Genomic DNA, 68591 nt, shown 5'->3' with positions numbered 1-68591 from the left:
ATCATGCCTGCGACCAACACCTGGCCTAAACGTTCAAAGAACTGGTACTATGCTCATGGTGGAACATTGGACCCAGAAACGGGTGAGTGCATCTTTGGCCAAAAAATTCAGCAAGTGGCCCGCAGACTACAGGAGGCCATACAAGTAGTTAGCCAAGGCACATTCTAGCCCGATAGAGAAAAGGACGAACTGACATACGCCCTTCAGAACCCAGAACATCCAGGGCGTACAAGGGGCAAGGGAGTGGTTGCGTGGAAATATGGCTTCAGAGATTACATCGATACATATAGAAGACGGGATAGAAGGAAGAACGAGGAGCACCTGCACTTGAGAAGGCTAGAGGAACAACTCCTCTCACAAGATGAAAGAATGGCAGAAGAGGTTAAACACCAGGTGGCCTTAGCAATGAGCCAGCAGCAGCAACAGCAAACGGAGCCTGCAGAGCCTATTGTCGATGCGGCCGGCCTATCTCAACGTAAAAGCAGCAGCACCTCCACTAGCCTCCCTGCCGATATGGGAATCGCTGCTATTAATACGACGGCCAAGCAGCACTATCCAGTGGATGAGATCACCCAGCGGACACCTTGCGTGCTTCAAACTTGCAGTAAGAACTTAAGGTTCACGGTAGCGTACGGTTCCGCCATGCCAAGCACACCAGGCGAGGTGTACCATGGGCAGGAGATCCCGGCTGGATACGCTAAAGTTGGGGTCGAGGAGGTGTGCAATGATTGGAAGAATCTCGAGCTCGATATTCCTGGAGGTGACGGGGAGACAACACTAGCAGACGCTGTTCATGGTTACATCCTATGGGACAAGCGGTACATCATCCTCAAGCCTACCAATCAGGGATCAAGGCCGGCATCACCGCAACCCGATCGTCGTTTACCTCCTCCGCCACCATCTCCGGGAGCTGCCCAAAAACACTCTGCTGCTGAGCCGCCATCTCCTAGGCAGCCGTCGACTAATCCTGCTGAGCCGCCATCTCCTGGCTCACCTCCTCTATCACCGCCGAAAAAAGACGGAGCCAGAGAATAAGGATAAACCACTGGACCCTTCAAAATTAAAATTTTTTATTGGAATGATGGAATCGAATAGGAGAAATTTCATTGAGAAACCGCCGCTTTCGGACTACGACCGCTCGATTAAGAAATCATACGACAAGAAAAAATTTGGGTCGTCATCGTCCGGTGTTCCACAGCTCGGGGCCCAACAGAAACAATCAATAGAACCGCTAGTTGTTCTAAACCAAGAACAACAAGGCTTTCTTGGGTTCTTGCAATCATTAAAGCTCACTACTGATCAGATAATAGGGGCTTCGAATCCATATCCGAATCTGCTGAAAGAGTATGAGATAGCTCCAGTGGTGAAATGGCACTATAAGGAGGGCACCAGCCTTGTCCCCCCAGACATTGTGCAGTTCCTTCCAACGCAAATGCGAAGGCTACATGACTTGTACATTAAGGCGATGAGAGAATGCAACTTCATGCAGGGCGCAAAGATTGGAGATGAAGATTTCTTTCATCAAGATATGTCTATATGGGTTGTCCGTCTCATCTCCTCTAAAGGGGTTTGCCGCCGCCATCTTGATGATTTGAGGCTTGATCTCGTACTCGGTGGCTCGCAACGCCGAATCTGATTTTTGCATGTCGAAGTCCTCCGATCGCGGGCTTGCATAATCCCTTAGTGATTTTTCTCCTTCCTCCACGTGTTGAATGAGATGGGCCATCTAGACAATCAAAACAAAAACAAAAAACAAAAATTTTCTAGGGAAAAGGTTAGGTGTTAGTAACCAACAAAATTAATACAAAGTTAAACGTAGCAAAATCGCTTGTTCCCCGGCAACGGCACCAGAAAAGCTTGTTGACGCTCCTTAGAGCGCCAATTTACGTACCGCAAGCGCACGGATCGTGTAGCTTTTCCCTTAGAGTATTCCCCCAAGGTTTATCAATCCACGGAACAAGTGTATTACTATGCTTAACTAAGCACTAATGATGTTGGTAAAAGATCTAAATTGAGTGATTGAGTGTGAAATAGATCTAATCTAACCAATCTAATCCAATCTAGACTACTGAGCAATGATAGGTGTGTGCACATGATATGAAGAGCATTTGTCCATAGGGTCTAGGATCGCTAGAGATGTAATCACCAAGCAACGAAGAACGGATCTAATCTACCAAAGGTGTGTTCCAAGATCAAAACCTTTCCCTCCCGCATACTGTCACTACACGAGGATAATCGGTAACGAATCAACAAGAACACGATAGTTGATGTAATCTAAGTAAACCATGCAAGAGCAAAGCAAACCCAAAGCCAAGTCGCGAACTATTAAGCATCAAAGCATCATCAACAAGAATCGTGATAGATCAATCTCATAAAGGATTCGGCAATTACAACTCAAGATCTCCTTACAACCCCATGAACAAATGAGGACTTTACCCCATGAAGCTAGGCGAAGCGTAGTCGATCATGGTGATGAAATCTCCTGCAAGGGATGGACCCCTTGCTGTCCTCCAACTTGCAGCGGCGCCGAGGGACGATGAGGCCTCCGATGTCGCCTTTCTCCTATGTCTAACTCGATTCTGCTCCTTGACGTCGTCTCCCCAATGATCCTTGCGTCAACCTGGGGGAAGGGTCTTTAAATAGCCTCAGGAAACCCTAGGTCGAAGGGGAGGCCGAGACTCCCTGAAAAGGGCCTGGGCCGGCCGGCTCAATGGGCCCAGGCCGGCCGGCCTGGCCCATTTTCTCGCTGCCTCGCATCATCCTTTCTCCCCAAGTCTTCTGGAGTTTATACCTTTCACGATTGCACCCCGTTGGACGTCGTTATCTTCGAGATTTCTTCGAGGGAAAGGATAGGACGGAGAATCCTTCCTTAAATCTCTATTTGCTTTGCTTAGCCCTGAAGTATCTCGATCTCATCTTGTGGGCTTTGTCCTTTGCGCTTCATTGGAGGGTGGATGTGCATGAACGGGCTTTAGTCGTCATGGCCTTTGGTCCTTTTCTTGGGCTTTGGCCTTCGTCTTTCTTCGTGTTATTGCGTGATCATGGGCCTCGTCATTTCATGCTCCAAAATTGGTCAAAAACCTGCAAAAATGAAGTACCTCCAAAATATATGTGCAAATGCGAAAACGGTCAAGTTCGGGTGACAAGTGGCGGGTTAGTACATGAATCATCCCGAAGAATTTACCAAAACCTCTCCTAATTGTATAACAAAATGGGTACTTAAGGAGCGCCAACATTCCCCCCATGCTTAGCTTTTGCTCGTCCTCGAGCAAATCAAATCATCAAGTCCTTCCATGGGTTGCTCGAGAGTTCTCAAACTGCAAAATTTACTTATGCAAACAAGTCTAACAATATTTCTTGAAACAAAGGTCAGAGGAGCAGCGAGGATAATCATATCATGGGTGTTTAAAAACTCATCCAATATTACTCCACGACTCTTACCTTTAACCGGCAACTTGAATATCGACAACACTTGCTTTTCTTGCCATCCTTGGAGGTTTTTTTTCTTTCTTTTTTTTAGTTTTTTTAGAAGCAAAATACCCTGCAACAAAGGTTAGACCAAAAATTCTTGCACAAGCCCTTTCATGTCTCTCGATATAAGTGGCTATCCTATTATTATTTGCAAACTCTCATCTCCCAAAAGTCTCTCAAGTATAAAGTGGGGCTATAGGTGAGGCTAGCAAAGTATATACATATATTGTCAAGTTAAGAAAACCTTCTAATGATTGCTTACCTTCCGAGCCAATGATCATGAGAGTTTCTCCATAATGTAAGGGGTTCAAGGGTAAGAAGATTTAGAATGGTGGACATGTGCAAAGGCATACAAAAAGATTGACTTCAAGGCACAAGCGTCGTCCTCGTTGTCGGATTGCACATGGTTGGAATTGAGGATATTGTTAAAACAACAAGCTGATATCTCTTTGCACTTCTCTAACCATAGAATCCCTTCATTTATTCTTTTCTTCTCTTCTTATTTTTTTCTTTTCTTTCTTTCTCCCGAAATTTCCTTCTCTTTTCCGAACCTTTTCATAGGACACTTTCTATAAAACATAGATACGCAAATCTCCAAAGTGGCTCCCTGAATTTTTGGAGCCCGAGCCGAGGCCAGAGGGGCCTAGGCCGGCCGGCCCAAGGGGTGTAGGCCGGCCGGCCTGGGGCTTTTCCAGGTCGGATTCGGTCTGTCTTTCCAGTACTCCTTCCTTTCTTCATCCCAAAATTATGTTTTATACAACTCATGCGCAGAACGTATCCTCATAATTGGGTTGTGGTCAAGGAAGAGGATAATAAACAAGATAATCTCAGGTTCGGGTTTTGGAATCCGGTAGATTTCATGAGTTGTTCCAATGAGGAATTCTCATTACCGAATATTGACGGGGCTAGCAATTCAGAGATGAAAAATACGGACATGATCATTGCTCGAAATTAAAACTCCCAAGAGAAAGAAATCCTAACTCAACTCAATGTACATCCAATACTTATGGTGGAATGAATATAGCTTGTGGATGATAGGATTTTTACTCTCAACTTGCCAATAACCTGATCAACCTTATGTTTGTAGGGGTTTTATTATTTTTATGAAATTAAAGTCCTCCAAATCATGCCTTACTCGCAAGCGTAATCAAAACCAAGCGCTAGAACAAAGCTCAAGTGTGGGTATTAACATGGACGAATAATTTACTAAGCTCCACAAATAAGAATTAATTTTAATGACAACGCTCGCGAATAATTGCTTTAAAGAAAATAAAGTAAAACTGAATGCATAAATAAAATTGCACGATCCAACAAAAAATAAAGACTCTTTTTATTTTGTTTTCGTGACTCAACACTAATTTAAGACTCACTCTCACACATGCGAAAAATAAAGCACACAACGCTAGACTATGACTCTCACACAAACGAAATTAAAGACATGCACACGACGAACTTTCGACTAAACAAAGACTAACAAAATTCAATCTACGAGCCGTCACACCTCTTCCCCCATGCTTAGATTATGCGGCGTCCTCGTCGCAATGATATAAAAGACGGGTGTGACACTCGTCGGTGTTCTCAACGGCACCTAGGGCAATTGCATCTAGGGCGCCCTCCTCCTCCTTGCTTTTGTAGATCTCCAACCATCCCGAATAACTTCCTTATGTTGCGGAGAAGGAAGTTGTAATCTCCTTCGACCAAGCGCTCGATGTCGTCCATCCTTCGATCCATTGCCACGATTTGATCGTGACACCTATCGATGGTGGCGTGGAGATCCGCGGTTTCATTGCGGCACTTGAAACAGCACCCGAAGTGATGGCTGCCGTGGTTGGGGTCGTTGTCCTCAGGCTCATCGTCATCCTTCTTCTTCTCCTTGCCGCTGTCACCACCGGAGGGGTCGTCTTCCTCCCTTCTCTCCTCTTCGTCCCACCCCGGCCAATCATCAGCATAGTCACGACCTGTGGCGCCCCATGAACCGGGGCTCATGTAGCTCTCCCAATCGCTGTCCCCTGCATAGTCCTTCGGCTCCGGGGTGTGCTCGATGTAATTTTTCCTTTTAACTCCGAGAAGGCGCAAGGAACGCCTAGGTGCGGGTGGCTCTTTGTCTTGTCGCTTCTCGCCCTCGTCTTTGTCGCTGATGACGACGACCTCTCTTTGGGCTTGAGCTAGCTTCTTCTTGCACCACAGAAGGCCCTTCCCTCCGACGCTCATCCGTGCTTGGGTGTTAAATTTCTTCGGAGGGGCCTTCGCTTCACATCGCTTTGCTTCGACAAGGAGGGGCGGCGCAGCGGTTGCCGAGATGGGGCTAGGCATCTGCTGGTTTGGCATGGGGGTGTCGGGTGCCATGCCCCTCTCCTTGATCTCCATTGCTGCAATCATGGCTCTTGCACTCGCTGGAACGGCCATTGTTGATGTCTCTCACGAGGTGGTGGTGTAGATTGAAAAGTATGAGAGAATAGATCTAAACTGCGCCTCTATTTAGGTCCTAAAAAGACTTGGATGAGAAGTCCAATATCTCTGTGTATTTGGCATGCGAAATCGATAAGACACGGGTTTAAAATTTCCTTATCTCACCTACCAAAAATCGAGACCGAAACGCGCACGAGGAGGCTCAGGCCGGCCGGCCTCGGGGTGTTGGGCCGGCCGGCCCAGGGGGTTTTTCGGCCCCCTGGACTCCAACTTTTTCCGAGGTGCCCATCAACAAATTATGAGCCAATGTTTTACTCAAAGTTCGTCCAGAATAAAAATAAAACTACGAAAATAAAATCTAAAAGAGAATATTTACAAACTTACCTTGCTTAATGTCGTTAGGCTTGATGTTCCGATTCCTCATCCATGGTATACATGTCGATGTAATGAAGGGGCACGACATCGGGCTCCAAGAATATCTTTAGTCGTTGTCCGTTCACCACATATTGGTCTCCTTTCACATCCATGATTGTCACCGCTCCCGTGGGTGAAACCGAGTGTACGACGTATGGTCCATCCCATTTGCTTTGCAATTTTCCTTTGCCAAAGAGTTTGAATCTTGAATTGTAGAGTAGGACCTTGTCTCCTTCTTTGAATTCCTTGTTTTGTAATCACTTGTCGTACCATCTCTTCATTCTTTCTTTGTAAATTGTTGCACTATTGTATGCTTTCAATCTTAACTCCTTCAATTCGCTTATTTGGATTCTCCTTTTAATTCCAGCGGCTTCCGCATCAAAGTTCATCTCCTTCATCGCCCAATACGCCTTATGTTCTAGCTCAACCGGCAAGTGGCATGTTTTCCCATAAACAAATTGATAAGGAGTCATACCAATCGGGGTTTTGTGTGCCGTACGATATGCCCATAGTGCATCATCTAGTCTCTTCGACCAATCTTTTCCTCCTTTTATCACGGTCTTCTTTAAAATGTCCTTCAATTGCTTGTTCGAAGTTTCCGCTTGTCCGTTTGTTTGGGGGTGATAAGCCGTGGACACTCTATGTTCAATTCCCAATTTTTTCAAGCATTTACCAAAGTCTTTGCCCGTGAAGTGTGTTCCTCCATCACTTATCAAGATTCTCGGGACGCCATATCGAGCGAAGATAACCGATTTAATCATGTGTATGGACTCCTCCGTTGATGCCTTCCGACATGGCATAGCTTCAACCCACTTTGAAACATATTCCACCATCACCAATATATGCTCAAACCCATGTGAGTTCACGAATGGTCCCATGAAATCGATTCCCCAGACATCAAATAGATCTATTTGCAAGTTGTAGTTCAATGGCATGGCATTCCTTTGAGAGATATTCCCCGTCCTTTGGCATTCCGGACAAGTCGAAACAAATCTTTTTGCGTCTTCATGCATCTCGGGCCAATAGAATCCACTAGCCCATACCTTAGCTTGAGTTCTAAAGTGCCCATAATGTCCTCCATATCCCGATGAGTGACACTTTCTTAGAACTTCTTCACATCCCTCCCTCGGTATGCATCTTCTTAGGACTCCATCTTCTCCATATCTATATAAGTATGGTGGATCCCAATAGTATTTTCTTCTTTCCGAGATCACTCTTTTCTTTGCATTCTTTTCCAAGTGATCTAAGGGCATCCCTTTTATTGCCCTTATTATATCATTCATCCAACTATCTTGGTCGAGAATTCTATATAGGTGATCATCTCTCATTTGGTCCTCGATAGGTTCTTTTCCATCATCTCCATGGTTCATCCTCGATAGGTGGTCGGCCACAACATTCTCGGCCCCTTTCTTGTCCCTTATCTCCACATCGAATTCTTGTAGCAATAGAATCCATCGAATCAAGCGTGGCTTAGCATCTTTCTTGGACAAGAGATACTTGATTGCCGCATGGTCGGTATAAACTATCACCTTTGAATTTACTATTTATGATCTGAATTTTTCGAAGGCGAATACCATGGCAAGCAATTCTTTCTCCGTTGTTGCATAATTAACTTGGGCTTCATTGAGAGTCTTGCTTGCGTAGTAGATAGCATTTACCTTCCCCTCTTTCCTTTGTCCAAGAACGGCTCCTACAGCGTAGTCGCTTGCATCACACATGATTTCAAAAGGTAGATTCCAATCCGGAGGTTGCATGATAGGAGCACTTATGAGAGATTGCTTGAGTGTTCGAAAGGTGTGAAGACAATCACTATCGAAGGTGTATTCCACATCTTTTTGGAGAAGTTGTGTCAATGGCTTGGTGATTTTTGAAAAATCCTTTATGAACCTCATATAGAATCCGGCATGACCGAGGAAGCTCCTCAAAGATTTGATGTCCGTGGGTGGTGGCAATTTCTCCACGGTTTCTATCTTTGCTTTGTCCACCTCTATCCCTCTCTCGGAGATAACATGACCGAGAACAATTCCTTCTTTCACCATGAAATGACACTTCTCCTAGTTAAGCACAAGATCAACCTCTCCACATCTTTTAAGAACTTTCTCCAAATTTGCCAAGCAATTTTCAAAGCTAGTACCATGCACCGAGAAATCATCCATGAATACCTCCATAATCTCTTCTATGAAATCTGAAAATATAGCCATCATGCACCTTTGAAAAGAAGCGGGCGCATTGCACAATCCAAAAGGCATCCTCCGATATGCAAAAGTTCCATACGGGCAAGTAAATGTGGTCTTATGTTGATCATCCAGATGAATAGGTATTTCGAAGAATCCCGAGTATCCATCAAGGTAACAAAAGTGTGAATGCTTTGCCAACCTTTTTAGCATCTCATCAATGAATAGTAGTGGAAAATGATCCTTCCTCGTTGCCTTATTCAATTTTTTATAATCGATGCACATCCTCCATCCCGTGATGGTTCTTTGCGGTATCAATTGCTCCTTCTCATTTTTCACAACCGTGAGTCCTCCTTTCTTCGGAACGCAATGCACGGGGCTTACCCATTCACTATGTGGCACGGGGTATATTATTCCGGCATTCAATAATTTGATAACCTCCTTCTTCACCACATCACGCATAGCATGGCTCAACCTTCTTTGATGCTCTACGACCGGCTTGTATTGCTCCTCGAGTTGTATACGATGTGTGCAAAAAGCGGGGCTAATACCTTTCAAGTCATTAATCGAGTAGCCAATCACCTTTTTGTGCTTCTTTAATAAATTCAGCAACTTCTCCGTCTCTTCCGGGCTCAATTCGTCGCTAACAATCACCGGAAAAGTCTTGCCATCTCCCAAAAATTCATATTTCAATCCCTTGGGGAGCGGCTTCATCTCAACATCGGGCGCACCATCCTCTTCTTGATCTAATTCTCCAATGTCTTCAAATTTTTCTTCCTCCAAATTCCCGTGTTGCGGCTTCAACTCTTCCATTGTTTCCACTAGTTCTCCATCTTGATCATCTTGAGCGTCCCCATTCTCCAAAGCACGTTGGAGAGGATCCCTGAAAGAATCAATGAAACGAATGCTCTCTACCCCTTCGTTATCAAGAGGTAGAGGTAAAGCACGAGACGGTTTTGAATGAAATTTGAAAGTGTGCTTCTCTCCATCTAGATCAAAAGTGACAATCCCTTTCCCAACATCTAGAATAGCATTTACTAATTTGAGAAAGGGCTTTCCAAGAATTATGCTTTCATGTTCATCATCACTAGCATTAATCACAAAAAAGTCGGTAGGAATTTCTTTACCCGCTATGGCAACATTTAGATTTCTAAGCACTCCTAGCGGTTTGATTAACCTACCATCTCACATGATCAATTTAATGATTGTAGCATCTAGGTTCGGTGTTTCGTTAAAAAGCATAGCATAAACCTTGGAACTCATCACACTAACATGGGCGCCAACATCACATAAAAACATTGCAACATTTTACTCCGTCTATCTTGCAATCAACACGAGGTGTGGGTGATGGATTACCTTTGCCTTGATCGCTTCCAATCACATATACTTGGGCTATGTGCGCGTAGGGTGATGATTCCGATTTCACTCCCATGATCCTTTTGACCTCCAGCACTTCGTCCAAGTCAATCTCTTCCTCTTTTTCTTCAAAAAGTTTCCGAATAACATCACCGGCCGATTCCTTGCCAAATGTATATCCCGTGTGGTTATCCGGCGGAAAGTCTTCCGCTATCACCTTCGTCATTCCTCGCTGATTTGGATGCGGTCTTGCTTTGTCGAACAATCTTCTGAAATCAATTGGTATCCAATCCATTTGCTCGAATTCCCTTAGCGATTTGGCAGTGCCCAAGGTTCTTCCTTTCTTTTTCGGGTCGTCTTTTGTTGCACTCCGGATCGATGCTCCTTCATCATGGTTTTTCTCTATGACTTTCCCATGCTTCGGTTGTTCTTCCCTCACTTCCGATGTCTCTTTTCTGAAAATTCCAGCAAGCACCCGCACTTGAGATTCTTCCTCAGAGCTTGCGAACATCGTTTTTCCCAATCTCTTCGCATGGCCGCACCCTTGCTGATTTTTTGTAGGAGTTGGGTGGCTTCCGTGAGTGTTTTCTCCATGAGATCTCCTCCTGCACACATTTGAACAAACTTCATGCACTCGGGGGTTAGGGAAAAGTAAAAGGTATGCAAGAGTACATCACCGGAAAATCCGAGCTACGGTCCTTGTTCAATCAATCCATTGAATCTATCCCATGCTTGATCTATCCCTTCTTCTTCTCCTTGCGCGAAGTTGATCACTTGCTTCCGAATATGTTGAATCTTGCTTAACGGAAAGAACCGCTCGCAAAATTTCTTCATCAAGTCATCCCAATTTCCTTTTACCTCGAAGAATGCAAGTGCAAACCATCTTCTCGCTTCTTCCGCAAGTGAGTATGGGAAAAGATTCCATATAAACCAAGCTAGCGGAACCCCGTCTTGTTGTACCGTGTTGCATAGCATTGTGAACCACTTGATATGCCTATATGGGTTGTCCATCTCATCTCCTCTAAAGGGGTTTGCCGCCGCCATCTTGATGATTTGAGGCTTGATCTCGTACTCGGTGGCTCGCAACACCAAATCTGATTTTTGCATGTCGAAGTCCTCCGATCGCGGGCTTGCATAATCCCTTAGTGATTTTTCTTCTTCCTCCATGTGTTGAATGAGATGGGCCATCTAGACAATCAAAACAAAAACAAAAATCTCACCACCTCGCATCATCCTTTCTCCCCAAGTCTTCTGGAGTTTATACCTTTCACGATTGCACCCCGTTGGACGTCGTTATCTTCGAGATTTCTTCGAGGGAAAGGATAGGACAGAGAATCCTTCCTTAAATCTCTATTTTCTTTGCTTAGCCCCAAAGTATCTCGATCTCATCTTGTGGACTTTGTCCTTTGGGCTTCATTGGAGGGTGGATGTGCATGAACGGGCTTCTAGTCGTCATGGCCTTTGGTCCTTTGCTTGGGCTTTGGCCTTCGTCTTTCTTCGTGTTATTGCGTGATCATGGGCCTCGCCATTTCATGCTCCAAAATTGGTCAAAAACCTGCAAAAATGAAGTACCTCCAAAATATATGTGCAAATGCGAAAACGGTCAAGTTCGGGTGCCAGGTGGCGGGTTAGTACATGAATCATCCCGAAGAATTTACCAAAACCTCTCCTAATTGTATAACAAAATGGGTACTTAAGGAGCGCCAACAGCAAGTAATTAATTCTTCTCATACCACCTCAATCACCATTGCTTTTGAAATCAACTATCTTTAATTATTCGTCTGGGTTCATGTTCAGGGTTTGGAAGAGATTCGTTCGAAAGCATAGTGGCAATTTCAGCGCCGAACTAAAATGGAAGAAAAACTTTCTGGTACGGATGGGATTCTACTTTATTTGCATGTTCCATATCCTTTAATATATATGTATACATTGATAGCTAATTACTTCATTTATTTCTCTTAAGGTGTCGGAGGCAGGCGCAAGGAACTAATTTATGCGCATACTATGTCATAGAGAATATCCATGGTCTGGTATGTCCTCAAAAGACCGAAAGCGACTGGGAGAAGGAAGTAAGTAAAAAACTTTATCATAGTTGCATGCAACTCATTTTGTAATGTTCTAATCAATATTCTTATTTTACCACAGGTTTATCAAATGCATGATACACTCATACCAGAGGAAAGGATCCTGGTGATTCAAGAAGCCTTGAGTGGATTTATTGTTCGCGAGGTCCTCGACTCGGCAGGAGAATTCTACTATGATGGCGTGACAAACATAGATAATAGGAGTAAATATGACAAAATTAAGTAAAACTTTAGTTGCACTTTGTATGTAATGACTTTTGTGTTGCACTTTGTATGTAATTGACTTTTGTGTTGCACTTTATATGAGTAAATGAATATATATTTATATTTATATTACTGAGTTCATACTCCACTTAAATTCCAATACAAAATTCAATCTGAAATGGAATAGAAATAACCCAAAAGAAACAGGAAAAGAAATAGGGAAAAAAGGGGGCCTTTGGTCCAGGTTGGTAACACCAACCGGGACCAAAGGGGGTGCCTGCCATGTCGGCACTGGCAGACCCTACCAATCGGGACCAAAGGCCCTCACCTTTTTGTCCCGCCTTGGCGGTCCCGGTTGGGAAACCGGGACAAAAGGCCTTTCCCAACCGGGATAAAAGGCATGTTCTGTAGTATCATGCTAATGCTGCTATAGGTATGGAGCGCTCTTTCTCTGCTTAGATAGATAACTGGTCTTCTTTATAGTAGAATATAAATATAAACTCAATAATCACTAGCCATTGTAGTTACATGCTGATAAATCTAGGGATCTTAAAACAAAATGCATCTTTGATATTGTGGGAGTAGCAATGGTTCTGCTGATCTGCTATATATCTGGTGCTCCAATTCCAATTACCACCACTGTATTGAATCAGATCGAGCAATACATGTGATGGTTTCTTTATTTTTGTATTAAATCAAAAGATGGGAAACCTTTTTGAGATACAAATTACAAGAGTTTTTTTTTTTGCGTAAGTTGCACTGTTTGTTTGCTACGTAGGTCCTGTGTTGCTACGTTAGCCATCGGCGGAAGAACCTGAAAGCTCGGTGTCGTGGAAATTCCGAACGTCGGCCGCCATCTATTCTCCATCACATACGTCGGCGGAAGAACCTGAAAGCTTCCTGATGACATTTTGATTCACAATCCTATGGAGGATGATTCCATTGACATTCTTATTGATCGGGTGTTCCCAAATCTTGTTGCTAATTGCACTTCTGCCACTTATATGCACGAGTGTGCAATACTATCCACCAGGAATGAACATGCTGATGCAGCGAATGCACTTATGATTGATAGATTTCCAGGGAAGCAAAAGGTTTTCTATAGTTTTGACTCTGTTGATGATGACTTGTGTAACAATTATCCTCTTGATTTTCTCAACTCGATTACCCCTAATGGGTTGCCCCCTCATGAGTTGAAGGTTAAGAGGAATTGTCATGTTATATTGCTTCGTAATCTCGATCCTCATAATGGCCTCTGCAATGGAACTTGGCTGGTGGTACAGGGATTTCAGAATAATTCAATTGATGCTGAGATTGTTAATGGGCAGCATGCAGGAAAGAGGGTGTTCATACCGAGGATACCAATGTCTCCTTCAGAAGACCTCACTCTTCCGTTCAAGTTTAAGAGGAAGCAATTCCCCATCCGGTTGAGTTTTGCGATGACAATTAACAAGGCGCAGGGTCAGACCATACCTAATGTAGGTATCTACCTCCCCGAGCCTGTCAAGAGGTGTATCTCGTGAGAGTACATGGGTTCTTGCAAAGAGAAACATGAACATCGATCCTACTGGAAAGAGTACGAAGAATATTGTATATAGAGATGTCTTGGAATCATAGGTGTGTTTGTGCAGCATCTTTATATAATCGTCGGATGTAGTAATATGCATTTATGCTCATATAGTCATGTGTTTTGGTGCTCTTCTGAACATATATGTTGTTCCTGCAGGTCACATGCCAGGAGATTATGACCTCACGGATTATCTGAATGTTTTCAGATGCTATAATGCACTATGATTGAATAAATGTATGCTATGCACGTGTAAACATACCTATTTTATCATGATCCCTCGAATGTCTTTGGGCGTTGCAGTATTCGTATATATAAGATTATGTTGTTGCTATATTTTTAATAAAATATTTATTTGTTTTATCATAATTAATTGTTTTAGTAGCCGTTCGATATAATTCAACTTTACTTTGTTATATCAATTTTTATTTTAAGTCTCATATTATTTTTAAATATATTATAATTATTTTTAAATCTGTAATATTTTTAAATATAACTGTTCTTTAAACACGTTGCACGTGCATCTCCACTAGTAAGAAAAATAGTGCAAGCTTGAAGAAGGAAATGCCAATGCTACGTATGTACATGCAAGAGGGGTCACGGAAGATATATACATGCAGATCGATCTTGTTCTGGACGGATACGAGAAAGCTTCATTAGTAAGGATTCTATATAAGGGAATTTAGAATCTATTTATCTTAATATTAATTTGTTTAGATATTTCTTAGTAAGTTTGGTGTGCCGTGACTATCTAGGTTGTTTAGGCTATAAATAGGTATCCGTCCATTGCGGAAAGATTTATCACCTCTCGATCAACAAATACATTTACCCTTCAGGTACCTTTACTTTCTTGCCCTAGGAGTAGGAGTAATGTAGATTTCCGATGAGTTCTTCAGCAAGCTGGGCTGCATCGTCTCGACCTCCAGCTTGCCGCAGTCTTCATCTACCAGGTGTTCTAGACTTTAACCATCGGGCATATCACTGTGGTTTCGTCTAGATTCATCTACAAGTTATCTGGTGTTCTAAGCTTTAATTACTGGTGAATCGCTGTAATCTCATAAGGCTTCATCTTCTGATCGGATAGATGTGGTAGAATCATGTTTATCCTACCTTGATTAGGTTTGCATCCGCTGATAATTCCCAACCTATCATCTTGTTGTTCAGTTTTCTTTAATTCGCTTCATCCTGCAGAAATAGACAGCAGATTGTTCAATGGCCTGTTGCATCGTAGTCTCGGTTACGTCTCAAGTGCCGTTGAAATCGAGTTCTATTGTGGATAGATCTATCAGCTTATGAAGTTTAGATTAATCTCTTGCTAGTAGTGTTTCTGGTTTGCAACTTCTAGACATATCGCTGTCATTTTATCTAGAAATACTGGTGGGTAATGTTAGTTTAAGCTTCATTGGTCAATAGTCCTACTCTCAGTGGATCAAGATCTCATCGGCGTTCTGTTTCATATTGGGCTTTGTAGCTGATAGTCTACATGCTTTATTATCATCATCAATCTTATGGTTCTAGTTTGGACAATAGATGAGTCGTTCATGCTTATCAGGATGCTAGAATCGGCCTCATGGCTGATTATTCATTTATCATGCGTGATATTGCTATACCATTATTGTTGCTGGTGCCAGGATCACATCGGCCTGATCGGTTGAATGGTCTAAAGGATTATGCTGATCTTGTCATTTGAATGGTCAAACTGCGCAATCCATGTGCGCCGATTTGGGTTCTATACTAAGGAGTGAAGCAGATTTTCCAGGCCCTTGTGTTGGTCAAAGCAGGATCCTATCGGCGGATTTTTCTGTCAACACATTTTGGCACGGGACCAAATCTTTTGATTAGAAGTCACATGCCTGTTGGCTTATATTTCATCAGCAAGAGTTCGATCAAGAGAAGTAACAAAGAGCGCAGATATAGCATTATTCTACCCTCGCCCGATGACCTTCCATTGGATGATTGTGCCCATGTCTTTCTTGAGCCATCAGTTTCAAGGCCCCCATGTCATTTATGGGTGGCATGGCTTGTCTAATGGCAGTTTGCGAGCTCTAGTGGGTCCATGAATCCTCGTGAACGTGCCTATTCATCAAGAAGTTGTTGCCTTTGATTGATAAGGTGCCATCTTGCTTGTGGGCTGCATTCTCTTCTCATGGTGGGCCCTTTTGATCCTTGTGCTTGCTTGTGGGTGGTTAAGCATTTGTACCTTGGATCTGATGAGGACATGACATCTTCGGATATGACCATTGATTATAAGGTGAGGTCGTTCCAACATGTGCATGGTAATTTCTGGTATACCTCACTTGGTTCCACATGTACATGTCATTATTTAATTGTAGGTACAAATGCATCTCAAAGTGCAAGTCCATCAAAATTAAACATTTGGTTCGCCAACAGCCCGATAATATTTCATTGGGAAGGGGATAACTCTTTAATCCGGAGTGAGTTTGAGGTCAATGGGGACTTGATGAAAAGATTGTTTTATAAGCTTTCCAATGCATCTGATATCATCTCAATATCACGTCCGGAAGGACTCCAAATCATCAAGATATATTGTTGCTGTTTTTGGTGGGTGCTACAACATCGTCGCGGGCATGTTATTCACACTTGGGACCCTGGCCCAAGCTGGAGAACGCCACAAAGATGTGGAGAGGAGTTTGAAGATGCCCAAGAATGTCCTCCTCCATGGCCACCATCTTAAGAGAGGGTTTGAGTTTTGCTTAGATTATTCTGTCAAGAACAGTTTCGCCGCCGTATCGGTTTGTGAGACCTCAACTCGTGAGATTAATCATTCATATGCAAAGTCACTTCAATTGAACTGCGTTCTTTCGAGTTCTTGCTTGTGTTATTCATTGCGCTTGCAAGGATTAGCCTTAGTGGCGAGGTCAACCGGATTGTGACACGGTTGATAACCAAAGGAATTGTGGTGCTAAGATTGTTGGGTTCAGGTCTTAGGATCTGAAGCTGGATCGGTGTGTCACGCTCCGCCTACAACGAGAGTTATCCAGAACCTGATGGAAGATTGGGAACCCACGTCCCCATCAGGATCTTTCTTGCGAATCTCTTGCATTTTTTGCCCAAATTTACCTGCACAAATCTTCAAACTAGCATATGTGGAATTCATCAATCAATCATCCTATGCTAATATTTATTCCTTTTGATGCTCAACTTTTACGCGATAGTGGACGGTCAAAATGGGTCGAAATAGACCGTCAACAGGCGTGATACACTAGAATGAAACCACCTCTTTCAATGCACGGTTCCATTGCACAGTTTCAGAGATTTTTTTCCACCATGGGGTTTCCCCCGAATTCCATTACCGTCGCAACAAAATTATTGAGTTTTTAGGTTTAGCCACCCGTCTTCAGTTTTACAGAAAAAAAACAACGCAGGAGTACAAGAACCGCCACAGAGGGGCAGAACCATGCACTCCCAAAACAGTAGAAGGGTTTAGGTAACAAGAGAAAAAAGAAGAGAAAACATGATCTCTCTGCAAAAGCCGAAGACACGGGCCTCAAACCACCAGCACTCCCCTCTCCTTTTCCTTTTACGTGACGGTACTCCCCCAAGCTTTTGATGGATCGCCTATAAAGTCACCCTTGTTGTAGGAGGATCGCTCCGGCACTCCCTCCCCCGTCTTGAGGATGGAAGCACAGCGCCGTGTTCTTGAGGATTTCTGCACCTCCTTCCAACAGCTCCCGGTCTTCTCCCTTCTGTAACTTACAGTTTCATAGATAAGATGTCACATTTAATTGTAGATTGGTATTAATGATAAAATATGTCATGTGACCAATAAAAGTTGATAAATATGAGTAGATGAAACTCAAATACTCTCAACGGAATTTCATTATAGTTTCATGGTTCTTAGAAACTGCCTACACCAAGTTTCATCATCACCATGAAACTCTGTCTATGTCATGTCATCACTTCTGCTTATGTTACATGTCATTTAATGAGAATGAATATAGTAATGCTACGAATGATGGTTGTCTGCCGACAAGGCCAACTCTGCCCCAGTCTTTTCTTTTCAGGCATAATAGTAGTTATTATACCCGGTCGTACGCCTTGATTTGTTTGATAGTAATGATGATTATTGGCGGCTAACCACCGGCAGGCTGCCGCGTAGTTGTTGGCTCCCCATAGCAGCCATGTCATTCCGCCGCCGGCCACATGTTTGGTGTGTACCTGGTGGTGGCAGCAGCCAGACATTTGGCCCTATATAAATCGCCAGGGTATCTCCCACAGACTCCCCACCACCATTTGCCATTTGCCATTTGCCCTTTGCCAACACAGCTACGCAACGCAGCCTTCAATTTCTCCGGGGAACATGGAGGGTGCTGACGCAGCTGCAGCCACCGTCGCGCCCAGGAGGCCGGTGGTGCTGTACCCCTCGCCGGGGATGGGCCATCTGGTCTCTATGATCGAGCTGGGCAAGATCCTCGGCGCACGGGGGCTGGACGTCACCATCGTTGTGACCGACCCGCCGTACAACACGGGGGCCACAGGGCCCTTCCTCGCCGGCGTCACGGCGGCAAACCCGTCCATCTCCTTCCACCGCCTGCCCAAGGTCGGGCGCCTCGAGCCCGTCGCGACCAAGCACCACGAGGCGCTCGCCTTCGAGGTCATCCGCGTCTCCAACCTGCCCCTCCGCGAGTTCCTGGTGGGCGCCAACCCAGCTGTCCTCATCGTCGACTTCTTCTGCTGCATAGCGCTCAGCATGGCGAGGGAGCTCGGCGTGCCATCCTACTTCTTCTTCACCTCCGGAGCCGAGGTCTTCGCGTTCTTCCTTCACCTTCCGGTGACGAGCGGGCCACGGCGAGCTTTCAGGACATGGGGGAGGCGCTGTTGGGACCGGCGATGGCCGCCGAGTCCTTGATCTTGCCGGCGACGAGCACGAACACACACACAGAACGCGAACGCCGTGGTCCGGGCGAACGCACACACACGCGAGTCGGAGAACAACACAGGGAGATTTTTCACGCCACAACGCGCAGCGCTTTCTGATGCATTCTCCGGGAGATAAAGAACGGATACAACGGGCCACGCCCGTACACCCCGCCATGATCCGCAGCTGCACGGTGCCCCTTTCTTCACGGAGGCCCGTGCGACATGCACGGCATGCGCCCATGGCGGGGGATACTCCCCTAACGATGCGGACAGCCCGCGGGTGCGCAAGTCTCCACCCCAGACTGATTCTACGCTTACAACGGTAGACATGATCTCCTAACAGAATGGAAAAACAACATGCCTAAATGCACCTAGAATGCTGAACACAAGTTGACACGATTACAGTGCAAACAAATCACCCCCTTAATCGTGATCAACCCTGATGATGCCCAGACGCTGCCTCATCTCCACGAACCTGATCCTGCCAAGTGGTTTCGTCAGAATGTCAGCCAGCTGGTTGTCTGAACTAACATGATTCACCTCCACCATGCCACTGCCAATACACTCCCTGATGTAATGGTACCGAGTGTCTATATGCTTGCTTCTCTCATGCTACACAGGATTCTTGCTCAGTTCAAGTGCCGATTTGCTGTCAATTAAGAGTTGGAACTTCTTTGTTGCACAGCACGTCAGATCGGCCACCAGCCTGCTCAGCCACACACCCTGACAAGCTCCGGTTGCAGCAGCTATATATTCAGACTCACATGAAGACAGTGAGACAACTCTTTGTTTCTGTGAAGTCCAAGTGATAGCATTTCCACCAAGGAAGAAGACCACACCTGTAGTACTTTTCCTCTTCTCAAGGTCACCTGCATGATCACTGTCAGAGTAGCCAACCAGCTCTGAAGCTTCCCTTTTGAGATACTTGCAGCCAAGACCTGCAGTTCCTGCTATGTATCTGACAATGTGTTTCACTGCTCCCCAATGTTCAGTGTTTGGCGACTCCATGAATCTGCTGACCATGCCAACAGCAAAAGCTATGTCAGGTCTGGTGTTGACTAGATATCTTAGGCTCCCAACTACATTTCTGAACTTGGTTGCATTCACCACATCATCAGGCTTGCCAGGCAGCAACTTGATGTGTTGCTCCATAGGTGTATCAACAGGATTGCAGCCCTTCATGCCACTGATTTCAACAATTTTATCAGCATAAGACTTCTGTCAGATGGTTATTTTTCCCGGGTTTTGCTTCACTTCCATGCCAAGATAGTAACTCAGTAGGCCCAGATCACTCATCTTGAAGCTATTCATCATCTGCTGCTTGAAATCAGCAATCTTCTTGCTGTCTAGCCCACAGATAATTAAGTCATCAACATATACCCCAACAAGCAACTGTGAAATACCTACACCTCTTTTGTAAACAGCATGTTCCTCCACACTCTTGCTGAAACCCAATTTCACCAATTCTTGATCAAGTCTAGCATTCCAGGCTATGGGAGCCTGTTTCAGGCCATACAATGCCTTTTTCAATTTCAAGACTTTTCCTCGAGAGATAGAACTGGTGAAGCCGGGAGGATGTTGCACATACACTTCTTCAATGAGATCACCATTCAGAAAGGCAGACTTCACATCCATATGATGGACTTCCCACTCCCCTTGAGTTGCTAGAGCAAGCAGTAGCCTGACAGTCTCCAGCCTTGCTACAGGGGCAAAAACCTCATCATAATCCACCCCCTGGATCTGAGCATATCCTTTCACAACAAGTCTAGCCTTGTGTTTTACCACTTCACATGATGGATCTCTTTTTACTTTGAAAACCCACTTCAGGCCTATGGCTCTGTGATCACTTGACAAATCAGAGAATTCCCAGGTTCTGTTCTGATGGATTGAATCCATTTCTTCTTGCATTGCCCTCCTCCAACATTCCTGTTCTAGGGCTTCTTCTACACTTACTGGCTCATCTGCAGCCAGCAGACAAACTCCACTGTACTCAAAATCATGCAGCTCATCAGTGTGTTCATATATGTCCTGCAATGATCTCAGTTTCAGAGGTGCTCCATGTGTTTCTTCTGAAGGACTAGCCAAAGGTGAACCTCCATGAACATTCAGAGGTGCTGTAGGAATTGGAGAGGTGGCACTGCCTGGTGTGTTGCCTTCAGCAACATGAGGCCCAACAGCACTGCTACCAGGGGTTCCCACACCATCAAAGTCAAACTCAGCTTCAGTCACTGCTGTTGTCGGATTTTCGTCAGTAGACTGGTACTCAACAATGAAAGTGTCTGGGTCACTAAGACTTGTGTCTGTGGATCTGCCCCATTCCCAGGGAAGGTGCTCCTTAAACACCACATCCCTACTCACCACCAAATGATTTTTCTCTGGATCTAGAAACCTATACCCTTTGGTACCAGCTTCGTAACCCAAGAGCACCATTCTTTTGGATCTGTCAGCTAACTTGGCAAGACTTGGGCCTACAATTTTCACATGTGCAGTACAACCGAAAGTCCTGAAGTGCCTAACACAAGGTTTCTTCCCATGCCATGCTTCAAAAGGGGTCTTGTTCTGCAAGCTCTTGGTGGGTGATCTGTTCAAGATGTACACAGCAGTGGCAACAGCTTCTCCCCAGAACCATGAAGGAACTGACATGCTCTTCATCATGCATCTGGCCATCTCCACCATGGTCTGGTTTCGACGTTCAACCACACCATTTTGTTGGGGCGAGTATGGTGTGGTGGTATAATGCTTGATGCCTGTCTCACTACAAAACACAAAGAACAGATTTGAAATGAATTCTCCCCCCCTATCTGTTCTCAGAGCTTTCATCCTTCCTCCATGATCCACTTCTGCCTTCATTTTGATTTTCTTGAAACTCACCAATGCTTGATCTTTTGTTTTCAACAACTCAACCCACATGTACCTGCTGAAGTCATCAACAACTAGCAAAAAATAGGAGCAACCTCCAGGAGTCACAGGACTAATCTGTCCACATAAATCAGCATGTACTAGTTCAAGACCAGTGTCTGCTCTGAAATTTGAGGCCTGAGGAAAAGGAGCACGGTGTTGCTTACCCAGAGTGCAACCATCACACACCTGTTCCACATGATCTACAACAGGCATACCCACCACCATCTCCTTTCTTCCCAAATCTCTGAGGGATCTAAAATTCAGATGGCCAAACCTAGCGTGCCACCTCCATGACAGATCATCTTGTTTCATCAGGAAACACACAGGTTCCACTAAGCCCAATTTCACAGTATAGAGCTTGTTGCTAGTTCTAGGTGCTGCTATCAGTAATGTGCCTTCTGAATCAAACACATTCATTCTCCCATTTTTCATAGAGATTTCACAGCCCTTTTGTTCTAACTGACCCAAACTGATGATATTGCTCTTTAACTTGGGAATATAATAGACTTCAGTGAGTACCTTGTGTTCCTCGTGCCGGCCTTGCATTATCACAGAACCGAGCCCATGGATCTCGACGCAGGATCCATCGCCGAAACGTACTGTTCCTCATACGCCGTTGTCGAGGTGGGTCCGCGCCGAGCAAGTGCCGGTCTTGTGGTTGCTGGCGTCGGTGTCCAGCACCCACATACCGTTGGAGCACTCAGCGGGGATGACTTTCTTCTCGGCGAGGTGGACGTATACTGGCGTACCCTACTCGTCGTTGTTCACCGTCGCCATCAATAGTGCCAGCTGCTCCATCATCCCCACGGCCACGTTCGCCTCCTGCTGCCTCGCCTCCTTTTTCTCCTTCTTGGGCCTCTTGCAATCTTGTTGCCAATACCCATAGATGCCGCAGTTGCGACATCGGCCTTTGCACCGTGGCATCCCTTCAGAGGTGAGCTTGACATTACCAGAACTGCTACCCTCGGAACGCACCTGCGTCTTGTTCTTGATCTGGGCGGCGCCACTGCTCCCTCCGCATTCCTTGTTCGAGCCGGTCTGGAGACGGTGTTTATGCTTCTCCAACCAGTCCTCCTCGGCGAGCAGTAGTCGTCCAGCCTTGTCGGTGACTTGTTCGACCTTCTCGTCGAGCCTCTCCTCCGCCGCACACAGACGTCCGATGAGCTCCTCGACCGTGAGTTTCTTGAGGTCGCAGAACATCTCGATCGAGACGACCACGCTGGTGTAGCGCGGGGGAACAACACGCAAGAACTTCTTGATGACCTTCACATCTTCGATCGTCTCGCCGAGGGTCTTCATGTCAGCAACGAGGTTGGTGATGTGCATACCGAAGTCATCGATCGTCTCCCCCTCCTTGAACTGGAGGTTCTCGAACTCCTTTGAGAGTTTCTGGGCATTGACGTCCTTCACCCGATCCGAGCCGAGCTGCATCGTCTTCACCGCCTCCCACGCCTCCTTGATGGTCTTCTTGCCACCAAGCGTCTGCCACATCTCCTTGGGCACGGAACACAGCAAAGCGCTCATGGCTTGTCGGTCCTACGCGCGCTTCACTGACGCGCCGCCGGGCTCGATTGTCTCCCAAATCTCTAGGGCTTCAAAGTTACACTACATGAGCATTACCCACTCCGAGTAATTGGAGCGTGACAGCAATGGCCACATGAGTGAACCCTCCTTCACGACGCTGGTGACGGAGCTTGGACCGTCACCCATCTTCTTCTCCGGTGGTGACTGCGGTGGTGATGTAGTACGCCTCTGGGGAACTACGCGCTTCTTGGTCACCGGTTGTCGAGGTGGGCTGACTGAGCCGTCATAGAACATCAACCGTCGCTCTGATGCCAGCTGTTGGGACCGGTGGTGGCCGCCGAGTCCTTGATCTTGCCGGTGGCGAGCACGAACACACACACACAGAACGCGAATGCCGTGGTCCGGGCGAACTCACACACACACGAGTTGGAGAACAACACAGGGAGATCTTTCACACCACAACGTGCAGCGCTTTCTGATGCATTCCCTGGGAGATAAAAGAACAGATACAACGGGCCACACCCGCACACCCCCGCCATGATCCGCAGCTGCACGGTGCCCCTTTCTTCATGGAGGCCCGTGCGACATGCACGGCATGCGCCCATGGCGGGGGATACTCCCCTAATGATGCGGACAGCCCGCGGGTGCGCAAGTCTCCACCCCGGACTGATTCTACGCTTACAACGGTAGACATGATCTCCTAACAGAATGGAAAAACAACATGCCTAAATGCACCTAGAATGCTGAACACAAGTTGACACGATTACAGTGCAAACAGGCGCTAGCTGGTGCACGTGCCGGGCATCCCACCGTTCCCAGCGACCCACGCCGTGCTGCCCCTCATGGAGTGTGAGGACGCGGCCTACCACGGCTTCCTCAAGATTAGCGCGGAGCTCTGCAGCACCCAGGGAGTCATCATCAACACGTTCCGCTGGCTGGAACAGTGCGCCGTGGAAGCAGTAGCCGCGGGCCGCTGCACGCCGCCGGGCCTCCCAACGCCGCCCCTCTACTGCATCGGACCGTTGATCAAGACGGAGGAGGTGACAGGCAGCGGCGCCGAGGAGTGCCTGGCATGGCTGGACACTCATCCCAATGCAAGCGTGGTGTTCCTCAGCTTCGGCAGCATTGGGCGGTTCAGCGCGGAGCAGATCAGGGAGGTGGCGTCCGGGCTGGAGGCCAGCGGGCAGCAGTTCCTGTGGGTCGTCCGGGCCCCGCCCAGCGACGATCCGGTGAAGAAGTTCAAGAAGCCGCCGGGGCCGGACCTGGATGCGCTGCTCCCGGAGGAGTTCCTGGCCCGGACCAAGGGTGAAACAGACCGGGTTCCCGAAAGGTGAACACGAACCTCTGTATCGTCGTGATAGTCCCTGGATCAGTAGCTATCACATACAGAACCCATTTCATTTGAATATCACAGACATAACTCCCGTTTACAACATCACATGGGTTTATTTATTACATAATCCGAAGAATTGTAATATGAATCTCAGAGTACAAGCCCCTTCGGCTAAAAGAAAACAAACAGAAAGCGGAAACGATATCTAGTCTTCTAGGCAAACTTCATCTTCACAATTCCTCTCCACAGGCAGCTCGGAGTGTAGCTCGGGCCATCCTTCGCATCATCTTCCTTTGTTGTCCTGTCGACTCCATCTCTCGGATCCTGCATCTATCAGGCTATCCCCAAGGACGGGATAGGTTCACGTCACCATCCGTATGCAAGCTTTTGGTGGATGAAAACGGTATAAAGATAATGCCAAGGATAGGCTATGTTTTCCTATGCAAGCAAAATATATAAGTCATCCAAAACACCTTTCAACAGCAGCTCCGGCATCCCGGACTCCCGGTCCCCTATCTTCCACTACAACTGTCTCAACCTTGATTCGGTGTGGGAACTCCCTCTCCCCGCACCTCAGCTGCTATCCGAGTAGGAAAAGTGGACTAGAGGGAGGTAGAAAAGTATATGTGGTTCTAACTACATTTGTGGGGCCAGATCTAGAGTTGTATATGACCGAGTACGCGGCTATACGTATAGTTTTCACCCTGCAGGGGTTGTACACCTGTACCCACTCGCCCCGTCACCAGCCGACCCGTTGACCGACTGACTCCGAGGCACCAGTCAACAAAACTAACGACTACGGCACCATCCTACTCCCGGTCTGGGGTGCGTCCTCCCACAGAAGGTAGCCCGGGCTATGAAGCTATCTAGAATGTAATATCCATGGATCCTGCGATTGGGGGAGATAGGGTCCTGCCCTCTCCCCCTGACACTGAAACACTATCCTCCTGCAGTAATGGTGCCGCGCATAGCTAGCTCGGGCTGGGTCCCCCCTCATAAAGGATAAGTGGTGTGCACGTTTGACATAGTTCCGTCACTAGGGCCACAAAGTCAAGTCCTTCATCCAGCCGAGGCGAGCGTCTTCGTCTAAAGTTAGCATCCCGTCAACACGGTCTGCAATCGATACCCATTACAAGTATGTCCTCCAAAACTACACCTCTACTATGTTCCCACAGGAACGGTCTAGCACCCGCCACAGGTGCCCGTCACCTATTACAGGTGCTCACAGGATCGTACCCAACACACAATCCCCGGCTCTCGATCCAAAGATCAGAGAAAAGGGTCCGCTCGCCCCCGCTGTAACCTAATCACCAACTCCCATATATGTGGAGGCAACTTCCAGCAAGCAAGGACTATCATATCATATATTCACATACCCCAAATCTCACTCATAGTAGCAATAGAATGTATCAATCAAAGCTAAGTATGGGAAACAAGGAATACAGTAAATAAATGGCCATGCAAGCTCATCTCATCACACTCAATTTGGGAGCGTAGCGTATCTAGCAAGCAAATGCCTAATAGGTATTCAATTGCGGACGGGCGTGAACCTGATAGGTCTTCGTAGTCTTCCTGGTCCTCCGGGGCTTCTGGTCTCCGGGTACGTCCTTTTGGGTCCTCCGGGTGTCGGGGTAGTCCTTCTGGATCTTCTGGTCGTCCGGGACGTCGGTCAACTCCTCCAGGTCAGGACCTAATCGTATGACGTATAAATACAGGGGCCAAAGTGCAAGAATGCACAAAACATGCTCAAAAGAGATCAAACTCACAACAAAACCTATTCTAACGCGTAGGTCATGATTTTAGAAGAATTATGAAACTGGTTTCATATTTTTCGGAGATCCGGTTGAATTACTATGATTTTTCTAAGATTAAATCATTTTCTAGAATTAATAAATTATTATCGAAAAAGGAAAAACACAGAGGTGACACGTGGCAGCACCCGAGCGTGCCACGTGGCATGATGATGTCAGCATGACGTCATCATGACGTCACCAGGTGGGTCCGTTCTGCTGACGTCAGCAGTGGGCCCTGCTGAAGTCAGCGTTGACCAAGTCAACATTGACCGTTGACCGATCAACCGGGTCAGTGGGGGCCCACGGGTCAGTCTCTCAGTAGTGACTTACAAGTGGGACCGCGTGTCAGGGTTAAAACAGAAAAAGAAAAAGGGTTTAGGATTGTTGGGCCGGAAATGAACTGAAGGGCCAACAAGGCTCGGCTCGGTCTAGATGGCGTCTTGGCGACTTGGGCTGCTGGGCTCGCGGCTCCGCAGGCCAGCTCAGCGAGGCGGGCTGGCTTTGTCTTCGCCTTGGGTCGACGAACGGGCCGCGGGGCATTGGCGGCCCACTCCTCCTTCTCCTCTTTCTTCTTTTTCTTCCTTTCTTTCTTTCTCCCATGGACAGGCGGACTGGGCCGAAGGCGGCCCATCTCTCTCCTTATCGCGCTGACGAAACGGGCGCGCATGGTAGCGCTCCTCCTCCTCTCTGACAAGGCCGCTCCACTTGTCGGTGATGGCAGGATTGTCTGCGGCTTGTGGTGGATCCGAAGCGGCTGATTCGCGTGTGTGCCGGAGGCATGTGTGTGCTGCACAGGCGGCAGCGACGGTGAGGCCTACCGGTGACAGCACGGCTCAGGGTGGCGAGGCCGGGCCAAGGTGGAGCAGCGGCATGGCGGCGAGGAAGGGAAAAGGGCTGCGAGCTCGGCAAGGCGAGGCGAGAGCAGCCGTGGTCAAGGCCTAGCGGCGGCTTGGCATGGATCTGGGTCATCCTCGCGCGGGGCTAGGCGGATGGCGGCAAGTCCTCCGGCGGCGGTGGCTGGGCTAGGCATGGTAGGAGCGTGCGAGCACTCAGGAAGCCGAGGCCCGACGCGGCTGTTGCGCAAACGTGGCGCTCCGGAGTGGCCGGACCGTGGCGGCGCCGGGTGGCAGCGGCAACGAGGCTTGGTAGGCTCAGGCTAGGTCCGGTAGTGCTCTAGCTCGGCTTGGCACGGCCAAGGCCAGGGCAAGGCAGGGCGGCGACGGCAAAGGCCGGGCCCTCTGCGGTGTAGGCGAGGCAAGGTGAGGGCGGACTGTGCGGCCGGTGTACGTGTGCGACCGCAGAGCACCACGCCGCGACATCGCGCGGCGTGCAGGGCCAAAGCGAGGCCAAAGCGACGCGGGTCTGGTCTAGTGTGCGCGCGTAGACCGGTGGTGGCCTCGCACGTGGGGTGCGGTGTGCGCGAACGTGCGTCATCCGGGCGTGTGTGCCCGGCGCCCAGGGCGTGGCGTGCGTGCGCGCGCGCACGCGGCGCGACGCGACTCGGCTACGGCGAGGTAGGCCGTGCGTGGGCGACGGCGGTCAGCGGGAACGGTTCTCGCGGGCGGGGCACTGGCAACCTAGGGCCACTGCGGCGGGTTCGATTCGGCCCCAAGGCTCGGCCTTGCGGCCGGTGCGAGGTCGGGCACGTGCGGAAGTCCGTGGAGAGCCACGCCGTGACGTGGCGGCGTGCGCGTCGTGCAGGGCTGTGGCGAGGGCGAAAGGCAACGGCGGGGCGTACGCAACCAAGGCAAAAGGGCATGGCCTAGGACTGGTGTTCGTGTGCGGGGTAGGGCAATGGCAGGGCAAGGGTGGAATGGCAAGCACGCCGGCGGAACACAGCCATGGCGAAGGCCATGGCGTGACCGCGGTGACGGCAGGACAGGGGAGATGGCGTCGGGCTCCTGAAGAAAACGAGGCACACAAAGGGTAGGGATTGTCCTAGGGCTGCGCTACGGCGGCTCAACGACGGCGCAAGGTAACTCGCCGGACAACACGGACAAGGAGGACTCGAGGGAGGACGGTGGCCTACCAGGCGGCTTGAGGACAACAGGGGCGACGCAGGGACGAGACGTGGCCGTGGCGAGCTGGTGCCGTGCAGTGCCTCACAACAATGTCGTTGTCGTGGTACGGGGCACCGGCTCGGTGAAGCTCCCTGGGCCGTGGTGATGTGTTCCAGCGGCGGTGGCTCCTTCTCCTTGGCTTGACGACGATGGCGGCGGCGTGGTCCAGCGCATCCTCCTCCCTGGGCTCGGCGGCGCGGCCGACTCCTCCTTCTTCCCCACTTCTTCTCTTTCCCCCCCTCTTCTTCTTCTTCTCCACGACTCCCTTGCTCCTCACGACTCTCTCTCCCTCTCTGCGTGCTCTGCTATGGCAGCGGCAAGGGAAAAGAACCCTGGGTTCTAGGGTTTGTGGCGGCCAGGGGGAGTCTCGGACGGCGCTGGGACGGCCTGGGAGGCACGGACGGCTGGCGAATCTCGGCGTCTGGGCCGGGACACGCAGTGGCCATCCAACCGCGCAGCGCGGGCTGTAAGCGCGTGAAGGGGTCAAGGGAGCCGGTGGAGAAAGGCAGCGCGGGTCACGGGCTGACGCGAGCAGGGGCAGGCTCGGTCGTCTCCGCGCTCTGTCGCGTAGCGGGGGCGGCACGGTGAAAAGCGGAGCGAGGCGTCACGTGAGGGGGCGGCGTCGCTGGGAAGAGGAAAGGGGAATAGTTCCCTGACAGGTGGGTCCGGGATGGCAGCGGCTCGTGGGGTAAAGGAGGCCGAGTAGCAGCGGGCTGGCTTGCGGCGCGTCCGCGCGTGGTCGCGCACGCGTGCTGGGCTGGCTCGTCCGCCCTGGCGAGCTTGGCCGGGGGTGCGTGGTAGCGGGCCAGGGTGAGCAGGCAGGCTTGGACTGGGGCAGGCCGGGATGTCTCAGGCCAGAAAAAGAGAACAGTTAGCTAGGCCGGGTTGGTTTGGAGCTGGACTGGGCTAGCTGGGTTTGGATCGGGTTTTTGGGTTTGGATCGCGGTCCGGGTCACGGGTTAGGGCAGAGGTTTTGGATTTATTTTGAATGGATCAATTCAAAGTAAATCCCACACAAGGGTTAGCAGTTGAAATTAAATTGAGGGGCACACCTCAATTTAATTTACACACAATTTTCATACATTAAAATAAATCCAATTCTAATTCGAATTAAACAAGATAGAGCCAAATTAAAATCCAAGTAACTCCAAATATTTCACACTAGCAAACAATAGCCTTAATTGTAAACAAAGTTTTTAATTTACTAGTAATTTAGAGAGGTAGAATTCCTACTTAGATGAATTATTTACAGCACCAACACAAAAAATTTGAAAACCACAATTTTCGACTTTATAACATTCCGGAAAAAATCCGGGAGGTTACAAAGGGCCGGGGCCTCGTCGTCAAGTCGTGGGCGCCTCAAAGGGACGTCCTGGCGCACCCTTCGGAGGGCGGGTTCGCGACTCACTACGGGTGGAACTCGGTGCTGGAAGCGGTGATGGAGGGCGTGCCGATGCTGGCGTGGCCGCTCTACGCGGAGCAGCGGCTGAACCGGGTGTTCCTGGAGAAGGAGCTGCAGCTAGCCGTGACAATTGAAGGGTACGATAATGACAAGGAGCTGGTGGGTGCCGAGGAGGTGGCTGCCAAGGTGCGGTGGCTTTTGGACTCGGACGGTGGCAGGGTGCTCCGGGCGCGCACTCTGGAGGCAATGCGCAGGGCCAGGGATGCGCTTCGCGAGGGTGGCGAGTCGGAGGCCACGCTGGCCGGGCTGCTGGACAACTGGAGACGTGCTTCTTCTTCTTCTTAATTCACGTGGTAAACCTATTTATTATTTTATATATTCCACATTGCGTACATCAAGTTTATGTATGAGAGTCCCGGGCAGGACTTAGCCCATGCATATTTGTAATAAGATTTCTTTCTTTGAATAAAAACAACAACCGAAAACGCTTCAAGTTGTACATGGCGCATGGTGAGTGTATTGGGTCGCCGGCGCCGGTTCAGTACACAAGAAGAGGCATAAGGTCGAGCTATCATATTATTAATCCATTACGTCAATGGCGGCTGGATAGAGTGATTTTCTTTTCCTCTCTAACTAATAATCAGGAAGATACAGTATTAATGCACCAAAACAAACACACATGCTGGTACGTATGTACATAATGTGTGTGTGTGTGTCGGGTGCTGTGTGAGTATATATATGTTTATATGTATAGGGAAAATCTTTTCTATAGGCACATGTAGTTGATCCTCCTATGTCCACCATGTCGTAATACTCTTGAGACTCCGTGAACATATATATATGCATGTGTTGGGTGTGCATATGTTGTATCTATCACCTCCGCTTCTATTTGGAACCGGCGGTGATATAGTGGCCATCACCGCCAGTTCATAATACGACAAATTATCCTCTATTTCACCTTTCCCCTCTATCTCTACCTCTCATTTCCCTCTCTTCCTCCCTGCCTCCCATCCACCCATGCGGCAATGCCGCCGCCCTCCCCTGCTCTCCCACCTCCCCATGCATGTGTTGGTGTGTATGTGTTGTGTCTATCACCACCGGTTCTATTTGGAACCGGCGGTGATAGTGAACATCACAACCGGTTCATAATATATATGACTTGGTGGTGACCGAATTATCCTCTATTTCACCTTTTCCCGCTACCTCTACCTCTCATTTGCCCTCTTCCTCCTCTGCCTTATCCCCTGGCCCCATCCACCCACACGGCCACGCAGCCGGCCTTCCCTCCTACCCTTCTAAACCACCACCGCCCTCCCCTCCACTACTGCCCAGTCCTCTCTCCCTCGCCTCCCCATCCATGCCGCTGCCCTCCTCTGCTCTCCCACCACTGGACTTCCCAGCCCTTTCCCGACCCTCAACCTCGCCGAACCGCCACGAGAATGATGTCGCCGCCACTTCCTGAAGCCCAACTTCGCCGTCGGCCATGCCTTCAGCAAACTGACTCATGGTGAGCTAATGGTCATGCCTGGCCCGACCTTGTCACCGGCGAGGGGCCCCATGGGCCGAATTTTGTGCCGCCGGTGCTCACTTGACAGGCCATGGGCCACATTGCAAGGTTTGTTTTCTTTCTAGGGTCCTTAGCGCAAGAAACCAGGGACTGGTTTCTATATGTTTAGGCATGTGTAAAAATTTCATGACTAAATCAGACCTCTAGCTACAGTTACAATTAAATCTTGATCTATGCATTAGTGTGTGTATGTGTATGTGTACGATAATGTAACTGACTATGTAATTTTCATTTATGTAGCCTCTCGCGAGCTGACGGATCCTCGCAGGCACAGCTGCATTCTCCCCCGTCCTCGGCCTCGTGCATTCGATCCTTGCCGATACTAAAGGCAAGCGCCCCCGTCCTCGACCTCACACGCCGATGTCTAGAATTTCATGTATATTTCTTGAATATTTTGACATTAGTGATAGAATATTCATTTATATTTCTTGGATATTTCATTGCCTAGTGACTTAAATGGCTACAAAAATTCTAGAATTTAGTATATTTACTTTAAAGACAAGAAAAATTTCTAGAAATTTGTATAATGGATATTTTATCTAGATAAATTTGTACAAACTTGCATTGTGACTACGTGAAATTCTTGAGTATTTCATGTATATTACATAGTGACTTTAATGAGTAGAAAAAAATCTAGACAATAGCATATATACTCTAATGACTAGAAAATCTCTAAAAATTTGTATAGTGGCTATTTCTTGTCTAGATTAATTTTTAGAAAATTGCATTGTGACGTTTTGTAACTACATGAAATTCTTAAGTATTTCGTGTATATTGCATAGTGTGTTTAATGATTAGAAACAAAATCTAGACAATTGTATATTTACTTTAATGCCTTGAAAAATTTCTCAAAATTTTTATACTGGCTATTTTGATTAGAAAATTTCTATAGATTTGTATTCTGACTTTTATGACTACATGAAATTCTTGAATATTTCATGTATTAATGACTAGAAAATATTCTAGAAAATTGTATATTTACTTTAATGACTAGAAATTTATATATTGGCTATTTTGATTAGAAAATTTTCTGTAAAATTACTTTGTGAATTTTATGACTAGATGAATTTTTTTATGCTTGAACACTTAAGATGGACCCGTGACATGAAGATGATGATGATAAGTTCCAAATGGATATGATTGCAAGTGGTAGCACGGCTGCTCATGTCGAAGAAGATGCCAACGAATGAGTCGGTGATGCCAGCAATACGACATGTACCTCAATATGTCCGATGAAGGAATTGAGCAACCTGGAGATGATGCTGATGACCAAGCCCATAATGCAGACTAAGAAGCTGTTGTATATATCTAACATATATATCATAACAGTCAGCCTTATGTATAAATCATATTTATAATAAGCCAGATCAAAAAAAACGAAATGCTTTGGCGCGATGTCAATGCGGATGTCTCGTAAAGAACCACATTCCGATCAGCATTAGGATATGGAAATCTAATAATCCAAACGAGCAAAGGATGTGGTACCTAAAAGAGAAAACGAAATGCTTTGGCGCGACCTAACGAAGCACTTCACAGTTCCAGCAGAATTAGAAGCATTAGTTAAGGAATGTACCCTGGAGAAGATGGCCACACAACTGCAGACATTTAAGAATAATTTGATGAAGAATTATATCAAGAAAGGGAAACACCAGATTTTACTGGAGAGCTAGAAAATCAGAAGGACCACTGGAATGCATTTGTGGAATACAAGTGTTCAGACTCTTTTCCTTGACGTCACGGGTACTTAGCTGCTGAATCTCGCTAGCTCTTCTTCTCCTTCTGAAAAGTGAGCGGTATCTCTGCATATAGTAGTATATATTCTCCTTTTGGAATACAGTAGTATATGATATTCTTCTCCTTGACGTACACTGAGGAGAAAAGTGAGCGGTATCTCTACGTTGTTGCTGTTGTGAAGCTTGCATGAGGGATGACAATAAGGTTTTTAGGCAGAGGAACTGCACGACCTCTCGAGGCCGATCGACTACGTCCTGCACTGCCTCAACTACAATTTGCACTGCGTTGTGTCTACACGAGGATGAAGCGCTGGTTTTATACATAGGTTTATTTCAGTTCTTTTCGCTCTATTTGTTTTTAGATCTGAAATACATAGCAGTAGCATTGTTTTATGTAATTTTCCTCAAAATTAAAATCCAGTCTTAAATGTATATTTCAAACAGTTACATACCGCCCAGGGCAGTTGGTACTTCAATGATTTTGAGAATCAGAATATCATATACTACTGAACAAACAGTATTAAGTGCCAAATACCCTTGCTGACTCAGAAATTAAATCATTAGCTTCCGGGCATCTTCGTGGGTGCGACGGCCTCAATAGCAGTACCCAGAGGCCACGCAGCTTCAATGTAGTATTCTCCATGCTTCACTTTGTCTACAAATGTGATCTTCTTCATTGGCTGCAGACCTGCAGTTATGCACCAAGTATATGAACCAAATGAACAATGTCTGAAGTTCAGGTTGCTCAAAACACTAGTAAGAAAACATCAGAAAACTTTCTTGCCATGTGTCACAAAATGTTAAAAATTGATGCAACTTACCAAATCCGTCAACGAGCAATGTGTACGTGTAAGTAAGATCCATGCACAAGTACGGCAGATCCATGTCACCAATGTCTGGATAGGTAACTTTTGCTTTCTTGACGTCCAATCGGCAAGCCTTCTTTGCAGCAGCCATGAATGCGGCAGGAGCAGCCTTTCCGCTGGGAGCTTTGCTGTCTATGAACCCAACCTTTCAATTAAAGAGAAGAAATTCAGTTTGTGCAACTTGCAGACTTCCCCAAATTAAATTTAGGCATCAGTTCTTTAGCAGAAGGAAAAAAAAAGGTTGAGGCATCAGTTCTAGTGAGTAGTGACTACATGTGAGGCAAGGTAGTAGAAGCTCGATGTGGCATAGATGTTGCTTTGGCCAGCACCGCCTCCCCCGTTCCACACGCCGTCAAATGTGCAGTTCTTTGTGTGGCATCGTGCATTCACTTTCAGTGCCTTGGTTATCTCTTCCCTGCACTTCTCATATACTGCTCCTTCTGGTCTAGCAGTAGCATCATATTGGTGCCCATTATAGGTGTATTTACCTTCACAAAAATATTTTAAGGCTATTAAAATGCTTGACGACGTTATGCTTTCAAGAAAAGAAAACAAGCAAGTATGTGACTTGGGTATTGTTGTCAGCATGCCGGCCTACCAGTAAATCCACGCAGCATGCAGAAGCTGGATGGCCCATTCTTTGACTCCAAAATCTCTGCTCGTGCTGCGAAAGCACCATAGCGCAAGTAACTGCATGGACAAGTAAGGTCTTGGCTGGTCAGTATCTTACAAATTAGAAAGGGTGATGTGCTACATGTTTTTTTTTTCCCTCAATTATACTACGGTATTGTTTCAAACCTGTGAACATAGACATTGTAGTCCTTTCCTTTGAAAAACTCTTTTGTAATATAGGGATCCTCTCCATCGGCCGCCGCAGGCGCTCTAGCAGCAGCACTTGCAGAGATAGCATACGCCATTTGCACAGATCCCCCGCCCATGTCGATCACGCCGACCGTCTTGGAGTAGTCCCCTCCCAATTTATCCAACAAATAATTCAATGCAACCTACATCTCATGGAATATATGCACGTTAAGGTTAATGGATACTGAGAGTATCTATGGATTTTATAATGTTGCTGTGTGTCACTGCTAGCTCATACCCACAGGTAAGATCCTTCTTGGGATCCCTCAAGAACATTGATCCAGTTGGGCTTGTACAGGAATTTGCTCTTTTTGTGGACAAGATCTCTGACCTGTACTAACGATCAAAAGTTCTAATCAGGAAATGTTCTTTCAGTCCGATTAATGTCATGGATTACTATCATGGATTATACACGGTACTATGTGTGTCAAGACAAGACTGGAGGGTAAGATGATTGTACATACCGCATCAAGAATGCCCTCTGCCTGTCGGTTTCCGATTAGGCGCAATCCTGCAGTCGCCTGCAAGTTTGATTGGTAAGAAGTCCAATTAGTCGTGATTTATTTGGAAGTGAAGTTCTTGTATATACAGTAGAAAATTTGTTTACATACTCCTAGCTTAAGAGGTGTTGTTTTCGTGAGGCGTGAAGGGACAACGCTCTTGGCCTTGTCAAGGAGAGGTAGTATGGAGTTTGCAGCCTCTTGGGGTCGTCCAGCATACGAGCTCAGCCCGGGCTTCACCTGCTTCAACAGCCATTGATAATGCATGCATGGGCAATCAAATTGTTCAACCAATCAATACCATAAAACCGCAAATCCTGTCGTTAACTACTGCCTATAAGCTATAAAACTGCCGCATTCAGTTCAGATTCAAGACGATCCAATTTTCGTATGATCTAATAGCCAGCCATGGTATATAGAATCGTCTTACCTTGGCGAAAAACTCGATGTCGTCGCCGATAGGGGCAAGCTCCATCTGCCTGTCGAACCTGAAGACGTTCAGCCGGCTCCCCGTGCTGCCGGCGTCGAAGATGACGGCGTACCTCCCAGACCCAGCCGGCGCGTTCTTCCCGGCCGCTGGCTCCTCGGCGACGCCGGCCTTCCGACCGAGCACGCGGGCAGCGTCGGCGTGGGCCACCATGGGGTTCAAGGAGACCAGCTGCAAGAGGAGAACCAGCACTGCCATGGCGACGACGCCAGCCATGGCTAGCTAGCCCTGCTGCTGCCTGATGCAGCTCGCGCCAGATGGTGATGCTCCACTACTCACCGGCCGGCACTGGATTCGGGACTTAGTCACTAGCTATGCTCGATTCCACACGCCACAAGGGGTTGTTTTTAAAGAGCTGAAATAAAGGAATCTTCTTCAGACTTAAGAGAGAAGAGTTCAAGCACCTGAATGTATAAAGGCCCCAAAGTCAGTTAGCTGTCTTCACATGTATTCTCACAAGCCAAACAAATCAAGATACATTTTTTAACAAACGCGTGAATAAAGCAAGAATATGTATAAGCCATAGTGACATAAACACAAAAAGTAAGATAAAATCACCCCCTGCGAAGCAAAGGATAAAGTGGTCGTGAAGGAAAGGATAAAGTGGTTTCAAGTACTAAAGCGACTAGAGGCCATTAAATAAAGTGTAGAAAGGACCAAAATACCCCTGCATGCATGCATCCAGCTCACTATTAGCCCCAAAAAGTAGATTGAGGTAGGGATAATAGGGTGAAAAAGTAGATTGATGTAGGCTAAAAGTCTCAAAAAGATCCTCAAGAGGGACTTTTTGTTCTTTAGCCCCACACAGACTTTTAGCCCTAAAAGGTCCCTCCTGTTTGGGTCTTTAGCCCCAAAAGTCTCCAAAAATTATGCAAAAGTCCCATGCAACAAACAGGGCCTAAATGCTCAAGGTCAGGATGCAGATTTTCCTAAGCTGACCCAGTAACCAATTCTCAAAAATATAAATTTTAGTTTAAATACCCATTGGAATGGCCCAAAAATATTTAGCGTCAAACCGTTTTAGAGCAACTCCAAGAAGCTTGTTATCCCAGCTCGCCTCGGCCAGAAAAAAAATCACTGTTGAAATCGAGCTCCAACCGCCGGCAAAGGCTCCCTCCCTAGAGCAACTCCAAGAAGCTTGCTATCCCAGCTCGCCTCGGCCAAAAAAAAATCACTGTTGAAATCGAGCTCCAACAGCCGGCAAAGGCTCCCTCCCTCGGCAAAGTTGCCGAGCGAGTTGGACTCGCCATCCCACCCTCCCACATACACGCGCCCCTTTCGCGCTCACTCCCTGCCTCGCTTCGCCTCCTGCCAAGGTGGAGTTGCCTGTGCGTGGTCGCGGCCACAGAAAGGAGGAGACGGTGGCGGCGTCCATGGTGAACATCGTCAAGAGCAGCTGCAGGTTCTTGGAGCTCCACTTGCCACGAATCGAGCTCTGTCGACCGCGAATCGAACTCCGGCACCGCGAATCGAGCTCCACCGGCCGCAATTGACACTACTACAAAAAAAATTTAACCGAGGCGGTCAAAAATGATTTATCGAGGCGGGCAGGCCCAACAGCTTTGGACACATCATCACGCTTAATCATGGCTTAACTGAGGTGGTTTCCATGCCCCCTCAGTAAATCAAATAAAAACAAAAAAGAAAAACCCATGGATAAGCCCGGTGAGCCCAGCCGAGCCCGCCGAGCCCAGCCACGCGTTGCCACGGCTGTAGCTCGTCGGATCCACGCGCCGCCGCACCACCCTAGCCGGATCCGAACGCCCGTCGCCGGATCTGCTTGGGGGAGGACACCACGTCACCATCCTGGCCAGGTCCGAGCGCCCGTCGCCGGATCTGCTCACGAGAGAGGAAGGGGAGCTTAAGGAAGGACGCCGCCGCACCGCCCTGGCATGGTCCAACAGCCGCACTGTTTCCGCGCTGCCCTGGCCGCCCGTCACAACACCATGGCCGGCCGGATCCGCGCCCCCTGTGTCCGCGCCACCCGGTCGACCGCCTGGAATCGCGGCGCCGAGGCCGCCGCCTGCGACGGTTGCATGGGAGGGAGGGAGAGAGTGGAGGGGGGAGGGGATGCGGCGCCGGTTGCAGGGGAGGGAGAGAGGGAGAGTGGAGGGGGAGGGGCGGCGCAGGGATGGGAGGGAGACAAAGTTATGGCTAGGGTTAGGGGTTTTTTTATACAGATGAGTGTGGTAATGGGTGATACCGGGCAGAGATGGGTCTTTTGGGCTAGCGGGTTGGGCGTGTTTTACTGAGACGGTTGAGTTACATTGTCCGTCTCAGTTAACTATTAACCGAGGCGGTTACGTTAGGATGGCTGCCTCGGTTAATAAAAATTAACGGTGGCATTCATTTTAATTGTGCCCGTCTTGGTTAATCTATTTTATGAGGTGGTTTTTTGTAACCACTTCAGTTAATAAAAAATGACCACCTCGGTTAATTCCAGGTGTTAATCGAGGCGGTTATAAATCATGCTCGCGGAGAAGGGAGGGAGGGCGCATGACAGAGTGGAGATGGAGAGGGCGCGCAGTGGAGAGGGGGCGCGGTGGCGGAGAGGGGCCAGCGTGGTGGTGGAGAAGGGAAGGACGGGTGCCAGCGGAGGGCTCGGCCGGCATAGGGACGCTATGGGGGTAGGAGGAGAGGAGTGGAGAAAGGTGGAATACAAGATAGGAAGATGACACACGGGGTCCACTGGCACGGTAGCAAATGGATAGTCGAGTTTTAGACTATCTGTTGGGATGATTGGCAATTTGTGAAGCTTTTTATTTTTTTAGCTAGACTTTCAACCTTTAAATTTAGCTAATACTATTGCTAGTCTCTTGAAGATGCTCTTACCCCGAATCATAGTAGACGATATCTCATCCCGATCGACCTCCCGGCTCGCGGCGGCTGCGCAGCCACCTTCACCTCCGGCCTTGTGCTGCCCAACCAGACCGCACCCGCTCCATCCGCGCTCATCTGCAGACCTGTCATCGAGCTTCTTGCCCCTCAGCAGGACAGACTTGGAGCTGGAGCAGCATCACCGGCATCACCTTGTCTCCGAGCGCAACGACGCCCCTTCCAGGCGATGGCAGCCTCTCTATCCCCGCCCCTCCCTCTCTCAGATCTGCTGGTACAGATGGTGGTGGCGAGCCCCCCTACCATGCCTGTGCTGGTACAGATGTTGATTCGTGTGCAAGGTATAGTGGATTGTCATTGTTAAGAACTCGCCTGAGGAACAACGATGACCACGTCGCCGGCAATGCAAGCTCGCCCTGGCCAACAAACAAACTCACGTGAACGTAAAGAACACGGCCTCGTTTTGGTGCTGTCTAACTTGGCAACGTTTTTAGAATCTATTTGTTTGCTTAAATAAACGATTACAAGGAAAGAAAACATGGCCTTCCAATCAGGCAGACACATGAACAATCACACAATGATCATGTGCCTTTTTTTTAGATAATGGGAAAGAATGATCATGTGCCTAAAATAGCCACTAACCATCTATAGAGAAAACTAATCTAGCTTACAAGGATTGTTCTCAACAATCTCCTCGTACTAAGCCTTGTTTATGCTTCCTATTTACATCGATAAGACCAATCTTGGTGCGAAGCTCTTGAAATTTGACTCTGCCAAGAGGCTTTGTCAGAATATCACCGAGTTGTTCTTCACTCCTGATGAAATCCACATTGATCAGACCATTGTCTGCGGACTCCCAGACTAGATGATATTTCACTTCAGTGCTTTCTTTGACCATGGAGCACCGGATACAAAGCAATGGCAGGCTTGTTGTCTACCTTCAGCATTGGCACACTTGGCGCTAACCCTTGCATCTGAGTCAGTACTCGAGTGATCCACAATATATGCTTGACAAGCAGCATTTGCAGCTGCTATATACTCTGCCTCGCAGCTAGATTGAGCCACCATCTTCTGCTTCATGAACTGCCATGTGATTGGGCTGCTAGCTAGGAAGAAGATCACCTCAGGCTCCAAAGTTAATTAGTTTGTCTTCATGATGAGGACATGACACCCATGCATATGACCATGATTGGTGCATGGCATGAAAAAGGAGTCCAACAAAGGTGTCCAAGTCATGAAGGAGGCCCAAGGTTAATTCAGTTCAAATCGTCAAGGTGGAGGTCCAAAATAACTCAAGTTCGAGTCCACCTCGGAGTCTAGAAGCAGCCCGCACCAAAAACAACGCTCAGGTCGCATACGAAGTCCGTTTTAGACGTTCTTTATATGGATGGAAAGATAATTTCAAGGAGCTTCCAATGGCAATGGTTTCATGCCGAAATTAATTAGGAGTCGACAGGAATCGTCAAAACAATTAGACATAAAGAATCTATCACTGTGCTACGACACCATCTTTTGGGCTGTTGGCCCGTGTATGGTGTTGGGGTCCATTATGGACGTGGCTAGGGGGTTATGCATGCCCCAACCCTCATATAATTAGTAGCTACTGCCACATTAGGGTTAGGGTTTTGTTTGAGTTTAGTTTTCCATGTGAAACTAAATCGTTCATTGTTACTGTATGATTAGTCTTTTTACAATGATCCAAGGCCTCTTGTTCTTGTTCTCCTCAACTGTGTCGATTAGTCCTTTTGAATTGAGAGCTCGAACCTCATTCTCATGTACTCTTCATACACATCTACAATTTCAGATTGCGTCTTTACCCTTTTTGTACCACCAGGTACTTTAGTCTAGGTACTTCCAGGTACTACCTACCTTGATCACCGTACGATTCTGTCAGATGAACGGCTCTTTTTTTCAATCATCGTAAAAATCTCCATTATATTATTTTGGGGGCTACTGGAATCATCATCAACAGGCGGCACGAAATTAAAGTATCTGGATGCCAACGTAACTGACATTGCTTTCTGGAATCAAGAAGAGATTAATCAAAAGAACAAAACGGAGTACCACAACAACAGACTATTTCGCAAATATATTCCTCATACAGTTCACACGATCTCAATTCGATTCTTCTGCATCCCATTCTCCATCGCATCAATGGAACCCATTCACGTGATCTATTCTATAGGCATCCCCGCGCTTTTCCTTTCCTCCTCTAAAATGGTCTGATTTTGGATTAAGGAACAAGGCAAGATCAGTGAATAAAGCAGTTGTGGGGTCATCAGAAGGCATCTTAATTTGTCTCCAAAAGAGCAGTAATTAAGGGGATTTTTTAGGAAAAGAATAATTAAGGGGATGGTATGGCTTAGCAGATGCCACGACTTCCATAGTAAAGGTCCAAATATTCACTAAGACAATACTGGGTAGAATATATATATATATATATATATATATATATATATATATATATATATATATATGTTTAGCAGGTGCAGGTTGGGGGTTGGGGAGGGGAGGGTACATGCCACATAACGTGTCTCCGTCCGTGTCTCCGCGACTACTGCTTCCGGCCCTCTGTTATTTTTCTGTAACAACCCAACTAACACCGAGAAAACGGAGACGTTGTTCCGTTCGTGGCCCGTTGCTGCCCGTTTTTTTCCGTTTTTAAGCGCCAAAACAGCAGTTACCAGAAATTAATGGAGGGGAAAAAGCTGCATCATCATCTCATCATCTATAATAAAAAGTTAAAACAATTGAAATATTTTCTCACCAAGATTAGGCCCACCGTATCCCTCACGGAGGACCCACCTGTCAGGCCAAAAGGTTTGACGAAAGAGAGAGGGAGATTGGTTTCGTTAATATTTCCCACCAAAAGGCTAATACTTTTTACACCAGCAATTTTTTATACCCACCTCGATCTTGTACCCACATAACTTTCCTTTGCCACACACTTTTACTTTCCTTTGCACATGCATTCACCAATAATTCACGTCATTAATTGTTTTGGAAGGATAATAATTGACATCATTATTGATATCACGCCACCTGCTACTGACGATCCCACATTCTCACCAGATTTCTTGAGGATCAACACTCAAACCTTGACACAGAAATGGTACGAATGGGGCTGTTACGTTGAAGCAGTGGACTCGTTGTCGTCGCCGCTACATTGAAGCAGTGGACTCGTCATCATCGTGCTCGCCTTCTTCCTCCCCCTCCTCCCCAGCTCGTCGCTGCTCTCGCCTTCTTCCTCCCCCACCTGCTGCACGGGCCCTTGCTCTGGCCCCGGCTCTGGTGCCGGCCCCGGTGCTTGCGCCGACCCATGTTCCGGCACCGGCTCCAGCCCCTGCTCTGGTTCTGGCGCCGACTCCAGCTCCTGCTCCGGAGTTCGATCCGAACCACCTCTTGGGCTTCGGCAAAGCCTGGGCAATCAGTGTCATGAAGATTGAACGAATACCTCGTTCGCCTTGGGAGACCTCCGGTGAACACGCCCTGTGCGAAACAATAGACTGGGCCCTAGTGGCCTAGTGCAGGATCGTGAATACCAAGTGATAGCAGCCGGCAAGCGCGATAAGCGCGATGTGCTGTGTGAAAGCACAAATGTTAGAAGTCACACATGTGACTGATAGTTAAATCATCACAAAAGGTCTAATAACTATTTTTTTTGTTCTGGAATAATTTCTTTTATTGCTTGAACAATTGTTATTGCTTGAGCAACAAAAAAATTTTCCAAAAAAAGTTTGTTTTAGCAACAAAGCATTGAGGGGCCTAGTTTATTAGGCCGATTTTAGGTTCAAAATATGGAATCTTGGAGAGGTTGTGGTGCTGTGATAGGTCCACTCGAGATCACACACCTGACCCCGAGTAGCACCTATGTAAAAGGAAGTGATAAGTGATACGCCTACAATGATTTATCTTTTAGGAGCAATTTGGGCCATATTTTGCTACAAATTGAATCAATAATTAACTAAATTAAAGTATTTACATGACTATATCTAATATATATATAATATTTTGGGGGCCCTTCAAATTCGGGGGCCTGTGCGGTCGCACAGCCCGCACGTGCTTAGATACGGGCCTGCTTGTGGAGAACGTCGCCGGATTTGTCTATGCCATCTTCAGGGTCACGGAAGTTCTCAGGGAGCTACCATGACTATATATGTATATCGTAGTTTGTATGTAGCTCTTTTTATATAAGCATATATGATGAACTTCTGCCTTCTTATATATCTTGCAATAATCTGTGCATTGTTACCTCTTAATTTTCATCCTTTTGTTAGAACGTGTGTACAACTGCGATGATGTTTGAATTTTTCCAGGGCACATGTGCACTAGTAAGAAAGGGCATACACATAGGTGACGAACTATAAACGTAATGCATCACCTTTCAAGGACCATAGGTTAAGCGTATCACAAGACACGGTGACGCGCAAAGTAAAGGACGTCACCTGTAGTATAGGTGACGGACTGACGGGCAATGTTGAGCTCCGTCACCTATGATCTCTCAAAGGTGACGGGCCACGTTCTAGCGAGTCCTAGCGAGACCCTAAACTGGTCCAAGGTGATGTGCGGAGACGAAGCTCATCACCTTTACTTGAGGGGTGACGGCCGACAACTGCGGTCACCTTTATGCGTGTCACAATAGGTTATTTCTTATGTAGTGTTTGTCCTTCGATTCATTCGGTTTTTAGCCAACTCACTGAGTTTTGGTAGATTTCTCTGGCTAGTGCTTGGTTTGGCTCCCGTTTGCAAACGGGGTGCTTGGTTCCCTGTCATGGCTCACCAGATGTGTGGTGCTTATTCATTACACCATGCATGGCTTCAACGCTGCCACAAGTGTGGCATGGCGTGACGTGGCTGGAAACCAATATATATTGACCCCAAACGATGGATAGGTGAGCTAGGTTACCCCCTTGTTGTTCTCATCAATGCTTCAGAAAAAAAAAGCAATAAGTGTGCCAAATCTCTCCTTGGTAAGCCCATTTTTGCTGCATGCCCATCACAGGATAAAAACATGGGCATGACCACCAATAATTTGGTTTTGCTGAGTTTGTCTGTAAATAAACCAAACAAATCCATAATTTTGAACTCAAGAGGGAACCGTGCAAGGTTTACTTTATTAGCTTTTCGAATTCAGTACATAACACTACAAGGTAACGCCCAATTTGTATAGGCATTGTCATGCAATGCTACATGAATTATTCTGGGATTGAGGTATTATTAGATAAGAGTGCTAGCTCCATAGGGTGACACGTAGAATGACCAAGCTAGCCTCAGTAGAGTGCCAATGCAAATACACTACTGGTCTTGGATCTTCTTTTTGGGTGACAGGGCCTCAATAGCACTACCCAGAGGCCATGTGGCTCCAATGTAGTACTGACCGTGCTTCACCTTGGACACCAATGTGATCCTCTTCATTGGATGCACACCTACAGCAGTGTACACACCATGCAAATCAACCAGGAACATAGCAGGTATTATTTAACAGCAGTAGAACTTCTCAATGGAGAGTAAACATAGAGAGAATCTATTTGGTGCTACTTACCGAATCCGTCAACGAGCAAAGTATACTGGTATGTTAGATCCATGCATGTATATGGCAAATCAGTATCAGAAACATTCGGGTAAGCAACTTTTGCTTCCTTGACGCACAATCGGCATGCCTTCTCTGCAGCAGCTTTGAACATGGCAGGAGTGGCCTCGGCACTAGGAGCTTTGCTGTCTATGAACCCAACCTTTCAAAGGGAAGAAGCTACTAATTCAGTTAATGCCATTTGCAAGCATCCAAATAATTTAAGGTAACAATAGGTTGAGAGTTGTTACTATATACATCTGCTGCAAGGTAGTAGAAGCCCGATGTCGCGTAGAGGTTGTCCTGGCCAGCTCCTCCTCCCCCGTTCCACACGCCATCGAATGTGCAGTTCTTTGCATTGCACGAAGCATTCAGCTTCAATGCCTCGGCTATCTCTTCTCTACACTTCTCGTAAACTGCCCCTTCTGGTGCGGCAGCTGCATCATACTGCTCCCCATGATAGGTGTACTTACCTTCACAAAATCCAAAAAAGGACAGTTAACTATACCCAAAATGTTGTTGAAAACAAGAGGCATATATATACTTACCACTAAATCCACGAAGAATGCAGAAACTGATTGGCCCATTCTTCGCCTTCAAAATCTGTACACGTGATGCAACACCACCGTAGCGCAGGTAACTGCAAGAAGGACATGGCTGATTATGCCACTCGTTGAACTAATTTGAAATACTTCTCTCCTTAATGAATAAAATAGATCAAACCTGTGAACATAAAGATTGTAATCTTTTCCTTTGAGGTACTCTTTTGTAACGTAGGGAGACTTTCCTTCAGGTACTGCTGGAGCGTTTGCAGCAGCATTTGCCGAGATAGCATAGGCCATCTGCACCGATCCACCTCCCAAATCGACCACACCAACTGTCTGGGAGTAGTCTCCTCCTAGTTTATCCAAAAGATAGTTCAGAGCAACCTGCATCGTCCCATGGAACGTGCAATAAGGTTGAACAGTACATGAAAAAAAAAGAGAAATTAGAAGATTGTAGTGGGATTTTATTTATTTAATTTGCTGCTGTGTGGATGCTAACTCGTCGTACCCATAGGTAGGATCCTTCTTGAGTTCCCGAGAGAACATTGATCCATTTGGGGTTGTACTGAAATTTGCTTTTCGTGTGGACAAGATCTCTGACCTGTATTAGACTGGTATTTTAGTTCTTTCGATATCACATGCAGGCATGCATGATTGTGTATAGCACAAAACTGGAGGGTAACATAAAATGAAAATCAACCGCTTCAAGAATTTTCTCTGCTCGCTTATCTCCGATTAGTCTCAATCCAGCGGTCGCCTGCAAGTTTCATTGGTAAGGTATGAAGAAAAGCGTTCAGAATCGGTGATAACATTTTCATCTATATGTAATTATGTATGGCCAAGCAGGAAGAATAGTTCCACGTACACCTGTTAAGCTTTTTTTTAAGTTTGTATATATGATTTAGTTTCATGTATATATATTAAATGTGCAATCCAGGATTACCGACGGTTCCCTAAACCACTTAAAATAATCCAGGTGCATTCCTCAAATTATTTGCATTAATTAATCTGAATGTACTTATATCATATATAGGAAATTTGTTCTCATGTACATACTCCTAGCTTGAGAGGGGTTCTTTTCATAAGCCACCCAGGGACAACGCTCTTGGCCTTGTCAAGAAGAGGCGACAAGGAGTTGGCAGCCTCCTGGGGTCGTCCAGCATACGAGCTCAGCCCGGGCTTCACCTACACGACAATAAAAAAAATGTTCCTGTGACATCAACACGTACCAAACTTGTGCAAATGCAGCGAGTGCAATCGTCTAGCAGCCGTACGTTGGCGAAGACTTCGATCTCTCCGTGCACCGGGACGAGGTCCATTATCCTGTTGAACTTGAAGATGTGCACCCGGCTCCCGGTGCTGCCGGCGTCGAAGATGACGGCGTACCTCCCCGGCCACCTCTCCAGCCCAGCAGCTGGCGGCGCGTTCGCCGCCGCAGGATCGCCGTCCACGGCGCCGGCCTTCCGACCGAGCACGGAAGCTTCGGCATGGACCAAGCTGGGGTAGGAGGAGACCAGCTGCAGGAGAATCGGCACCACCGCCGCCATACCGGCGATACCGCCGGCTACCTGACCCATTGCTTGCTGTTGCTGTGGCTCTGCTGCCCTGCCGGGTATCCTTTTAAAGAGTGGTACTGACCGGGAGAGGATCTTTACACGAGCAGCCTCAGGTATGATCCGCATTGCAAGGACATGTTCCTCTGTTGAGCTGCTACAGAATATTTTCAACAGCATAATTAATTACTACCTCCGTTCCAAATTGTAGTTAGTTTGATTTTTTTAACTTAAATTTGACTACTCGTCTTACTCAAAAAATTTGTGCAAAACTTGTCAAATTTAAATCATTCTTGAGATCTTGTATTGATAAAGCAATCCACAACAAAAAGAAGTGATATTTTGCCTAAATTTTTGAATAAGAAAAGTGGTCAAACTTGAAGTAAAAAAAGTCAAACGACCTACAATTTGTAATGGAGGGAGTACATTTTATGGCAGCAGTATTCTGCTAAAAGTATTTGCATGCATGCATGTAAACTCATGGGCACCAAGATTTGCACCTTGACGCCCTGCATGCCACAAAACTCGATGATTTGTAAATTGATATGCGTATGTATATTATTTAAAAGAAAAAAGAAAGTTAGATAGCCGTTTTTAGTACCACAATTTTTTTTACTGGAACTACGGCGGACAGGAAGCTGGCCTGAATATTTTATTGATGCAAAGTTATGCATACATTATTTTTGGGAAAGGAGGTGAAAAAGAGCAAAGTTACAACTAATCAAATTACACTGCCTATATAATTCTCCCACCAGAGAATGATCGTCACATCGTCTGCGCGTGATCGCACAGACCAGAGCTGCAGGTCAGCCACAATGGAACGAATCACTTGCATGGACAACGGAGTGATGTTCCTGCCAGAAGATGAGAGAGTTTCTTGCCTTCCATATGTTCCATATGTTCCTTCTTTGGATCTGGTGGTGTTTACTTTGTAATAAGGGCTGGATATAACTTGCGATATAGAGGCCGGAATATGACTATTCCTTTATCTAAAAATATGTTCCAAATAAAGTAAAGCCAATTCCTACAGTGCCATAAAAATTGATGCCTCTTCCTTCGGTGCCATAAAAACTTTGAAAATTCGCCCTTCGGTGCCATAGAAATTTTGATTCATCCCTTCAGTGTCATTTCCGTCGTCATTCCATTAATAAGGCGTTAAATGAGGTGGGAATAGACCATTTTGCCCCCTAACTCAACTTGTCATTGCCCACCACTGCCTCAACTTGTCTTCTCTCTCTCTCCATTTTCAGCAGAAGCACGTGCACCGAGGCCGAGCTTCACCCCACACAGCTCGCACCCGGTGGCGGTCGAGCTGCGGCCCGACAGCGGAGGCTGCGGCTGAGCTTCACCCGCGCGGCTTTCCCGGCACGTCCGCAGCGCCCGAGCGTCCGAGCTCATTTAGCACCTAATTGGTGGAATGGTGACCAAAATGGCACTGAAGGCATGAATCAAAATTTTGTATGGCACCGAAGGAATTTTCAAAAAATTTATGGCACTGAAGGAAGAGGCATCAATTTTTGTGGCAGGGAAGGAATTGGCTCAATAAAGTACCACAGTTCATAATGAGATCTATACATATTGAGATTTTTTTCATCCTAGGAACTTAGACTTTCATCTACGTTTTATGAAAAATAGTAAAATTAGAAGAGCTATATGCTTGAATCAAGATGCAGAACACTTGGGCCCACATGGACCAAAACCAGAAAATATAGAGCCAGGGTACTAAATCTTCTGTATTAAAATCAATAAGCGCACTCGATTAGAGAGCTCATCAACAGCTGCTGAAAGCTATACGAAAGAAGAAACCATGTAATCTTTGATGGATGGCAACAAAGTCTACAACAAAGTGTATGGGCAGAGACTCAACGAGCAGCCGATTTAAGGATATTAATAATGTCGATTACGTTGCACAAGAAAAGACAAATAATAATATGCTGTCGGGCTTTCCAAAATTCAAAAGAAACAGAAGAAGAAAATGGAATAATACTTCTAAGATATGATCTACCTAACATTCGCAACAGTGTCCCATAGCATCCAATTCTTCATATGAGATGCTGTTGGAGCATCCTTAAGCCAACCCACTTCACTTACTTTGCACGGCCCGACCCTTCAAAGTGACACCTCAAGTATCGATCAAATTATAAGAATAACTAGGAAGGCCACTCATGCATTTGCGCAGCTAGATGTTACCATCTCTAGTGTTACATTTGTAATTTGTAATTTTTTCTATTTGTTACTTGTGCTGCTACTTTTTTTGATATATAAGATTACACTTTTTTGTGAAGACTGGAAGATGCCAGGGAGATTAATCAACCAATGATTGCAAGATGCAGGCGTCGAAGAGAAATCAATCTATGACTTCCAGACGCCAGAATCAAGCACCTGAGAGGCTGCGTGGTTGAAACAGCTTCGAGGAATCACGGCCGATCAAACAGCGGTGGTTCGGACGGCAATCACCGCAGCGGCCGTGGATGTCCTGCTTGGTTCTGCTTGATTGGGACAGAACTGCACTATCAAGACGCGGCCGCTGATGTCACCAAAATATTTAAAATAAGTAAATATATCTCCTATATATGGACACGTGATGATACAATGTTGTCTCCTAGCTAGGTAACTCACGCAATCAATGTAAAATCTTCTAGCTATATATGGGTATTTTTATTTTAATTATTCAATAATGGTAATGGTGGATATTTTTAATTAATATAGGGGTATTTTAGACTAGGTTTTATCGTAATGGCAGTGGTGGGTAATTTTTTTTCTTTTTTCTTCGATTAACGTGGAAATTTCTATGCCTTGAGAGCGAACGTGGAAGCTCATTTTGTTGGCCAAATAATAAGATAAAGATAGAAGTTGAAACAATTGAAAATAATTCCTCCCAATATTGCGGGATTTGACGAAAGCGGTCTATAGGATCATATTTTTAGATGAAGGAAAATATTTCCATCAAAATTTAAAACTTTTTTCACCCAGCCCGTCCAGTGTGACCGGCCTCTCCTTTCCTTAAGTGCCCACCAATTAAGTTTCCACTTTCCTTGTGTTGACGCCAACCAAGCATCCTCAGTCGCCAATCAGGCATCCAAGGACGCGAATCAATAATGTTTCTCTATCCTTTTGCAGACGCGACGCCAATCAATCACCGATTTTATTTTCTCAGGATATCAATAATGTGCTGACATTGTTCATATATACATGATTGCTTGTTTCTTTCCATGGACATCATGGGAACAAGAGAAACAACGGCAGCCAGTGATCATCTTGGTCGGTCCTTCTATTTATGGAAAAAGTCTAAATTACTCCCCTCAACTATAGCAAACGTCCGGATAACCCTCTAAACTATAACTTGGTCCAATTTACACCCTGAACTATGCCATTTAGTTCATTCTACCCCATAATATAATTTGTTATTTTTTATTTCTCCATGCACATGTTCAATTTTAACATCAAATTTTGTAGGGTGGTAGTGGACATTAGGATGCATATTTTAGAAATTTTTTATATTATTTCAACTTTATTTTTCATATAATTTTGAGCTCCAATGTTCAATTTTTGTTAAATATTCAAACATATCACAATAATGATAAAAAAATATGATATATTTTTCTAACATGTGTTATGATGTGTACTATCATTTTGTAAAATTTCAACTTAAAACTCCATCTATACATGGAGAAATGAAAAAGATAAATTATGTTAGGGGGTAATTTGAACCAAATAGCATAATTTGGGGTGGTAAAATAAACCAAACGATAGTTTAGGGGGTTATCCAGACTTTGGCTATAGTTGAGGGTAGTAATTTAGACTTTTTCCTTCTATTTGTTCCCCAATGGTGGCTACAACCACTACTAGAAAAATGGGCATTCATTCAACACGTTAGTACCGGACGAATTTTTGTCCGGTACTAACGTGTGAAATTAGTACCGGGTAGAATTTGTCCTCGGAGGCATAGTACCGGTCTGGTCGGTAACACCGACCGGTACTAAAATGACATGTCCATTTAGTACCGACCGGTGTTACTGACCGGTACTAAAATGGCACGTCCATTTAGTACCGGCCCGACCGGTACTAAAAGGTCCTCCATGGGTTGGTTCAAAAGGAAAGCATCTACCACCCAGTCACATGTGATACATAGGTGAGATGGTAAGAAAGCAACGCGTGAGGCCGGAGGTCATGGGTTCGAATCCTTGCGACCGCGCGCATTTACGCATTTAGTACTGACGTCTTATTTAGTACCGGCCAATCGGTACCAGTCGGGCGGCCGGTACTAAATAGGGGTTCCCGACCGGTACTAACTGCCTTTTTTCTAGCTGTGTGAGGATAAAACTAGAACTGAAACATTTATGAAGCAGAGGGAATATTTAACTATCTTATGAAATACGTATGTAAACCAAAGCATCTGGTGCTTATATATACATCCATTTCACACTTATTACAACATGTGTGTTCTGAGGTTCACACTTAAGACCGGGGCCAGTTGATCTCAGCTCCTATATTTATATATTTCACAGGAGACGGAGCAAATGGAACACCACATAATTGTAATATCAGCTCCTACCAATTGATCTCATCAACAAATTGAAACTAACAACCACTTGCACATAAATTTCATCATACAATCTGTCGTAGAACGCGAAGCAAAGAACTCTCCAGTTTGTCTTGAACAAGAATACGTAGAAGACTGCCATGATACCCATCACGAATCCAGAACCTATGGCGACAAAAAGGAAAACATCATCGCTTCTATGTTGGTGGTCTTTTAAAGTATCATCCGGTAAACCATCTTCTGGACATTTCTTGGAGAGAGGATCACCGCAAAGACCAGGGTTGCCAATATAGACGGTGGCCAGGTCATCGAGCACTTGCAGTTGATTCCCAGATGGTATCTTTCCTGTTAGATTGTTATATGACAGGTTCAAATGGCTCAAAGATCTAAGAGCTGACAAGCTTGTAGGGATTTCACCTGATAGCTCATTATGTGAGAGGTCCAGAGACTCCACTTGCACTAGGGCTCCAATCGTTTCAGGAATTTCTCCGCTGAAGGCATTCGATGACAAGTTCAAGCTCGTCAATGCAATAAGAGTACCAATTTCTTCAGGAATATTTCCGGTAAGATTGTTGCATGATAAATCCATATTCACCATGAATACTATTTCTCCCGTATATAATCGTTCTTGGCCTTTTGTGACTATTGTGATGTTCTCAGTATAGTCAACGAGAGAGATGTACTCAGAACCCAAAGAAAAGAATATACCAGAATCAAGACTATTTGGAGTTTGTGTCATGCCTTTGAGATTAACTATGGAATGAGGCATGTTCCCTGATAATCTGTTGTAGGCAAGGTCCAAATATTGGAGGTTATCTAGCTTTGTTATTAGATCCACAGGGATATCACCATTAAACATATTAGATCGCAACCGGAGGAATACCAAAGAGGGAAGCTCTTCCCCTATCCATGGTGGCAGAGTCCCATGAAACTGATTTTCTGTGAGATCAAGAAAGCTGAGGTACTGGCAGCTTCGGAGAAATGAAGGAAATTCACCAGACAATTTGTTATTTCTTAAGCTCAAACTCTGAAGTCTTCCTTGAGATGCATTGAATACGCAGTCGGGACTTGGTCCGGTGAGCTCATTTTCGGACAGATCCAATAAACGCAATGATGACAAATTGCACAAAGAAGATGGAATCCTGCCGGAGATCGCATTGTCAAATAGAAGAATCATTTCAAGGCCCAACAAATCTCCAAAGTTTACATGTATTGGCCCAGATATATTATTTCTACTAAGATCCAAGATATACAGATTAGTGGGAAGGTTAGGTATGGGGCCACTGAATTGATTAGATCCGAGGACCAACGCTTCTATTGCCATAGATTCCATTGTAGGTGGCAGGACTCCCGTGATCTGATTGTTCCGCATGTTTAGATCCAGTACTGAAGAAAATACTTCCCAAAACCAATCCGGTAGGCTGTCAGATATGCTTGTATTTGACAGATCAAGATAGTCTACATTGGTCTGCCATCTAAGCCATGCCGGGAATTTGGGCCCTAGTTGGCATGATGCAAGCTCGACTTCTTCTAAGTTGAAGGGAGGGACCCAACTTGAATTTACAGTGATTGCGATAGAGTTACCAGACAGCCTAAGGTCTTTTAATCTTTTTAAGCCTGATAGATGGCCTTGATGCATTACACCGTGAAGACTGTTGAACCTGAGGTCCAATATCTCTAGCTTTGTGAATTCTCCTATCCATGGTGGGACTGCACCTCTTAGCTCATTGAAAGCAAGGTCAAGCAATGTCAGATTGCTCAAGGGTTCTGATAGTTTGGCTGGCTGGCTTCTTGTTGCATTGCTATAAGGTGGAAACAAGGTTTTTGGTTTACCCCTTGAACAACTAGGTAAATGTTGGCAGAATTCTGTTAATGTCCCACTGATATTATTCTGATCCAAACTTAATCCTTCCAAGTTACAAAGATTCTTCAGGGTTGGAGGTATCATGCCCACAAGGTTATTTAATCCTAAATCAAGCCAAACTATGGATGTCATATTCCCTAGCTCGTAAGGAATTGTGCCGTAGAAATGATTCATTGAGGCATAAAGATCTTTAAGATTGGACAAATCCCAAAACCAGTTGGGTGCGATGGGCTCGTGTAGGTGGTTCTCCGAAATATCAAGAGTCTCGAGAGATGTCAGATTTGAATGTAGAGAAGAATAACGGCTTCCAGGAAGCTGGCATCTGGCAAGACGTAGAAATTTAAGAGATGAAAGCATGTTTACAACGGGAACCCAGTTGGCAGCGGTGCTGAGGTTCACGGCTTCCATGTTGAGGTACTCCAGGGAAGATAACCGTGACAGCCAGGTGATGTCATCCGTGTAGAGCATGCTACTAGGCTGCGGTTCGATCATGACAAAAGAATCGGAAGCAAGACTCAAGTGATGCAAGTGGGAGAGGTTACCCAGTTGCGGTGGTATCCTTCCAGTGAAGCTCGACTGCGACAGGTCGAGATATCTCAACTCGTGTAGAGAGCCCAGGAACCCCGGAATTCGTGGATTGTCGAACTTGTTGCAGCTGAGGTCGAGGTGCTGCAGATAACGCAAGCCAGCCAGTGAGGAGCTGATGTTGCCCCCAAGTGCTTGCATGCCCGGGACCCCGAACAGGTCGCAGCCACCATCTCCTAGATCAATGCCAATCACATGGCCGGTTCTGTTGCTGCAGCGGACACCATGCCATTGGCAGCAGTCGACGCCCTCCCATGATGAGAGGCGGTTGGATGGGTCTGATAGGCCTGCTCTGAAGGCGAGAAGAGCTGATCGCTCGTGAGCCCTACACCTGTTGTTTGTTTTGGTGGTGTCATTTGGATCGGCGGCAAATGCCTCTGTGGAGATCGTGGTCTGGGTGCAAAGGAGTAGGGAAATGGAAATTTGGAAAAATGAAAGCATAGCCATGTTCATGTCCACTGGAATAGATGGTGCTGTGTGGAGTAACAACACATTATGCTATTATATAGTAGTACAGAACTCCTGGCGATTCTCTGCAAAACTGACCACGGATAGACCTGTAGGCTGTAGCTTTCCAAGCCGCGGACGGAACTGTTCCTTCGGAAGGGAATGCTCTTCAGTTGGTGCAAAGTTCCAAGCAATAACAAGCAACCGTGGACTGACGGGGCGGGTCGCTCCAAAGTAACCTGCACATGATGTTATGGGAGGGCTCGTGACAGCCATGCATGTATATATGCCAACTAGAGGAAACATGCCCGCCTGTTTCGCAAATGGCAAGTCTGCGGAGACGCCGTATGAAGACTGCCATCCTTTCGCTAATGGCAAGTCTGCGGAGACGCCGTATGAAGACCGCCATCCTCTGCTAACATCTATCTCCATCTCAAAGTTTCTTTGAAATCAGCACTGATGACTTGTCTCGCATGTACGTATATGCCTATCAATGACATGTACGACAAGCTAGTCACTACCGGAAAATTCCTATTTACCGTGTATCTCATTATTTGCCGTGTGCTTTCTATCGGACACACGGCAAAAAGCCACTTTGCCGACAAAAACATCCGGCTTAAAAAAACACACGACAAATTCATGCTTTGTCGTGTGCCTTTTGTCTGGCACACGACAAAGTCAATAGTTCGAGACCATATCCATGATGAAAAGAAATTTTGAACATATTGTCCATGAAACACAACCACGAACGTGTGTCCGAATTATTTAAAAAATCTAAAAAAGGTAAATGAAGTCTGAAAATCATGAGATTTGTCGTGATGTGATGGCATCACACTTGGATGCTGTGATAAAAAGTTGAGAAGATTTCGCACACTTTGTCATGATGATGTTTATAAAATTGAAACATCTCACAAGAAGTATATGTGTGATTGTATATGAGAGAGTTAGTGGATGTATTTTTGGAATAAAAACTTTTTTATATGATTTCATATGAAAAAAAGTTTATACCAAAGTCGTACAGCTCGATGAAATCTAAAACTTTGTAGTTATTAACTTTTGTATTTGAGATTGTTTAATATTTTAAAATATTATTATAAATTATCTAATTTAAAATCATAAATTTTAAAATATTCAAATGACCTCGCATGTAAATAAGTTCTATACCAATGTCGTAGAGTTCCTTGAGATTTAAAACTTTGTACTTGAGCATTTTTTTCATTTGAACTCATTTATCTATCAAAAAATACAATATAAGACCATCAAAAAAACATAACCCGCCACGTCAGTAATCCATGTCTTTGAAACGAAGTCTTCCTATTGGCTGAACTCTTTTCCCCCAGGACCCATCCCCACCAGACGCCTCTATCCTCCCTCTCTCGCACAGATAAGGCTAGAAGGCCTCTCTTTGCGTGCCTCTCCTCTCTCTTCAGGGCCGCGACGCGGTCTGGAGCCAGCGGCGCGCGGCGTTAGGCGTGGCTGGCTGGCAGGAAGGCAAGCGCAGGGCAGCGGGCTTGGCTCCGGCCGGCGAGGGACCGCCTTGCAGTGGCGGCCAGCGCGCCCTCGGCATGCACGCGCGAGCTCAGCTGGTCGGACGGAGAGACGACGGGGCGCGAGCTCGGCTCCGGCGACGGCCGGCACTGAAACAGACCGGGTTCTCGAAAGGTGAATCTAACTCTATATTATCGTGATAGTCACTAGATCAGTAGCTATCACATACAGAACTCATTTCAATCGAATATCACAGACATATCTCACATTTACTAACATCATATGAGTTTATTTATTACATAATCCAAAGAATTGTATTACGAATCTCAGAGTACAAGCCCCTTGGGCTAAAAGAAGACAAACAGAAAGCGGAAACGATATCTAGTCTTGAGGACAAACTTCGTCTTCACGAATTCTCTCCACAGGCAGCTCGGAGTGTAGCTCGGGCCATCCTTTACATCATCTTCCTTTGTCGTCTTGTCAACTCCTTTACTCGGATCCTGCATCAATCAGGCTATCCCCAAGGACGGGATATGTTCACGTCACCATCCGTATGCAAGCTTTATATGGATGCAAACGGTATAAAAGTAATACTAAGGATAGACTATGTCTTCCTATGCAAGCAGATGTGTATATATAGAGCTGTTCTATTTACCACTCGGGGTGTTGAGTAGTTATTTAACGCCCATGGGGGAGCGAACACTCTAACAAGGCAAAATTACGGTGCCACAATGTGAGGGTAGTAAAATTTGGTTAAGTGTGTACTTTTAATGCATACACGGTCCTGGAGCCAATGGTTTTGTCACATTTGACTGTTCACACATTAATAAAGCACTGATTGACTAGTGAAAAGGGCACCATGCATGGGTCATTTGCGCGGCGTTCCCGTCAGCAACACTAGAGCTATGGGAAATATGCGGATGGAGTATAAAGTGGATGCTGTGGAAGTAAAAAGTAGTGATTCATCAGTGATAGCGTTGTGGAAGTAAACCTAGTGGTTTGTCCGTGGCCGCGCTTCTAGCCGGAGGTCCAGCAACCTCCAGGACTGTAAAAACCTGCGTGCTCTATGCCGCAATCGTAAAATTTTGTAACATGATTACAGAATATGTAAAAACCACATGATGGACTCATTCAATAATGGTAATGGTGGATATTTTTTAATTAATATAGGGGTATTTTAGACTAGGTTTTATCGTAATGACAGTGGTGGGTAATTTTTCTTTTTTTCTTTTTTCTTCAATTAACGTGGGAATTTCTAGGTCTTGAGAGCGAATGTGGAATCTCCTTTTGTTGGCCAAATAATAAGATAGAGATAAAAGTTGAAACAATTGAAAATAATTCCTCCCAATATTGCGGGATTTGACGAAAGCGGTCTATAGGATCATATTTTTAGATGAAGGAAAATATTTCCATCAAAATTTAAAACTTTTTTCACCCAGCCCGTCCAGTGTGACCGGCCTCTCCTTTCCTTAAGTGCCCACCAATTAAGTTTCCACTTTCCTTGTGTTGACGCCAACCAAGCATCCTCAGTCGCCAATCAGGCATCCAAGGACGCGAATCAATAATGTTTCTCTATCCTTTTGCAGACGCGGCGCCAATCAATCACCGATTTTATTTTCTCAGGATATCAATAATGTGCTGACATTGTTCATATATACATGATTGCTTGTTTCTTTCCATGGACATCATGGGAACAAGAGAAACAACGGCAGCCAGTGATCATCTTGGTCGGTCCTTCTATTTATGGAAAAAGTCTAAATTACTCCCCTCAACTATAGCAAAAGTCCGGATAACCCTCTAAACTACAACTTGGTCCAATTTACACCCTAAACTATGCCATTTAGTTCATTCTACCCCATAATGCAATTTGTTCTTTTTATTTCTCCATGCACAAGTTCAATTTTAACATCAAATTTTGTAGGGTGGCAGTGGACATCAAGATGCATATTTTAGAAATTTTTTATAATTATTCAACTTTATTTTTCATATAATTTTGAACTCCAATGTTCAATTTTTGTTAAATATTCTAACATATCACAATAATGAAAAAAATATGATATATTTTTCTAACATGTGTTATGATGTGTACTATTATCTTGTAAAATTTCAACTTAAAACTCCATCTATACATGGAGAAATGAAAAAGATAATTTATTTTAAGGGGTAATTTGTACCAAAAAGCATAATTTGGGGGGTAAAATAAACCAAACGATAGTTTAGGGGGTTATCCAGACTTTGGCAATAGTTGAGGGTATTAATTTAGACTTTTTCCTTCTATTTGTTCCCCAATGGTGGCTACAACCACTACTAGAAAAATAGGCATTCATTCAACACGTTAGTACCGTACTGTGAAATTAGTACCGGATAGAATTTTTGGTCCTCAGAGGCACTGTACCGGTCCGGTCGGTAATACCGGTACTAAAATGACATGTCCATTTAGTACCGGCCGGTGTTACTGACCGGTAGTAAAATGGCACGTCCATTTAGTACCGGCCCGACCGGTACTAAAAGGTCCTCCATGGGTTGGTTCAAAAGGAAAGCATCTACCACCCAGTCACATGTGATACATAGGTGAGATGGTAAGAAAGCAACGCGTGAGGCCGGAGGTCATGGGTTCGAATCCTTGCGACCGCGCACGCGCATTTACGCATTTAGTACTACATCTTATTTACTACCGGTCTTATTTACTACCGGCCAACCGGTACCGGTCGGGCGGCCGGTAATAAATAGGGGTTCTCGACCGGTACTAATTGCCTTTTTTCTAGCTGTGTGAGGATAAAACTAGAACTGAAACATTTATGAAGCAGAGGGAATATTTAACTATCTTATGAAATACGTATGTAAACCAAAGCATCTGGTGCTTATATATACATCCATTTCACACTTATTACAACATGTGTGTTCTGAGGTTCACACTTAAGACCGGGCCCAGTTGATCTCAGCTCCTATATTTATATATTTCACAGGAGACGGAGCAAATGGAACACCACATAATTGTAATATCAGCTCCTACCAATTGATCTCATCAACAAAGAGAAACTAACAACCACTTGCACATAAATTTCATCATACAATCCGTCGTAGAACGCGAAGCAAAGAACTCTCCAGTTTGTCTTGAACAAGAATACGTAGAAGACTGCCATGATACCCATCACGAATCCAGAACCTATGGCGACAAAAAGGAAAACATCATCGCTTCTATGTTGGTGGTCTTTTAAAGTATCATCCGGTAAACCATCTTCTGGACATTTCTTGGAGAGAGGATCACCGCAAAGACCAGGGTTGCCAATATAGACGGTGGCCAGGTCATCGAGCACTTGTAGTTGATTCCCAGATGGTATCTTTCCTGTTAGATTGTTATATGACAGGTTCAAATGGCTCAAAGATCTAAGAGCTGACAAGCTTGTAGGGATTTCACCTGATAGCTCATTATGTGAGAGGTCCAGAGACTCCACTTGCACTAGGGCTCCAATCGTTTCAGGAATTTCTCCGCTGAAGGCATTCGATGACAAGTTCAAGCTCGTCAATGCAATAAGAGTACCAATTTCTTCAGGAATATTTCCGGTAAGATTGTTGCATGATAAATCCATATTCACCATGAATACTATTTCTCCCGTATATAATCGTTCTTGGCCTCCTCCCCCCATACCGAACGTGGAGGATTACTCGGGCTGGGACAGGGCTGTTACCACCTGCCAGCTACCTCTACAAACCGTGGGTATAGTTTACATCTAGCAACTCTTAGCTAATCTAGACATCATGTCTACACTAGTAAGGGATACTCTAGCGTCCCGCGCGGAGCCCCCACCCTCCGGATGGGCAGACATCACATTAGAGCAATCATACGAATACTGGAGCAGTTGATAGAGTTCTAAGAACAAAAGACTAACCATCTCCAGCACAGGGCGATCATGCAATGCAAGTATTGAATAATAACGCAAACATGACAAGAAGCATATACCCGATAACTCAGAACATACTTCAAGCAGATATCCGTAACCATAGTCTAATTCTATTACAAACGACAGAATATTACAAGAGAGAGCTAGAGATGAACCCATACCAGACTCTCGAGCAACTCCGGCGACTCGATGACTCCTAGACTTCTCCTAAACTCTACTAAGTCTAAAGACTATGCAAGATGAGTAAGAGAGGAGAGGTGTGAGGTGTGTGTTCTAATCTCTACCCCCTTTGTATTTATAGCAGTTAGCCACGGGGTGAGACTGCTGCAACCGACTTCAGCAACCAGTGGAGAGGCGACACATGGCGAAGTTGAGGCGGTGGGGCCCATGGGCCAGGTGGGCCGACCTATAGGTCGGTCGACCTGCCAGGTGGGCCAACCGACCCCAGCTTCGTCCAGCAGACTGTCTAGGGCCTCCTTGTCTGGTCCACAGTGGTCTTTGCCTGTTTTGGCTTGTCTGAATCAAGTTCTTGCATCACTTTTGGTCCATCTGAGACTGAATCGGTGCTCTGATAATTTTTGTAATTTTATGTCGGGCCAAAGTGTGCTTGTAACCTGCATATTAGCTCCAAAATACAACTTGCATTTTCTAAAAGGTAAAATGTGGTTTAGGGACTTTATTGACAAAGGATGCGTGTAAGAAATGCAAACTCTCATGATTTTCTGATCAAGTTGACGCCTGGAAATGATCATTAGTGAGCGTCAACAATATTAATAATATTACTACTAATATCAATACTCAATTGCAGTTCTTGGAATTCAAAGTCCGGTCACATGGGACCAACTCAAATAAAAGGCTCCCCCATATCATGCTCAAACTTCTCGGCACTTGTACCATATACTCCGAGCACATTAACTTGATTGTAGTAATTTTAGTACTAAAGAACTGTAAATCAAGCTTGCAAGTTATATTCCATATATTTCAAGTGCATTAACGGGAAAAAAATGTATTCCAACCACACACCATAAACCAAGAATTACACTTGTATGTAGAATTTTTATAAAAAAATAAGGAAGGTTGCAACCAGGTATGTGAGAGAAGTAAGGGGAGAAGAGAATGCGTAATTAATGTGCACTGAAAGTGGGTAGGAAATTATGACGTGACACGTTACTGTGTATTTATTATAGCAAGACCTTCTGTTGCAGCAGTAAATATCATGAGAATTTTACTTCGGTGTGTTGAATACTATTCAACACCCTATGTGTAGAATAGACTATATATATATATATATATATATATATATATATATATATATATATATATATATATATATATATATATAAGTCATCCAAAACACCTTTCAACGTGGGCAGCTCTGGCAACCCGGACTCCCGGACTTCTTTCTTCCACTACAACTATCTCAACCCTGGGTCGGTGCAGGAACTCCCTCTCCCCACACCTCAGCTGCTATCCGAGCAGGAAAAGTGGACTAGAGGGAGGTAGAAAAGTATATGTGAATCTAACTACATTTGTGGGGCCAGATCCAGAGTTGTACATGACCGAGTATGCGGCTATACGTATAATTTTCACCATGCAGACCCTGCAGAGGTTGTACACCTGTACCCACTTGCCCCGAATCCAGCCAGGAGCGACCCGACTTTCTTCGAGGCACCAGTCAATGAAACTAATGGCTACGGCACCATCCTGCTCCCGGACTGGGGCGCGTCCTCCCGCAGAAGGTCGCCCGGGGCTGTGAAGCAATCTAGAATGGAATCTCCATGGATCCTGCGATCAGGGGTGATAAGGTCTTGCCCTCTCCTCCTGACACTGATACACTATCCTCCTACAGGTATGATGCCGCGCATAGCTAGCTCAGGCCGGGTCTACCCTCATAATGGATAAGTGGTGTGCATGTTTGACATAGTTCCGTCACTAGGGCTACAAAGTCAAGTTCTTCATCCAGCCGAGGCGAGCGTCTTCGTCCAAAGTAGCATTCCGTCAACACAGTCTGCAATTGATACCCATGACAAGTATCGCCTCCTCAACTACTCCTCTACTAAAGTTCCCACCGGAACAGTCTAGCACCCGCCACAGGTGCTCATCACCCATCATAGGTGCTCACAGGATCGTGCCCAACACACGATCCCCGGCCCCCGATCCAAAGATCAGAGAAAAGGGTCTGCTCGCCCCCGCCATAACCTAATCACTAACTCCCATATATGTGGAGGCAACTTCCAGCAAGCAAGGACTATCACATCATATAATCCCATACCCCAAATCTCACTCATAGTAGCCATAGCATCTAACAAATCAATGATAAGTATGGGAAGCAAGGAATACGGTAAATAAATGGCCATGCAAGCTCATCTCATCACACTCAATTTGGGAGCGTAGCGTACCTAGCAAGCAATGCCTAATAGGTATTCAATCGCGAATGGGCGTGAACCTGATAGGTCTTCGTAGTCCTCTTGGGTCTCTGACGCCTAATAGGTCTTCTGGTCGTCCGGTACGTCCTTCTGGATCCTCCGGGTGTTGGGGTAGTCCTTCTGGATCCACTGGTTGCTCGGAACGTCGATCAACTCCTCCTCGTTAGGACCTAGTCATAATTACGTATATATACAGGGGCCAAAGTGCAAGAATGCACAAAACAGGCTAAAAAGAAATCCAACTCAGAACAATCCTATTCTATCACGTAGATCATGATTTTAGAAGAATTATGAAACTGGTTTCATATTTTTCTGAGCTCCGGTTGATTTACTATGAATTTTCTATGGTTAAAGCATTTTCTGGAATTAATAAATGATTATCGAAAAAGGAAAAATACAGAGGCGACACGTGGCAGGACCAGAGAGTGCCATGTCAGCATGACATCACCAAGGGGTCAGCTCTACTGACGTCAGCAGTGGGCCCTGCTGACATCAGCGTTGACCAAGTAAACATTGACCATTGACCGGTCAACTGGGTAAGTGGGTCCCATTGGTTAGTCTCACACTAGAGGCTTACATGTGGGACCCGTGTGTCAGGGTTAAAACAAAAAAGGAAAAAGGGAAAGGTTTACGTCGTTGTCGGGCCGAAAGTGCACAAGTGGCCCAACAAGGCTCGGCTTGGGAGCCCAACTCGACTCGGCTAGGGTTATTGGGTCGGCTCAGGCAGCGGCTCGAAGGTCGGCTCGGCCTGCAGCTTGCAGGCCGGCTTAGGTTCAGCTCGGGAAGGCGGGCCGACTGGACTAGCGGCTCGGCGGAAAAAGGGGCCGGCTGGGGTTTAAGGCTTACTGGGCCGAAGTCGGCCCGGTTCTCTTCACCCTCTCATCTCTTCTCTTCCCCACTCTCACTGGTTAGGCGGGACCGTGGTGACGGCGCGCCTGCTGCCGATGGCAGACGGGGCCAGTGCGTCAGTGGCTCCTGGGATCTGGTGTGGCCGGCCAAACAGGGGCGGCGGCGGCGGCAGAGCAGAGTAGCTTCACTGGCGGCGGTTTGGCTCCGAACTCGGGCAAGCGATGGGCCAGGGTTCAGCAGCGACTCAAGGGACTCTCGTAGGTGACGGAACGCAGCTGGGCGGCGAGTCTAGGGTTCCTGGGCGAAGGGAGTTCCTCCTCTCATGGCAAAGACGAGCTTCCCGGCGGTGTGGTGAGGCTGTCTTTGAAGACGACGGGGTCCAACGGTGCGTCGAGGGCTCCCTGGTGGAGTCCAAGCTTCACCTCCTTCTACGGCTCCAGCGGCGGCGGCAAGGACAAGGTGCTCCGGCGGAGGCGGCGGCATCACATGGCGGCGGAGCTCCCGCGGAGGCGGTGAGGGCTCGGAGCGCCGGTGGCCTAGGCGATGGCGAGGGTGGCTTGTGCGCGTGGGGTCCGAGCATCCCCAGCCCATGGGGGTGGTCCGGTCAGGGCGTGTCAAGGCAAAAAACATAGCCTTTGGACACGACAGTAGCGAGGCAGGGACGGGCGGTGTCCTTGGTGCGGTGGCAGGCCATGAGCAAAGGCTCGGTCCTGCGGCGAGGATGCGCGGGGCTTCTCCACGGCAAGTCTGAGGTGGAGTAGAGGTAAGGCGGGTCGGCTGTGCACGTGCGGGCCTGGCAACTCAGGTCCGCGGCGGCGCAGTGAGGTAAGGCCAGGGTAGGGCCGGTCGGTGTTCCGGGGCACGCCGGTGTGGGCGTGGCAAGTGCACGTCGCGAACGCGACGGCGGTGCGGTGTGGGTGCTGATAGCGTGGTCAGGGCACGTCGTGGCATGGTGTCACGCGACGGCAGCGGCATCAACAAGACCAGGGGAGGCATGGCCCCTAGGCTGGTGCGGGCAAGCGCACAGGCCTGCGCATGGCATGGCCATGAGGCCGTGGCGGCGGCGGCGGGCACGAGCAAAGGCTCGGCTGACGGGGTCACGCGGCGGCAAGGCCGCCGCGGTGCGCGTGGAAGCATTCTGGGTGCCGTGTGAGAGCCAAAGGCTCGGCCTTTGGCCGGTGCTCGTGTGTGCACAGGCGTGTGTGCGCCAGGGCAGGGGCACGGGTGCGCGCGCGTGCGAGCTCTCGGATCACCGAGGTCGCGACATGTCGTGGCGTTTGCGGGGCTCCGGCGTGGCCGTTCCGAGGCGGCGCCAGACTACAAGGGCAGCACAGAGAGGCCAGGGAGTCGGGAACGGGCGGTGGCCTACCAGCAGGGTCGAAGAAGATAGACGTGAGGCCGTGGCGAGGTGGCACAGGGATGAGGCTAAGTCATGCAGGGAGAACCGTAACGGCGACGTGGTCGAACAAGCGCAGGCTCAGCGTCGGCGTCCTTCGGCGGTGGCGCTCCGGCTGCTCCTCCCCTCTTCTTCCTTCTCCTTCTTCTCCTGGGGCTTGGCTCCTTCTCCTCCTTCCTCCTTCTCCTCTCCCTCTCCTCTTCTTTCTCTATTCTGGTGGCTGGCGGCGGATGGGGAAAAGAGCTTTGGCTCTAGGGTTTGCGACGGCCAGTGGGGTTTTATAGGCGCCCACTAGGGTTTAGGGCTCGACGCGGGATGCCTCCAAGGCACAGACAACGAGGATTGCCGGCAGCTGCTTAGGGGTGTGCTCTGGGGCACGTGGCACTCATCGCGCGGCTACGCGGCGCTGGGCTAGGGTTGGCGAGCGCAGGCGTTCAAAAGCGTGCGGCAAAAGGGGAGCGCAACGGCATCCATAGCTTGTCGTGGAGCGACGCTGGCAGGTGATGCGAGCGCGGGGGCAGGCGGTGCCGGCATGGGAGGCAGAAAGCAGAGAGGCGAGGCGGCCTTTGTCAGGAAGAAAGGGGAAAAGTTTCCCCTGGCAGGCGGGTCTGGGTTGGTAGGGAGATAGGCGGGCGTCGCAGCTGGCCTGCTCGTCCGTGCGGGCAAGCTGGGCCGCGCGCGCGTAAACGGGCTGGCGTGGAGGCTGGCGGGTTGGGCTGGTGCTGGTGGTAGGCTGGCTGAGGGAGCAGGCCGGTGGTGGCGTGGTTTGAGGTGGCCTGAGCCGGTGCTGGTCTTTGGGTCAGGCCAAAAAGGAAGAGGGCAGCTGGGCCAACTTGGTTGGGTCCTGCTGGGTTTGGGTTGGACCGTGTTAGGGTCAGTTCGGGTTGGACCGAGGTTGGGTTGGGTTCGGACCGGGTTAGGGTTAGGATAGGTTAGGGCCTTGGATTTAATTTGAATGGCTCAATTCAAATTAACTACCACACAATTGTTAGCATTTGAAATTAAATTGAGGGGCACACCTCAATTTAATTTCCACATAATTTCACACAATAAAATAAATCCAAATCGAATTCGAATAAATAAGGTAGAGCCAATAAGCCTAAATAACTCCAAATATTCCCACACTAGCAATTAATATCTTTAATTAAGAACAAAATTTTAATTTACTAGGAATGTTGGAAGGCAGAAACCCTACTTAAGTGGAAAATTACAGCACTGCCACGAAAGTTTTTTGAAATTCACATTTTTTGACTTTTAACATTCCGAAAAAAATCCGGGATGTTAAAGGCGCACCCCGGTATGTGCGCACGGGCGGCAGTACGGCGAGGGCTACCCCTCTCCACGCCGTCGGCCACCTCGGACCCGCTCCCCAGCGGCGGCGGTGGCAACACCTCCGGCCGCCACACACAGGCTGGGGCAGTGCCATCTACAACCAGGCCGGCGCTGGGTCTACAGCCCGCGCATGGTGGGCCCAGGCCTGCGTAGTGGGGCTTGACATTGTGGGCCTCGGCAGCGGGGCATGCAATTTTTATTATGTTTTCTAAAATTTTTGCCGAGTGTGTTTTTCCATAGCACACGGCAAAGACTTGAACTTTCCCATTTGCTGCGTGCTGGCACACGGCAAACATGCTTTGCCGAACCCCCTCACTTTGTTCTGCCGTGGGTCAAACATGCACACAGCAAACTCTTTGCCATGTGCCCGACAAAAGGCACACGGCAAAGGTTGCCTTTGCTGATGTTTGTTTGCCGTGTGGACTTTGCCGTGAGTAAATTGGACTTTGCCGTGTGCAATAGGCACACGGCAAACTTCCTGTCTTCCGTAGTGAGTGGAGTGTAACAAGCCTGGAACTAACTTGTAGTACGAGTACATCACAAGTAGGACACAAAGTTTTTTTTTTCCCTTCCAGCAATTACCCCAAAGTCAGAGCCCCTCGTACTGTCCTTTGGGGGCCAAGCCCCGATCCCACATTCCCATAGCACTCAAATATTGTCTCCAACTCCAGCGATAGCTAATATTTGCATTAACAACTCTCAGCTCATGGAGAGAGCCCAGGAACTTTAGAATTCATGGAGGTTTTTTCCTATTGTTTTAGCTTTTATCGAATTTACCTGCCTTGGAGCATATTTGATCAGCTGTGGAATTCTGCGATATTCTCGTACTATAAAGCCAATTTAGATCTGTTTCAAGCGTTGTCGAGTAGCTCTATTTAAGTTACACATTCGTAGCTTCTATAGTGTTACAGGTGTGTAATCGACTGCCCGGGCCGATTTGTCTTTTTCTGTGCCGGCTAGATCCGCCATGGTTTTAAATCACCAGTTAAGGCATTTAGCGGCAAGGCTGCCATTACGGCGTTTAGCGGGCTATAGCCATTTAGCGGGCCAAATGTCATAGCAGTTGTCCTTCCTAGAAGCTATAGCCGTCTATAGCGGAAGCTATAGTGCATTCTTCTATGCCATCTTACGATTATATTGATCGCTTTAATTGTTTTTTTATTGTTTTCTGCATCAGTAAGGCCTGTCGATACGTTGTGCGAGGTTTATTCGGAAAATCAGCCGATACACTCTCAGATGTAATGTTTGCTGATTTCTTTTCAATTTACAGATCAAATTGACTGGCACGCTTGGTTTGAAAGGAATTGTAGTCTGAGCTTGGCGAACGGTGCACTTAGGCTTGGTGTGTAGATTTTTGCGTCAACACATCTTTTGGCATACCCAGTGGGACCCGAAAAACTTTAACATGACTAAGCCCATGGACGGTTCTAGTGTCAGTGAGGAGAACTACATCTGTTTAGGAAGCCAAGCTCAAGGATGAGCAGAAAGCTGTGCTAGACAAAGCTCTGGAAGCATACAAGCGTGAATGCCTCAAATCTTTCAGCACTACAAGGGGTGGTGAAGTTGTAAAAAAAAATGATTTCCCTACTCTCCAGCCCCTAACTGAGACCCAACGTGAGAATAAGATGTTGGACATGGTGCATCAAGCAGTAGGGCATGCATTTGTTAATCATGCACCAGTGATCACAATGCGGTGATCAAAACATTAGGAGAAGGTGTGTTTCAAGGCTATACGGGACCGTATTACATGCAGCCCGATCAGATGAATTTTGCTCCTATTGGGTCAACCGCAGCCACAGCTCTGCCGGCTACCTTCAGTCGACCGGAAGGAAACAATGGTCCTGCATTCTCACAACCAACTGGTACGATGTCACCACCTCAGGCAGATCCTGTCTTCACAAATTCCCTGCCAATCACCACATCAATGCAGGGAGGATCCACATCAGGATTACCGGTGGGGTGGGACCCAGTGACTGGATTTGGCATGCCCCCAAATTTGTTTACTCCGTCAACATTGGGGCAAGGCGATCCATCGGTTTCTATACCGATGGGTCATTAGCAGAACATATCGGCTTCTCAGCCGATGATGCAGAACATGTCGACAACACAGCCGACGGGTCAGAATACGGCATCGGCTCCGCAGCCGACGCCTCTGCAGCAGTTTGTTGCGTCGATACAACCTATCACTCCAACAGAAGTCCTAATATATATCACGGGTCGGTGCGACGCGTCAATGTACCATACATACACCCTATGGCCCAATAGTCTATCAATCAATCGGCATCGCAGCCGATTACCACATCTAGGATTGTGCTTTATCAACAACCACCCAATCAGATTGCTTAGCACGTGCCATAGATGGCGTCGGTAACCAGCCGACGGTTCTAGCTCTGGTACAGACAGCATTAGCCGCACAGCCAATGGCTCCAGCATCACCCCAACCAGTACAGATTACCAATCAACAGGTTGATTGGACCTCTAAGATAGCTAAAGTAATGAGGGAGCAGTTTGGTTTGATGCCAAAGCAGCAGTCCGTCATGTACATGACTCCATATCCACCTGCTTATGATCAAATTCCACTTCCCCATATGTACAAGGTGCCTGATTTCAACAAGTTTTCAGGACAAGGAGAGGTTTCTACAGTGGAGCATGTCAATAGGTTCATAATGCAGTGTGGAGAAGCAAGAAATTAGGATGCGTTGAGGGTTCGGTTGTTCTCCATGTCCTTGTCAGAATCGGCCTTTGCATGGTTTACCATGCTCCTAGCTAACTGTTGGCGTTTCTTATGCCCAATAAAATATATTCCACAAGCGCACAAAATTACCATTGTAGCACTTTACCTTGGAGTATTCCAGGGTATCGTAATTGTCCTCAGGGAAGCACTATGGTTAAGAGTATCGTAAATCGAATGATAACCGCACTAGCTTAGTCAACCGTTTAACTAGACAGGGGTAAGCCAGATAAGTAGGTAGTATAAATGGCTAGTCAATGACTGAGTGACACATAGAGGCTTAACTCCTTATAAAGGTAGCCGTTGGGAGGACAACGAGTGAGATAAGACACCTGATACACTTCTGAACTATCGAGCTAGCCTCTCTAGATCAGACTAAACACCTAACTAATCTTCGGAAACTCAGAGCTTACTTCGACGGCTGGAAGAGGAAGGACTTCAGAAAGGGATGAGAGGGGAGTCCAACGGCAACATGTACTACTGCTATGAAAACACCCGAATGTGGTGGACTACAAGGGACGGACATGGTTGTCACCACCTGCCACCTACCACAATGGTTCCGTGGGGTGGAACACACTTTCTTGCTAAAACCAAACTCAGACACCACATCTATCCTCAGTGTTAGGATTTCTCTCGAGGCCTTCGAGAGAAATCCCCCTCAATCTAGAGAACTTATTTGAGTTCTCTAGTCTGGGCTCGAAAACCCGTAAGGTAAGATCCTGAAAATAAGAAAGATAACTTAGCCTAAGAGAAAGGTAAAACTTTCTTGCTCGAGCTGAACACTCAGACTCGAGGAAACAAAAGAATGCGGAAAGTAAAGCTGACTCAGAAAAGTAGAGAAGATAACTTATATTTATAAAGTTAAAAGAAGGATACAAGAGCAATATCAGACTTCCAACGACTCCGGAATCCCGAGCAAGTTTGACTCGACTCTAACTC

At 46.7% G+C, this 68591-nt stretch overlaps 5 protein-coding genes and 1 pseudogene across 7 annotated transcripts; 2 read left to right on the top strand and 4 right to left on the bottom strand.

The window, feature by feature from the left end:
- Window positions 1-13038: 13038 nt before the first annotated feature.
- Window positions 13039-13635, top strand: LOC120645451 (ATP-dependent DNA helicase PIF1-like). The gene has a single exon (XM_039922234.1). The coding sequence runs from the start codon at window positions 13039-13041 to the stop codon at window positions 13633-13635; it is 597 nt and encodes a 198-aa protein (XP_039778168.1).
- A 4324-nt stretch (window positions 13636-17959) lies between these two features.
- LOC120645450 lies at window positions 17960-29918 on the top strand (annotated as a pseudogene).
- Window positions 29919-33280: 3362 nt separating this feature from the next.
- Window positions 33281-36149, bottom strand: LOC120643955 (probable apyrase 3). Of its 2 annotated transcripts, XM_039920476.1 has the most exons (10): window positions 35992-36149; window positions 35531-35899; window positions 35212-35340; window positions 35065-35121; window positions 34839-34931; window positions 34538-34743; window positions 34338-34429; window positions 34013-34227; window positions 33695-33884; window positions 33281-33561 (listed from the first exon to the last, which is right to left on the bottom strand). In XM_039920476.1, the coding sequence occupies exons 2-10, from the start codon at window positions 35801-35803 to the stop codon at window positions 33434-33436; spliced, it is 1383 nt and encodes a 460-aa protein (XP_039776410.1). In that variant the 5' UTR covers window positions 35804-35899; window positions 35992-36149; the 3' UTR covers window positions 33281-33433. The 2 variants fall into 2 exon arrangements, with proteins under 2 accessions (XP_039776410.1, XP_039776409.1); XM_039920475.1 differs by lacking the exon at window positions 35992-36149 and having other exon boundaries at window positions 35531-35972.
- A 7366-nt stretch (window positions 36150-43515) lies between these two features.
- On the bottom strand, window positions 43516-46123 carry LOC120643954 (probable apyrase 3). 2 transcript variants are annotated; one of them, XM_039920473.1, is made up of 9 exons: window positions 45811-46123; window positions 45593-45721; window positions 45237-45293; window positions 45045-45137; window positions 44715-44920; window positions 44540-44631; window positions 44250-44464; window positions 43965-44154; window positions 43516-43848 (listed from the first exon to the last, which is right to left on the bottom strand). In XM_039920473.1, exons 1-9 carry the CDS (start codon window positions 46111-46113, stop codon window positions 43718-43720), a joined length of 1416 nt encoding a protein of 471 aa, XP_039776407.1. In that variant the 5' UTR covers window positions 46114-46123; the 3' UTR covers window positions 43516-43717. The 2 variants fall into 2 exon arrangements, with proteins under 2 accessions (XP_039776407.1, XP_039776408.1); XM_039920474.1 differs by lacking the exon at window positions 45593-45721 and having other exon boundaries at window positions 45766-46103.
- A 4510-nt stretch (window positions 46124-50633) lies between these two features.
- On the bottom strand, window positions 50634-53534 carry LOC120645449 (receptor-like protein EIX2). The gene has a single exon (XM_039922233.1). It carries the CDS (start codon window positions 53532-53534, stop codon window positions 50634-50636), a length of 2901 nt encoding a protein of 966 aa, XP_039778167.1.
- A 1460-nt stretch (window positions 53535-54994) lies between these two features.
- Window positions 54995-58663, bottom strand: LOC120645448 (putative receptor like protein 25). The gene is made up of 2 exons (XM_039922232.1): window positions 58064-58663; window positions 54995-55165 (listed from the first exon to the last, which is right to left on the bottom strand). The coding sequence occupies exons 1-2, from the start codon at window positions 58661-58663 to the stop codon at window positions 54995-54997; spliced, it is 771 nt and encodes a 256-aa protein (XP_039778166.1).
- Window positions 58664-68591: the final 9928 nt, after the last annotated feature.

This window comes from Panicum virgatum, chromosome 8K, assembly GCF_016808335.1.
Source record: "Panicum virgatum strain AP13 chromosome 8K, P.virgatum_v5, whole genome shotgun sequence".
Classification (NCBI taxonomy): Eukaryota; Viridiplantae; Streptophyta; class Magnoliopsida; order Poales; family Poaceae; genus Panicum; species Panicum virgatum.
Note: the sequence above shows the minus strand (reverse complement) of the source record. Positions and strands in the feature narration are given on the sequence as shown.

What these genes read in the sequence shown, in the direction of transcription:
- LOC120645451 (XM_039922234.1), top strand. Translation starts at nt 13,039, where the DNA reads ATGGAGGATGATTCCATTGACATTCTTATTGATCGGGTGTTCCCAAAT.
- LOC120643955 (XM_039920476.1), bottom strand. Translation starts at nt 35,803, where the DNA reads ATGGCTGGCGTCGTCGCCATGGCAGTGCTGGTTCTCCTCTTGCAGCTG. An exon ending in CAACACCTCTTAAGCTAGGA is followed by an intron (nt 35,122 to 35,211) that starts GTATGTAAACAA and finishes TCAAACTTGCAG; the next exon opens with GCGACTGCAGGATTGCGCCT. An exon ending in TACAATGTCTATGTTCACAG is followed by an intron (nt 34,430 to 34,537) that starts GTTTGAAACAAT and finishes TTGTCCATGCAG; the next exon opens with TTACTTGCGCTATGGTGCTT.
- LOC120643954 (XM_039920473.1), bottom strand. Translation starts at nt 46,113, where the DNA reads ATGGGTCAGGTAGCCGGCGGTATCGCCGGTATGGCGGCGGTGGTGCCG. An exon ending in TACAATCTTTATGTTCACAG is followed by an intron (nt 44,632 to 44,714) that starts GTTTGATCTATT and finishes TCCTTCTTGCAG; the next exon opens with TTACCTGCGCTACGGTGGTG. An exon ending in TTTGCTCGTTGACGGATTCG is followed by an intron (nt 43,849 to 43,964) that starts GTAAGTAGCACC and finishes ACACTGCTGTAG; the next exon opens with GTGTGCATCCAATGAAGAGG.
- LOC120645449 (XM_039922233.1), bottom strand. Translation starts at nt 53,534, where the DNA reads ATGAACATGGCTATGCTTTCATTTTTCCAAATTTCCATTTCCCTACTC.
- LOC120645448 (XM_039922232.1), bottom strand. Translation starts at nt 58,663, where the DNA reads ATGGGGGGAGGAGGCCAAGAACGATTATATACGGGAGAAATAGTATTC. An exon ending in ATGAAATTTATGTGCAAGTG is followed by an intron (nt 55,166 to 58,063) that starts GTTGTTAGTTTC and finishes GGTCTGTTTCAG; the next exon opens with TGCCGGCCGTCGCCGGAGCC.